Source organism: Alexandromys fortis, unplaced genomic scaffold (assembly GCF_014885135.2).
Source record: "Alexandromys fortis isolate MF-2015 unplaced genomic scaffold, M_Fortis_MF-2015_v1.1 scaffold_324, whole genome shotgun sequence".
NCBI classification, from domain to species: domain Eukaryota; kingdom Metazoa; phylum Chordata; class Mammalia; order Rodentia; family Cricetidae; genus Alexandromys; species Alexandromys fortis.
Window position 1 is genome coordinate 139,176 of NW_026068221.1, and position 71,207 is coordinate 210,382.

Here is a 71,207-nt window from a genome sequence, read left to right on the forward strand (position 1 = left end):
AGAAGGATCAGAAATTCAAGGTCACCCTTAACTGCATAGCAAGTTTGAGGTCAGCCTGGGATACATAATATCGTGTCTCAATTAAAAAAAAAAACAAATAAAAAACTTCTGCCATTTAAAAGAATCGCAAAATGTAGTACAAACTCAATAAATAATAATAACAAAACAGAGATAATAGTCATTGTAATAGTTCCCAGTCCTTTAAACATACGAACACCAGTCCCAGATCCCACTAATTCAGAAGCATTTTTCTGTTTTAAGTTCCACTGCCATCAGAACATAGTTCCCATCCTCAGCGGAATTCAGTAATACCCCAAAGCAGTCCCCTTCTCTCGTACAGTTCTCAGAAGCAGAGGGAGGAAGGAAGGGGTCTCTTTGCCAAGGCCTGGAGCTGCAAGGGCTTCAATTCTTAGTCTCTTAGGGCTAGGAGGATGGCGGTGAGCATTTTCTGACAGCCTTTATGTGCCACCCATGCATTGCTCACTCTCTCAGCAAATTTGTTACGTGACCTGCTGTGTGCTGAGCCCTCAGTAAAGGAATGTGATGTCCTGCATCCAGATCTGTCGGGGTGTGGGCAACTTAAATCTTTCACAGTTAAAAGAGTAAGAGCCAGTGTGGACGAAATCAATGGCAGTAAGTGGGGAAGCCAGTGAGGTGCGCCAGGAAGGAGCTGTGTTCTCTCAAATCATTCAAAGTCCCTCTTCTTTCCTTTACTTGTTGAGTTTCACACACTGAAGGGCTAAGAGGGAGTGACTCCAAGAGCTCAGAGGTCACTGGCAGACTGTGCTGTGCCCCAGACTGCACCTCGAGTATCAATGACAATTGTGAGAGGAGAGTGTTTCAGAACACTCCCGGAACAGAAATTGGATCCTGGACTGGCTACTGAGGGGCCCCTGCCAGCTGCTGGCTCCAAAGTTGGTTTTGGCTCTGGGCTGGATATGTGGAAGTTGGGGGCCAGACACTTCGCTCGGCTCAGCAGCTCCTATTGATCTCCAGCTCTCTTTTGTCTCCTCCTCCCAGTGGAAGTCTCTCCTCCTTCTCCCCCTCTCCCCCTCTGCCTTTCAGGCTCTTCCGCTTTGCTCTTCTGCTCCTAATGAATTGAAAATCTCCGAGAGCTGCCACCACGGCTCTGGTACTTTGAGAAAACTGTCCTTGCTCTCTCGACATTCGTCCAGTCAAGGGTATCTTTGCCGGAGGTCTGAACGGTGCTGTTAGTACTGGGGATGATTGCATAGCAACCCAGAGCTGCACCGAGAGGGGAGGAGGAGGAGGAGAAGGAGAAGGAGGACAGGGAGGTGGGAGAGACAGAGGGAGAGTGTGCACACAGCAGCTGTCGGCATCCCTGTCTCAGGGACTTCTTTGCTGATTCACAGAGGCGGCTTAGCCCCGGCCTCCCAGCCTCCAAGCTACCCGCCTGCTTCACAGACCTGACGGAATCCGAAGGTAGGCCACGGAGCAATTATTCCCAAGCCTCGCCCTCATTCAGCTGGCTGAAAGAAGGGAAGCTTCAGGGCTAGCACTGTCTAAGGGGGTGTCGGTCCGCCTGTTCTTGTCTGCTTGCATGTGCCTCTGTGGGGAAACTTGCATTAAAAATGCTTTCTAATGAAGTAGTCACTGATTGGATTCATAAAGGAGAAAGAAGACACGGAAGACTTACTAGTCAATTTACTCAAGCCAATTTGAGCAATTGTGATCTAAAAGATGAGTAAGAGGAAGGTCCATGATTTGTTTCTTTGATGGGAATGGGGTGTTTATTTATTTAACTTAGATTTTTCAGTGGCATGCTTTTTGTCTAAGGGCAGGCTTACCGGTGAGAGGGAAGACGTATGTGTGGAAAGCATTTGCTGGGAGGAGGAGAGAGGCAATACTAGACCTCTAATTTTCTGAGCAAATGAGTGTTCTGGCCAGGAGACAGGACACTGGAGTTCTTCCCTGAAGTAAACTGGGCTCAGGCCTCAGAGCCCCCAGTTAAGGGACCATAGCATCTCTGCACTGACTTCCTGACCCCCTTCATTTTCCCTGATGCAATTTTCCCCATTGTCTGCTCTGTTTTCTGATTCCTTCTTTGCCTCCTGTAACCGGCAGGCAGCCTTTACCTCTCTAGAGCACAGTTTGGAGTGATTTGACACAGAGCTTACTTCTCCAGAGTCCAACACCCCATTTCCTTCTATATTCCCTGCCTCTCCTAGCCCCAGGCTAAGTGCCCCAACCTGGTACGTGGGACTGGGACTGGATGGGTGAATGCTGTTTATCCTTCTTTTGATAGAGAAGTGGGGACAGATCTCAAGGGTTCCAAACAGGTGAGGTAGCTGGGGGTGGGGAGAAGAGATCTCAGGAGCAGCTCCTGTTAGCTGCCATTAGAGCATGACGTTTGCAGTCAGAAAGAGAACACACTTTTGTGCTTTCCTTTCCATTGTTCAGAAGAACAAAGGCATTAAACATCTCTAGGTATACTTTTACAAACGGATCTTCATTTCTAAATTAGAGGCCCCCAAGTAAGTCACCTCCAAGAAAGTCTGGTGGAAGCCACACGCCTTAGCAATTCTTGGGCTGAGGTTTGGGTGGGGAGAAGGGTCCAAGGAATCTCAGTGCTGGAAGTTGAAGTAAATGTCCTGTCCCTGAAGGAAAAAGGATGCCGCTCCTTCCCTGGGCGAGCAGGTCTCTCTGCCTTGAAGTGCTGACCCCTGCCAACTCTTGATGTGGGAGATGAAGGCACAGGGGGAGAGACTTGGACTTTCCGGAGTGGGCCCTAGCTGAGCGGCTTGGAGCTGCCACCAGAGACACCCTTTCCCTCTGCTGTCACCTAAAAGAAGGGTGCTTGGCTTGAAGCAGAAAACTTAGGATAGACCCAAAATCCAGGGGGGGAAGAACACATTTAGGATATAGTCCTTCCCATCGCCGACGCTCAGAAGTTTCTGGTGTTCGATCCGCCATTATACTGGGGAGGCTAGATCTCAAAGCTGATCAAGGACATCCACTGAGAGAAACCCCACTCAGTGGATGTTACAGAACATTATCACAGTCTTCCCTTCAAAGGGAGTCTTAGTCTTTTTTTTTTTTTATCTTTTATTACCTTTTAATTTATCTCAAGTGCGTGTGGAAAGAGGGGGCACGTGCTGTGATTCATGTGGAGGTCAGAGGACATCTTGCAAAAGTCAGCTCTGTTTCTTCCATCATGTGGGAACCAGGGATCAAACTCAGGTCCTTATGCTTGGCAGCAGGTGTCTTTACCCACTGAGCCATGTGACTAGTCCTTCCAAAGGATTCCAAACAGTGACAGCTAAAGTAGTAAGAAAACCTTTCCAGGGCGACAGTTTTAGGAGAATATTAATAGATTGTGTTTTAAAGTGTGTGTCTGTGTGGGGGGGGGGGTGCAAGCAATGTTTTGGAAATGCTTCTTAACTGAATTTTCCCCTTGGAGTGTGACAACATACATAAACATTATTAAAGGCTCTGAGGAAAACGGCTAAGAATAAATCTGAATATTTTTTGACATAGGAAACACTTGAGCATTTTGCAGGGATGAGTTTAGCCATTGTTGCTAACTAACCAATTAATCAGACAAACAAACAAAGAAGCAAAAACTTGAAAGAAGCAGTCATCTGAAAACAAAAGTCTCTAAGACAATCTGCTCCAGCACTGTAGCTTCAACGTGCAAACCCAAGAGTCTAACCAAATTGCTCTACTTCCTATAGCTAACGAAAGGCTGAGAGATTATCTCCTGATTTCCACCTACTGCACCCAACTGCTAGGTCTCTGGAGGGGTCCCTCCTGTGGAACTGATCCCAGAAAAAAAAATGAAGAAGCTTTAAGGACTGATCTTCTAATTTTAAATGCAGCATCTATATTTATTACACTGCATTTAATGTCTTAGTATATCTGAAAATGATCAGCTTTCCACTCGGGACGGGATTTGTTGAATTTCTAAAAGCACTATGTTATGAAATGTTTTGCACATTCAAAGCAGCATCAAGAATAATGTGATGTCCAGAAAGACGTTACTAATAGTCAATTCTTTCATAATTAAAGCTCCCTCCCTCCACAGTGAATACTATCCTTGATGTAGTTTTTGTTACTCTCTTTCATTTATTCATACCTTAATTCTTTCTCTCTCTCTATGTGTGTGTATAGATATATTCATATATGTGTATATATGTGTTTAAAAACATATGCTGCTCTTTATATTTTGTATCAATGGCATTCAATGTATATATTATTCTACAACTTGTTTTTTTAGTCAATATTATACTTACAAAATCTGTCCATATTGTAATATATGGCTCGAATTCACTTATTTTTCAGTAACGTATTTATGAACCTAAGCAGAATTTCTTTACCACATTCTACTTCTGATGGTTTAGACAACCTCCAGCTCGGAGCTTTGACCACCAGGGCTTCTGTGTTCCTTCTTAGGTAGTTACATTTAGGTGAATGCTTCCGTCAGGAAGATTATCTGGAATGAAATTGTCCACTCATAAAATATGAGCAGCAGCAGCTTTAAGACATTGTCTCAATTTTCTTTCCAAAATCGCTTACGATCTCACTACTAGTAGGAAAGTTCCAGCTTTATTGAGTTAATTGGCTCTTGGCATAAAATTCTCACCTATGACGATGTATCTTTAAGCCTTCAGGTGGGAAATAAATGGCATTTCTCAAAAGTGTTTGATGGGTCTTATCACAGGAATGCCTTTCCTTGTCAATTTCCACCTGTCAATTAAGGGTGGCTTAGATGATCTCACAGGTCTCTTCCTGTTCGACAGGGAGTTTCTTGGATTTATGCATGATGTCAGGTGCATCAGAAGTAGAAATTTGGCTTTGGCTATGCTGTAGGAATTGATTTTAGGGGCACATACGTCATGTGTGCCTCCTTTCTTGCTACTATGTTGTCTAGTAGAAAGGTCACGTCGGGAGAGGAAAGACGGTCATGCCAGGTCACCTCGGGCTGAGGCAAGGCATCTGTAGCTACAGGAAGACGTCTCATTCTGTTCTTCCCTACACTTGTCCACCTTAAAACTCCAAGTTTTTTCTTCTGAGAATAATAAATGGTTTGTCAAAAGTGGGGGCGGGTAAAGAAAAAAAGAGAGAATTCCATTTATGCAGCTCCCAGCAGTGTCAGTCAACAGTTTGGTGTATATTTGTCTAGGCTTTCTTTCTGCACATTTTCACACGTAGATTTATAAATGTACTTACAAAATTGGACTTTTATTAAGTGTAGCATTCTAACAGATGTTTGCTTTGACCTAAAATGTATGTTTGGCATCTGTGGTGGTTAGTGTGGTTAGTCTAGCTAGAGCTATGTTGGAGGAAGGCACCTCCACTGAGGAAGTACCTCTGGAAGACTGGTCTGTGAGCAAGGCCATGGGGAATTTTCCTTACTAATGATTGATGTGAGGGAGTCCAACCCCTGTGGGAGAGCACCCCTGGACAGGGGGTCCTGTATAAGAAAGGAGGCTGAGGAAGCTATGAGGAGCAAGCCAGAAAGCACCATTTTTCCATGGCCTCCGTGTCAGTTCCTGCCTCCAGGTTCCTTACTTGAGTCCCTGCCCTAATACCTTCATGAGAAGCTGTGAGGTGAAATAAACCATTTCTTCCCCAAGTGGCTTTTGGTTATGGTGTTTATCACAGCAATAGAAAGCAAATTAAGATAGCATCTGATAAGTCTTTTTAGCAGCTCTGTATGAGTAGCTGCAATGAAAACACTTGAGTACTTGCTAAACACCAGAACGTAGGAATTCACTGCTTGCAACAAAGTGATGAGACATAGCGCTCTTTCCCATGGCTGCTGACTTCTCTCCTGCAGTCCAAGGTGACATTGCATGACCACCCTTCCTCTCACAGTGTGGCTTTTGTACTGGACAGCGTGGCAGTAAAAGAGGAGGCACACGCTCTGGGTCTTTTTGTTTCCCTGTTCTGTAGCTCGAGCAGCTGAAATACAATAAGGTTAGAAAGCTGGTGCCGATTTTCTCTAGGAAGTGGCAGAGCCAGATGCAGAGGCGAGCATTCTGGCTCTGGGCCTATGCCCTTGCCCTTCATGCTGGGTCTCCTCTCAGGCACAGGCCACAGACCAGTTTCCTGTTGACGGACACTTGAGTCACTCGCACGTTTTTTGCTCTCACATTACACTTTAGTCGACATGCTTGTCTACTTCTCTAGCTCTCTCAGTCGGGCAAGTTTCTAACCATCAGCTTTTAGGTGGAAAAAGTTTATTTGTCCATTTTAAAGTATTGATTGAGTGCTAGATATTGAGGAAGCTCTGAGCTCAAACCGAGAAGCTTGTCAGTCCAGAAATTTATTTCTAAGATAGCCTGCAAAGGGCATTTAAGTGCTTTGCAGGGTTTCTCAGCTTGATACTACCCCTGACAGATTCACTGCATTCTGCCTTTGCTTGCTTGCGTGCGTGCGTGTGCGTGTACGTGTGCGTGTGTGTGTAAAGTTGATTTGTCTGCATTGTGTCCAGTCATGTTTTTCTGTGATGGTATCCATTTGCTGTAAAGAGAGGCTTCTTTGATGAGGCTCACTCAACAGGAGGGAAATAGTGCCCGGTACTGGAAACCGCGCCAACTTTTGGGGGCTAGTGAGGTCATGGACCTTGGAAAAGAATCTGCCACTGCCACCACTTGGCTAGACCAGCATAATTTCTTACTACAGTCTAAAACTATCCTTACACCCACAAAAAAAGTATAGCTGCCACCCTGTTACAAAGTACTGCAGGCAACTAACGGGCAGCTGGGAGCAGGAAAATTACCTTCTTTCCAGGGATGTGCACCTTTAGTGGATGTCCAACACAGAGCACTCAGCCCTGAAACTATATGCATGCTAGCAACAAAAACGGACTTAGCAGGTTATAGTTATGTATTTGTGAATACACAAACATACATTATGCAAAATACACATATGCTAATAAAACATTAAAAACAATACCACTTTGGAAAGTGGTTAGTTTAGATCATTAGGGTGAAGTTGTAATGCCTGAATCCTACTAGCACTACTAGGGGAGGGAAGAATGAGGAGGAAGAAGAGAACATACATGTAGAGATGCAAAAATCCCACCATGATGTGACACAGCCTGGACCAGTGTCACACTGTTCATTTGAATTCATAGCTTCTAAAACTGTGAACTAAATACAATTTAAAATTGTTTAAAATGGTGGTTTTGTTTTCTGCTTTTAGTTTTTAAGACAGGTTTCTCTACGTAGTCTTAACTGGCATGGAGTTCACTATGTAGACCAGGTTGGCCCCAAACTGACAGAGATCCATCTATCTCTGCTTCCCTAGTGCTGGGATTAAGGAGGTGTGCTACCACACCCAGCCTAAAAATACTGTTTTAAATTGAAATAGAATTACATCGTTTCCTTCCTTCCTTCCTTCCTTCCTCCCTTCCTCCCTCTAGCTCCTTCTAGCTACTTTCCCTGGAACCCATCCTGTGTTCACCCCCACGCTCTCAAGTTGATAGCCTCATTTTCTTTATTATTGTTATGTGTGTATGTGTGTGTTTAATTTATGGCATTTTCATACATGTGCACAATGTATCCAGATCTCAAATGTGCACACACGTGTGCACGTCCATTACTCTTCCTCTCTCTTGTTCCCCTCCCTCTTTCATCTAATCCCTTTCATCTTCCCAACCAGATCCCCTTCTCTGCTTGCAGGAGACCAGGGACAACAGTACCTCATAGTGTGATTTCTAGAATTTACAAAGACAACATCATGGATAGAATTGCCCAAGTACAGATTTCAGCTCTTTGCTACATGACTTTAGTAGGACTGGACAAATTACTTTCTGTTTGTGTGCCTGTTTTCTCATTGCATTTTTAAGACAATTACAACGTTTTTATAGGATTGATGTAAGGATTATATATGTTAACATTTAGTTAACTCATATATGTTATATATAATATATGTGATATATAGAATATGATTATGTGTGTGTCTAAATGTAGGTGTGTAGATAGATAGATAGATAGATAGATAGATAGATAGATAGATAGATGAATTTGATAGGTTATTTTCTCTTGAGATGGTATCTGTGTAACCCAGGCTGTCCTTAGACCCATAATCCTCCTGTTGCACTCTTCAGGGTTCTTTTCTTTTCTTCTTTTTTTTTTTTTTTATAGAAACAGGGTTTCTCTGTTTAACTGCCCTTGCTGCCCTAGAACCTACTCTGTAGACCAGGCTGGCCTCAAACTCACAGAGATCTGCCTGCCTCTGCCTCCAAATTGTTGGGATTAAAGGCATGCGCCACTGCCTGGCCAGACTCCTGATTTACAGGTATGCATTCCCATGCCTCATCTCTATTGTTCATTTGGATACGAAAAAAAAACCTACCACATCGCTTTTCCCCACAAAACAACTAAAGACCTTGCTTTAGTTCTTTTCCTGTTGCTGGGATATGATACTCGGACAGAGGCTAGAGAGATGGCTCAGCTGTTAAGAGCACTTGCTCCTCTTCCAAAAGATCCAAGAGCAATTCTCAGCACCCACATCAGGCAACTCACAACTGCCTGTAACTCCAGCTCCAGGGGATACAATCCCTCTGACCTCCAAGCACTAGGGTATGCCTGCGTACAGACACACAGCGAAAACAAATGAATCTTTTTACAAATACTTGGGGGACAGTAACTGGAAGAGAAAAGGGGTTGTCATGGCTCACAGTTCAGGCATTACATCATGTAGTAGGAGCTGCGGGCAGCATTCCTGCCGCCCAGCTCCTGGCTGCCTGGCTAGCTTATGCCCTGAAAATAATAACACGGAAACTGTATTCTTTTAAACACTGCTTGACCCATTAGTTCTAGCCTCTTAATGGCTAATTCTCACATCTTGCCTAACCCATATTTAGTAATCTGTGTAGTACAAGTCTTACCGGGAAAGATTCAGCATGTCTGACCTGGTGGCTTGCTTCATCATGTCTGCCCTTGAGAGGAGAGGCATGGCGTCTGCCTCATTTCCTCTTCCTCCCAGAATTCTGTTCTGTTTACTCCACCCACCTATGTTCTAACCTATCAGGCCAAACAGTTTCTTTATTGATTAACCAATGAAAGCAACAGATTGATATATGACACTCCCACATCAACATCATAGTAAGAATGCCCGTTAGTTTTTGTCAACTTAACACAAACCTAGATGTATCTGGAAAGAAAGAATCCTGGGAAAATTCCTCCATCAGATCACCTATAGGAAAGTCTATAGGGCATTCTCTTAATTAGTTATTGAAGGGGGGCAGCCCTTCCCAATGTGGGTGGTGGTACCCTGGGCTGGAGGTCCTGGATTCTATAAGAAAGCAGGCCAAGCAAGTCATGAGGAGCAAGCCAGTAAGCAGCACCCCTCCATGGCCTCTGCTCCAGGTTCTTGCTTCGGTTTCCCTTGGTGGACTGTGATTCAGGATGTCTAACCTAAATAAGCCATTTCCTTCCCATACTGCGTTTGGTCACAGTGCTTTACCAGAGCAATAGAGATCCTAACTAAGACAGCACAGAAGTCAAGACCACAGGGGCCTGAAGCAGCTTCTCATATCATATCCAGAATCAGACAATAGGGAAGGGTGAACACATGCTCAGTTCTCCTTTTCATTTGATTCAATCCAAGATTCTTCACACCAGCAATGCCCCCCTCCAGTTAAAACAAGTCTTTTTGTGTTACAGAGATGAACACAATGAAGGCAACCCCTCACAGACATTCCCAAAGCCTAGTCCTAGTCCTAATCGAGATAAGTTTTCACTGCCTGCCAGGTGATTGTTCACAGTTAACACTGATTGTCACAGACTTCCATGGTATCTTGAAGGACAGTGGGGAGAAAGGAGCAAATGGCTGCCTTTGAATACTTAATATATTTACATGGTTAAAATTCAAAAAGTCCAAACAAACACGGAGTCTGAAATCCGGATTTCTAAGCTGCACAGGTGGTTTAACAGTGAGGAGCACCTATCTGTCCTGCAGAGACCTGGCTTCAGTCTCCAACACCCACGTGGGAGCTTTTTAAAATTTTTTGTTTTTTCCTTGTTTGTTTTGTTTTGGTTTTTTTTTTTTTTTTTTTTTTTTTTTTTTTTTTTTTTTGAGACAGGATTTGTCTGTATAACAGCCCTGGCTGTCCTGGAACTCACTCTGTAGACCAGGCTGGTCTCAAACTCACAGAGATCCATCCACCTGCCTCTGCCTCCCGAGTACTGGGATTAAAGGTGTGCACCATCACCTCCTGACCCATGTGGAGCTTACAATAGTCTGTAACTCCAGTTCCAGGGGATCTGATGTCCTCTTCTGACCTCCATAGTACATACATGCTACACATACATATATGAAGACAGACATACATATAAAAATAAACAAAACCCATATTTCCTATTGATGACATGAGCTTTTTGTGATGTGGATTATAGTTTTATTTTTCAGCCTGGTCTGTAATTACATTCATTTCCCTTCTCCAATGGTAATAAATTATCTTACGTACTTCCAAAGATATTTTATTAGAAGTAGAAATGCATTTTTTCATTTTTTGTGAGCAAATGCAGACTAAGCATCTTGGTTTCTTTCTTGTTTTTTTTTTTTTTTTTTGCTGTATGAAATTGCATTGTAGCCATGCATAGTGGAGTATGCCTATAATTTCAGCTACTTAGGATGATGAGACAGAAAGAGAAACAGCACCCCTCATCTCAAAAATGAAAATGCCTTAGGATGGAGCTTTGAGGTAGAGCACTAGCCTAGCATGCATGAAACCGAATCCCCAGTTACACTTATACACACACACACACCCCCATAGAGCAAAGCACTGGCCCAGAAAACAAGGGCCCTGGATAGGTTCAGTTATGTTTCAGCGTGTTCACCTGAAAATGAAATTCTAATTCTCCCTGGGAAAACCTTGCCCAGGTTATTCTAAAAAACCTTTTGTTTGCTTGCTTGCTTTTGTTTATTTCTTTGTTTGAGGCAGTCTTGCTCATCCCAGGCTGCCATGTAAGTGCTATGTACTCAAAAATGACTGAAATCTCCATCCTCCTCTCTTCACCTCCTAATTGCTGGAATTATAGGCATGGACCGTGGTCAGCCTGCCTTATGTGTAGATGATCTTGAAAGACAGTTTAGTGGGCTTCAAGTTCATGCTGTACGAAGTGTGGGAATAATAGTGTTTTGATGTCTGCCAATCTTAAACACTTTTATGTGAAAGACTATCAAAATAAGTCCTCAGCCATCATGCTCATGAGCCCACAGCGACTGTGGTTACCTCCACAAGGCCTGCAAGATGGGGCCCTTCAACATTCAATCATAGGTGGAGGAGGGGCTCATGAGGCCCCACCTATCCTTGAAGAGTTCTTGGCAGTTAATGGTTGCTTGGGGTAGAAGGAATCACTGTCTTCAGTGCTGTTGTCTCTGGTTAGCTGCCCATGCTCCAATAAATAACCTTCCATCTGCTTATGCAGACGCCCTAGTCAAACACACTGAGGTCCTCCAAACAACACAACACAAGACACAAACATAGGGGAATTTGTTGGGAGGAAGAGGGTGAGCTGGAGGAAGAGGTAGTAGTAGGGGAACGAGTAGGGTCAAAATACATTATATACATGTATGAATTGACAATGAGTAATAAATCTGAGACATAGGGCTTAGAGAGGCGAATTGACTCAAGGCCATAGAATGAAAGGTGAAAACAGAGGATCCTAATACTGGGACCAGAAGGAATTAATATTTTTTTGCTATGCTTTATTTATTGAGACATGGTTTCTTTATATAGCTCTGGCTGTCCTGGAACTGACATGGTGCACCTTCTTATGACATTCTGGCCAGAACTCCAAATAAGAACTTCGGAAAAAAAAAAAAAACCCTATCGTCTGCTCAGAAATCATTTGCAACAATGCTAGACAGTAATCTTGAAACTTAACCATCACTTTAATTTTGCAGGATCCCATAAAGAGAACACACCCCCATGACAGCAGGAAACAATTCTAGAGGACGATGTCCCCTCTCGCAACAAAGTTTGTCCTCCGGGTTGGGAACACCGTTTAGGGGTTGTTGATTATTACTTGCATCAGGTAGAGGGTTGGGGTGGAAACTATGAAGGTTCAGAAATAAAACAGGGATCATAATAGTAGATGATAGAGTGAATACTTGTGAACAATTATTTATGGATAATTTACATTGGTATTGTTTTTCATATATTGATACAAGTTCAAATTATATTTGTTATTTCTGTTTACAATATTTTTGCATCTATACAAAGTTATTTTGTCAGATTGTATACATGCATGTTTCTACCTCTGTTTAGGACATTTTGTATATTGATACAAATTTTAGGATATATTTTCATATTGTATTATATATTATTCTTACCTCTGATCAAGATACTTATACATTTTTCAGATTTTGAGGTCATTGTCCTCATTTGCTGCACATTTATTTACAGATTATTTAATATTCTTACATGAAGTTTTAGTCTTTAAGTTATATAGGTGTTAAATATTATAGGTCAATAGTTGTTCATGTTTGTTATACATATAGTCAGGTTAATTAGGTTATTTAGATACATAGAGATTGTATTCTTTCTGCCTAGATAGGTAATCTTCAACCACTTCAAGGATCTGTAAAACATGACATTTAAATAACTTAGGGTTCTGTTGACATGAGACATGATTGCTCCTGACAGCTCCAATTTATTCCCGAGAGAATGTTGAGAACTGAAGACACTCCACTTGGAGTTTGTTTTATTCTTGGCACAATTGGCCTTTGGGCAAGGAACTGTCCATGCCTCAACCACTGACAAAGTACATGGTATCCAGATTGGACACAAGGAAAAGGACTGTCAAACCTTGCCAAAACAGGGTAAGATGGTTCTGAAAAATCCCTTGCCTCTGAAAATGGTCTGTCAGATATGCTAGGCCTTAGCCAAAGTTGGTTGCTTCAAAGTTGCAAATGAGACTTCGGGTGATTACTCAGGTAGCCAATTGTCTCTGTCATATACTGCTTGCTTTGGACTACTTGATTGCACTTCCTGCCTACTCAAGCAATATTATCTCCTTTCTCAGGCCTTTGGTGGGGCTAAAGATTAGATAGTTGTAGTTACCTTCCTCTTATGATTTAGCCAAGCTTATTTCTGATGCAAGACTTAGACTTTTTGGAATAGAATGTTTATTAAAACATTTGTCATGTGTTCCTTGTTTAATATTGTTTATGTTGTTTGTAATTTTATACTTGATATCTGTTCCTATTGTATATAGTTTGGTATTGGGTTTGGATCACTCTTGTTTAGATAACAGGGGAAGTAAGTGATGGGGAAGCCTTATTAACCAATTATCTTTATGAGGTGGGACCAAGTTAGGATGTGGCTTTCTGGGACATGGAGAAAAACGGGCTTGAAGCCCAGGTGCACTCTCTCTGTGGTTCCCTCACTGCACAGCTGAGCTTGGATTTCTCATTCCGGTTTCATGAGTTTTCCCCTTATAATAACTAAAAATATAATTGTTTATCTTTTAACTAGCCTGGTTATTTCCTGAATCAAGATAACTTCTACATAATCCCAACACATTGGAGGTAAAAGCAGGAGAAATACAAGGTCTAAACTAGCTTGAGCAACATATAAAAGCCCTGTCTCAAAAATAAACAATAACATTTTAGTGAAATGTTCAATTAGCCTGCAAGTTAATGAGTTCCACTGTAGCATTTTTCTATGTGTCACTATAATTTATTCTAATTTACAGCCCTCCCTCATTGCCTCCATCCAATCCTTTGCTGATCCCTTTTCTGATAGGGGTTAAGATGAAATCACAAAGCAGTTTTCATTGGAATTCCCCTAATGGCTGTGTTCATTTTTTTCCAAATATCTATTAGCTTGTTTGTTTGTTTATAAGTCATATCTTGGGGGGACTAGAGTACTGAAGTCATCCACTAAGATTATATCAAGACCCACATGGCCTTCTGTGCCCATCAGTGTTTGTTTTTTGATGTTGGGGGCCTTAATATTTATGCATGTGTATTTATGATTGTTATAGTCTCTTTATTATTATGCATTTATTTATATCTCCTGACTTAATTTGAAATCTTCATTGTCAGGTGCTAGACTAGCTATGCCACTGAATTTTTGGCTTCGGTTCACTTAAGTAGCTGACTTCCATTCCTTGATGCATCTGTGTCTTTTCCAGTCTGTTTCTTGATAATGCACAGTTAGACGAGTTAGATATAATATTTTATTCCAGTCAGCTATTCTGCATCTCTTTGCTGATGAGCAGAGGTCACTTACATTTCAGATTATTGTTGAGAGATTTTAAAAAATGAATTCTTGTCATTTTATGGTTGTTTTGGGGGGGGGTATTTGATCATCACTTGCTCTTTTCTTTATCTTTTATTAGCATTAAAGGTTTGCTGGTTCGCTGAGTTGGCCACAATTGATTCTTTAATTTTTCATTGTTCATCTGTTCCTCTCAGGAAGTTTGTTCTCTCCTGTGCTCTCATGATTGAGATTTCCTGTTTCTCTTTCTCTTTTGTGTGTAGTATTCCTTTAAATATCGTCTGCACAGTAGAGCACAATAGCACAATAGCACAATAGAGCCAACCCCACTGGCGTAGGTGTGGATAAGCCAGCCCCAAAGTTGTGAGCATGGTAGAGCTGTCCCCATTACTCATCTGTCAGCATGGGCAGGGGAGAGATGCGTTATCACCCCCCCACCACCACCACCACCAATGCCCAAGGCAAGTGAGAGAGCTGTTCCTGCCCTTCATCAGCTGCAGCACTCAAGAGAGTGGCCCCTACAGCACACCTGGGTAACACAGTAGAGCTGGCCCTGAAGGTGGAGGTGGAGAGCGGACCCCGAGGACTTGAGAGTGGGAGAACTGGCCAGTCCCTTACTCATTGCTGCAAGTATTGAAGTCGCCAGGAAAATGCAGGAGAGCTCACCCTGGTGGTGAAGACAGGGAAGAGCTGGTGGTCTAACCAACCCTCCAACTATCCAGGGCCAGAACCAGGGCTATGTGTTGGCCCACTCCACCATCCACCCCATCTGTGATCTGATGGAGCAAGTGAAGACACACCAGTCCTTTAGATCCAACGCTGAAGGATCTCCAAGACAAAGGACAACAGCAGGATAACCAAGAGGCGTTCCAGTGAGGGCCAGCATCAATAGTGTAGCAGAAACCAGAGGCCTCGAACCAGACCAAGGACACTTTGAAATGAACACTTGCAAGTAAAGGCATATGGATGAAAGGGTTTACTGCGTGACTTGACTCACGGTGTCACACTGCAGCTTCCATGACAAAAATGATTTTTTTCCTTCTCTGTCTTTGTTTTTCTTTTTTTCTCTTAAATTTTATTTTATTTGCGCAGGGGGAGAGTAGAAGTTGCAAGGGCAGAGGGTGGGTACAAAGGGATAAGGAAATTAATGCGATGGAGATGCATGATGTGAAAGGCAACACAAAGAATACATAAAGACTATCTTCTCAGTGGTTAGTTTGTGCTTGAGCTGGCTTAGTTTGTAGTAGTGTTTAAATGTCCTTATTTCTCCATCAATTTTAAAAATATAGCTTTGTGTTTGATAGAAGAGTCTTGGTTGGTTGTTACTTACATTCAGAACTTGAAAAGGCTCCTCCTCCCTAACCTCCTTCTTCTTTGGTTAGTTTTAGGGTTGTGATAAGAGACCTGATGTTTTTATGCTGTGTTTGCTTTTGTAAGTAAGTGGCAGTTTTCCTTAAAGCTTTTAACATTGTTTCTTTGTTTTGTATTTTTGACTTCTTGACTGTAGCATGCCGTGGTGAGGCTCTTACTTTGTCATGCCTATTTTGGGGTCCAAATGTCTTCGGAGTTTGCATTTATTTCTCTAGATTTGGGGATTTTTATGCTGCTATTTTATTGATTAGATTCTCAGTGTGTTCTGTTTTCGTCTCAACTCCCATCCTATGGATTCTTGGGTTTGGTCTTTTGACCCAGAATTCTTGGAAGTTTTGGTCATAGTCATTTTTCTTTCTTTCTTTCTCTATCTTTCCCTCCTTACCTCCTTACCTCCCTCCCTCCCTCCCTCCCTCCCTCCCTCCATCCCTCCCTTCTTTCTTTCTTTCTTTCTTTCTTTCTTTCTTTCTTTCTTTCTTAGTTTTTCGAAACAGGGTTTCTCTGTGTAGCCCTTGCTGTCCTGAAAATTGCTGTGTAGACCAGGCTGGCCCTGAGTTCACAGAGATCTACCTGCCTCTGCCTCCCAAATGCTGTACACTTGATGCTTGGATATTTATTTTCTTATTTCTTCTTATTTGTAAATGTAATGTCTTGTTAACCTTCTCTTCCATCTGCTCTGTTGAGTCTATTGGTGGTGTTTTTTAAATTGTTTTTAAATTTTGGATTTATTGATTTTTCATTTCTAACATTTGTTTTATTAACTTTATTTATTCATTGTGGGGGAGAATTTCTGAGAGTAGTTTTTCTTCATCTACCAAATATTTCCCATTGCTCAAATGCAGGCTGTCAGTGGTATAAACAACTTAACTCACTAAACTATCTCACTGACCCTGTTTCTACCATTTCTATTTTACGGTCTCCTATTTTCAAACTCTCAACTTCCTTGCTGAATTGTCCCTGTACGTTGCTGACTCCTTGTGTAGGTCTTAGATAAGGGCTATATGCTTATTTGTAGCCTCTTTGGGGTCACCAATCATCTTTAGTCGTAAACTTTGGAAATCTTTCCCTAGCATTTGCCCATTTCCTTTATCTTGTAATTAACTAACTGAGGAGCTGTGCCCTTTTGGGTTTCTGTGATTAAATTTGCACATCTGTTGTGTGCCTATCTCTTCAGTTTTACTTGGCAATGTTTTGATTGCATAGCCTTCTTTGGAGGGCTCAGTTCCTAGGACAACACAGAGAGGAGAAAACTTTTGGATGGGATTTCTGCTTCCCTTCCCCTCATCAGAGAACCCCATGGCTGAAGCTTGTTCAGTTTAGAGTACTTTTCACTTTCTCTCCTTTACTGCTACTACCTTCCTGAGTTTCCAAAGCTCTTCCTCTCCTCTCTTTGAAACACTCTGTTTTTAGTTATTCCGACTCTCCTCCTGGTCACGTGCGCCCAGCTTCATGTCCTCCAGATTACCTGCAACGTACCAGGATTTCTATTTCAAAGACAAAGTACTACATCTTTACATCTGTTAGTGACCGTTGTCTCTGGGTTGTAGTGACATGGCAATTATTTTCAGATCCATTCAGTTTTTCTGTACAGAGTGTTCATGAAAGTTGAAGACTCAGCTCAGCAATAAAGCTCTTCCCTAGCATTTGAAAGGCTCCGGGTCCTGTCCCCAGCACTACAAGTAAACAAATAAATAAATTTCAGGTGAAAAAGATTTTATTTATTTATTTATTTATTTTTTGGTTTTTGTTTTAAGGCAGGATTTCTCTGTGTAGCCCTGGCTGTCCTGGAACATCCCTGTCGACCATTCTGGAACAGAGATCCACCTGCCTCTGCGTCCCAAGTGCTGGGATTAAAGGCGTGCGCCACCACCGCCCAGCTCTCAAATGAAAAATGTGTTAAGGGCTAGAAATGTGGTTCGGCGATATAGAGCTTGTCTAGTATGCTCAAGTCCCCGGATTCAGTTGCTAGCACCATAAAAAATTTTTTTTATAATTTTAAGATCGTGAATTATTTGTGAATTCAATAAAAATATGAGCATTTGGACAGGAACACACTATGTAGATCAGGCTTCAAAAGCTGCCCATCTCTGCCTCCTAAATTCTGGTATTAAAGGCTGCATCACCACACCCAGCTCAATACGTTATATTTTATCTGAGTGACTGATATTTTTCTGTTGGTAGTTGGTTGGGGAAATCAAATTTTCAGCCATCCTTTGGGGGAATCTCTTTGTGGGTAGAAAACTGTGTAGCTGTATAATTGTCAGGAATTTTTAGCTATAATAAAATGTCCTTCACACTACAAGCACCAGAATCTGTTATTAGCCCTCCATGTGGGGACCATGAACCCTTGAAGAAGCAGGTACTCAATGCATGAAGTCTACAGATGTCTAAATGTGTTAAGTGGTTTTCTCATTCCATAAGTTCTAAAAGTACAACTACTACTGTGGGTGTGAGTGGGTGAAGTGAGACTTTTTTTTTAATCTTAGGAAGGGACCCTTATATGTAAAATGTTGCGAACCGGTGGAATAGAGTTTAAAAATGGCCACTAGTTAATCATCACTCCCAGGAACCAAAGATGATTGCTTCTTCCCCTTTAGAGGGCGGTTTGCTCTGGCCACACACTGAAAGAGGCCGCCGTTTTTCATTTGCGAGCGTCATCCTTGCTGCTTACCCTCATGCTGTGTACATTTATTAAACCATCAATTCATCTGGACATCACATGTTTAGCTCACATATCTCCCTTTCAAAGCTCGTCAGTCCTGATGTGTAAAGCCAAATGTCTCCAGCACAGCTGATTATGTACCATTGCCCTCACCTCTTACCACACCAAATGGGTCCTTTTCCCCTGTGTTCCTGCTCTTGCTGTTGGCAAAGTTCCCCACCTAGCTCCCCAATTAGACATGTTGACCCCTTCAGCTCCCCCTCCTTTCACATCCAATTGGCCTTGGAGTCCCAAACAGTTTTCCTCTTCAGTGTGCCTCAAAGCCTGTGGTCTGCTCATACATCCCGCCGACCTATTTATCCGAGACTAGTTTTCTCAGTGTGTCCTTCCCCGGGAAGAATCGCCACACAAGGCAAGCGGGGAAAAATCTGGCCGTGTCACTCTGCTGCCTCAAATCTTCAGTGCCCCCTTCTTGTCTACAAGATAAAAGCGAGAATCTTTTGTTTGTCGTTCAGGACACGGCCCAATCAGGCACCTATCTTCTTTGCTCACACTACGCCTTTTTTATGTGCAGTTTGGAGAATTCTTTTTGGTTTTATCTTTTCTGCTTACTGCAATCCCCCTTCTCTTCCATGATTCATCTAAAGTACATTTTCTCTCGAGAAATTTTCTTGACATGACCAGGAAGGATTCTCCTTGGCCTCATCTATTTCTTTCCTCCATCCCATCACTACTTCTAGTAGTAAAGCACATCATTTATGCTCTTTATTCTCCCTATTTTTTTTCTCTGTGTGGGAACTCCACTGTTACCTGAGTCTGCTTCGTCCTGTTTGTGAGATCACCCTTTAAATAGGGGTGTCAACAGTTAGTGCCCGTCTTCCTTTTTCCCCTTTGCTACATAGGCAACTCTGCCTCCAATGCTCATCACAAATGAATTCTCTTTGGTGTGTGTGTGTGTGTGTGTGTGTGTGTGTGTACGCACACATGCATGTGATTTCAAGTGGATTCATGTGTATGTGCAGAAGCATGTGCATATATGCACACATTTGTATGGAAGCCAGAAGTCAACCTCAGGAGCCGCTTTTTTCTTGTTCTTTTTCTGTGACAGAGTCTCTCATTGGCCCAGAGCTCAGGAAGTATGCTAGGCTGGCTAGCTGGAATGCCCCAGTGATCTTCTGTGTTTCCTCCCCATTGTTAGGATTATAAACACATGCTAACATGCCCAATACTTTTGTAAAGATTTATATATTATGTATGCAGTGTTCTGCCTGCATGTCTGCCTGCAAGCCAGAAGAGGGCACCAGGTATGGTTATGGATGGTTGTGAACCACCATATGGTTGCTGGGAATTGAACTCAGGTCCTCTGGAAGAGCAGCCAGTGCTCTTAATTGCTGAGCCATCCCTCCAACCCCCCCCCCAACTTTTTTGAAAGTGTGTGTTCTAGGGACCAAATTATAGTCCTCATGCTTATGTAGCAGGCACTTAACTGACTGAGCTACCTCCTTAGGCCCTCAAATGCAGGCTCTCTGAATCTGGGTGGTCCCAGATATGCTTTGTGCTCCCCTAACCTAGTCTAGCCTTAATTCTAGTATTTGACATATGAATATTTTATTATAATTACTAGCTGCTTCTCCAGCCTATCTTATAGTCATTCATCTTTGTGTCCTCATCACACAGCAGAATAGGTAACAATAGTACTTCCTTGGCTAGTAATTAATCTTTTATGGCACACAGTAGCCTGGGATGAACTAGTATATAAGTCACAGTTATCTGTGACTACTTATGTGCATAGCTGGCTAGTCCATACAGCTGTTAGGATATGCTGACTTCATTGGCTTTTTCTAGTCTTGTCTCTAAATATCTCCATATTACTCTTCCAGGTGCTTGATGCTCAAGAGTTGATCTACTGGCAACCCTTACCCTCCATGAGCCTTGGTTCTGATGCAACCTTTGGTCATGCAGGGATGCCCTTATACCCTCCCACGATGTCATGAGTGGCGTGCTGCGGACAGGTTTCATCACGGCAGCAGCCTCAGAAATACCTGTCCCCAGCCTCAGGTAAGTGTCCATTAGTAAAAGAAACACCCGTGTCAAAAGACTACAGGTGGGATCTGTGTGAATCTATGTGATGCCTGTACATTCTACGGTGCAAGGAAAGACATGTAAATGAAAAGCCTTAGATAGCACAGAGCTTCCTGCAGCCGTCCCTTATCAGCCATGTGCTAGTTAATGGGGGATGGGGGGTGTGGAGGCATACAGCAAAGGAAGTTGTCAGGTTAGGCAATCCAAAGTCCCAATATGACTAATGGGGACCGATCCCATGTTAACCTTCTGCGGGTTAGAGGTCTGGGGGAGATCCTAAAAGAGAATGATACTTCAGGGCATGCCTTAGGTCAGAAAGACATCCTTCCCTGGCCTTGGGTTCTAAGTAGTGTTCTTTATAGTCTCCTGGTTTCTCTCTCTCTCTCATTTGGCTCGCCATCTCAAGTCTCCAATCTTCTTTGCAGCTCATGGTTCAACCCTGCTAAGAATTTTCTCTTCTCAGCTAGGAGTCTGGTGATATTAGCGATAGTGGTGGTGTATGTATGTCTGTGTGTGTGTGTATGTGTATCTGTCTGTCTGCCTGTTTGTATATTGGCAGGTGGGTGAGAGGTAGTAATTTAGAGAGAGAACCCACCTTTCCTGACGATGAAGGAGCTCCCGGGGAAACTGTCTGGAAATTAGGGAGACATAGGCACTACTCTGGGTTTCCGCGCCATGCTTTGGGTTCCGGAGACTGTGGGCCATGAGGAAGCACAATGTATTCTACAGAGTACAGACAAACTGCCCGTCTGAGTCCTTTCTAGGGGCACAGGCAGCAGGTTCATCTGTAGGGTGACAGGAAAGAGGGAGAACAGCAATAGGGAGAGAATCCAGCTGTTAGGAAATCATTTGGGGGAAAACTAAGGAAAAGTCAAGATCCAGACAGGAATGAAGAGATGGTCTTTATTAGTCATTTTTGTTTTGAATTTAGCAAGAGAAAAATTTCTTCCTCTAATATATTCTCAAAGCCAGAATCAATTTAGAATCACCCAGTAATCTACCTCTTCCTTGGAGTGTGGCTCTCATAGTGTTGTAGTGTTGAGAAGCCCGAGTCTTTCCGAAAGACGTCCTTTGTCCATTACCTCCCAACAAGCTTCCTTACACGGGCAGAGCATATGGGGGCTTGAGTGTGTGGTTGTGAACGGCACAGCAAGTCTGTCCTGCTTCGCTGTAGGTTTCCTTCCTTCCTGCGCTGTTATTGTCTCAAGGACTAGAGGTGTGGGTAGAGAACCTCTGGATGTGGCATGAGCAGCAGGCATCTTAGCCACAAAAACCACAAGGGGAAAGCAAGTGATAGGGAAAGGGAAGAAAGCAATTCCTCTCCGTGATTTGCCTAGGAAATGTCCTTGGCCCTTGGCAGAGGGGAAATGAGGGGAGAACAGGGCACTAGAGAACAATGCAGGAGCTGGACAGGGATTAGGAAACTAAGAAGAAAGAGCTCTGAAGGGCATGAAAGGCTAACACTCATGGCGCCCAGCTCATTGTGTGTTCTTCTCCCAAACACAGCCAGGACAGCTTGGTCATGACTGGGTCACAAGGGGCTGTTTCCAACTCTGGGGCATTCCCAGTCCAAAGGACTTTCTGACACTGGCTTTAGCCCAGTTATCCTAACACAAGTAATGCCTGTAACTAGAAGCCACTCCCCGCTCTTGGCTTGTCCTCCCCTGCCATCCCCCAGTCATCTCGCTTGGCTCCACTCGGGCCCCTAGAAAGGGTCAGGCAGCTGTTGCAGCTATTCCTGTAGGTGGCCCTCAGCACGGAAACAATGCGAAACCGTGGAAAGCCTAGAAGACTGTGGGAGATAAACAGGAATGGGAACAGAATGCTTTTTTGGTATAAACATTGTGTTTTCCGAAAGTGCTCAGGGGTGGGGGCTGAGCTCCGGAATGTCAGCCTTTTCCAGGCAAGTCTGCTAAAGAGGGAAACTAGGGGTCATTTCCAGTAGAGCCTCTGCCCCTCCCTCAGTCAGTGCCTTAATGGAAAGGGTTTCCCTCAATCCCACCCAGTATAGCACAGGTTGGCACAGGGGCGTCTCCATCCCTGGCTCTATTCACGGAGCTGCTACATTTCATTGTCCTCTTCCTCCGTTAGAGTTCAAAGGGATGCCCAGAGCCCATCAGTGTGTCCTCAGGGTACAGAGGTCTACTGGTCATGGCTCTCCCTCTGCCCCTCCAAGGCAGGGCAAAGCACTCCCTTGTTTTCACCCTGGCCTCCAGCGAGTCTTCTGGCCTCTGCACTCATGGAAGATAATCAAATGCAGAGGGATTCTGCCATCCCAGCTTCCCAATGCAGACATTCCGTGACAGAGCAAGGCTTATTTCCCAAGCTCACTCTCCATCAGTGCTTGGAGAAATTGCCTTCAATAAAGCTTATTGCTAAAGTTGTCTTATCTTTTTGTCCACTTCAGGGCAGAGCTGGGCTCGGAGGCAGTGAATGCTTTGTGTCTTCCACAGAAAGGGAAAGTTAGTCAACAGGGGCTGCCCTCTCCACGCCTCTCCTCAGCACCATGGAATGCCCAGTCCCACTCCTGCCCATCTTATGCCAGCCTGGGAGCGAGCCGGAATTCCCCACAACAAAGCTCTGATTCACTGGGTAGGCTCTGACATGGCCGCCCCCTCCAGATTCCTGGGGGGTCAGTAAACAAACAGGGTAGCAGCCCCCCAGCCCGCCTCCTGACCTGGCTCAGCTCTGCCTGTCTCCCTGAGTGGGCTTGCTCAGAGCTCCTTGGGATTCTGCCTATCTGCAGTCACTAGTCACAGGGTCCAGACTCCCGCTGAGGGAAAGTCATGGAGCTCCGAGGTCCTGCCATGGACTCCTCCGGCAGCACAGGTAGGGTCAGCACTCAGGCTGTAGGGTGACTGAGTTCTCAGCTTGTCCCCCAGAACTTGGCAGCTCCTTCACTTTCCTTTCATGCTGTGCTGTGAACTGGGGCTTTACTGGGGTGATTAGTATCCTAAATCACCTGAAGAGTCTTGTAAGAAGTATGATTTTAAGGCAGAGAGGAGAATCGGGGGAGAATCGGGGAAGAATCAGGGGAGAATTGGGGAGTCCCAGCCTCTAGGAGGGCCAGCTAGGTAGGCAAACACAGGTAGACCCTCAGACAAGCATGCTCGTCTCTCTGGGTAGGGTGGATCAGGTAAAGATCCCCCTCCTCCAACAATCCCCCTCCCTCCACCCTCTGCTGCCCCCTGGCTGGGTATTTGGGGCTCTATGCTCATAATGGGTGATTTGATCCAGGATCCCCTAGACCTGTCAGGACTCTCACTGGGTCTTGCCAGTGTCCAGGACAGCAACAGTAGAAACTGAGACTGAGAACCCAATCTCCAGACTGGGCCTCTCGAGTGCCGAAACTGGTCAGAGTCCTTTCTAGTGCAAAATCCAGAATGTTCCTTTCTATCTTTCTCAGTCCATATTCACCTTCCTGACCAGTGCCCTTTTGGAAGATTTCCAGGCTTCTTGACTGTGGTTTCTAGTGTGGGTTAAAACTGATGGAAAGTGACCTCAAAGGCCTAGATCCATCGGAAAGCAGGATACAGGGAATGGGTCGCTTCCTTTGCCTTATCTGCCTTTCCTCCAAATCTTTGTGGGATAGCCCCTCAGCTATAGTTTCTGGAAGACTGGGTAAAGTGTGAGTCCTGTGGACTGAGTCTGTAGCTCGGTGTGAATGCTACGATTGTTCATGTTTGGAGAAATCTCACCAGCTTCATAGTGGATGAGGAGCCCATTTGCACAGTCATCCTGGCAAAATTTCTAGCTGCACCAGGGGTGGAAGGTAGTGAAGGAAGCAGTACTCGGCACTTCTGTGCCTGTGTCAAGAGAAGATCTCCCAGTGAGTGGGACCCTAGAATCCTTCTGCAGTTCACCCCTTGAATACACACCCACACTAAGTGGGACAGGATTTCTGGACCCTGGGACCAGACTTTCTCTCATCTTGGTCCCTCGTGTCCCATGCTTAGCACAGAACAGGGCACGGAAAAGACCAGGGACCACAGACTTCTTGTGTTTCTGTCTAGGTTAGAGCTGCGGTCACCATCCCTGTACCTCCTTGGGATGGTGCTGGGGATCCCTGCCTAAGTCCAAAGCTCTTGAACGGGTCTGTTGGAGCCATTGGCCACCTGGAATCATCAGCCATGAATCTGTGTTGGAATGAAATAAAAAAGAAGTCCCACAACCTCCGGTAAGGATTAACAGTTACTTTAGGGATTGACTGGGACAGTATTGGGCTCCTTTGGTCGCTGCAGTTCGCGTGCCCTCCCCCAGTCAGCCTCGCTAGCTATTTCTTTCCATCTTTCTCTGGCACCAGAGAAAGAATCCTAGGTTAGAAGTAAGGACATTTCTATCTTAACCTGTTTTACGTGTCATCTTGGGTAAGTTGCTCAAGTTCTCTGAATTTTAGCTTCCACTCAGTTTGGTTTTGTCTGGAGATTGCAGCTGTGGCAGGCTTGGCACTCTCGGCATTCTCTGTAGAGTGCAGGCTGGCCTTGAACCTCGGAATCACCTTTCCTTTATCTTTCCAGTGCTTGGCTTATAGGCCAGCACTACTACACCTGGCTTTGTTCTTTTGTTTCTTAAGAAAATGAAATAAGTGGAGGGATAAATAATATCTGTCCTCCATACCTCACAGGGTTGCCATGAACATCCAAATAACATGGAAAAATGCTCTCTAAACTTAAAAGGGTTGATATGTAAAGAAAAATGAAGCAATTGTCCCTGCCTCTCCTTCCTCACGACTGTCCAGCCATGGAGGGTTTCATCTGTGTACTCCCACCCCTTTCTTGTATTTTGTTTTATTTATTTATTTATTTAGATACAGGGTCTCACGTATCCCAGACTGTCCTTAAAGTCACTATGTAGCTGAGGATGTAGAGCCTGTGTTCCTCCTGTTTTCACCATCTGAGTATTCAGATTACAGGTATAAACTACCGTGTTCAATTCATGTGGTCACGGAAATCCAACTGGTGTCCGCTAAGCAAGCACTCTACCGACTGAGCTGCCTCTCCAGCCCACTTGTGTCTTTTTGTGTCCTCTTCTCCATCCATGGCTTAGTAGCTCAGGCAGGTGCAAGACAGTAAGAACCTAAAGGCAATTTCTATATGATGTTCTCTTTCTGCCCTTCTATGTATGTCTCATTCTTTCCAAACCTCCATTTCCTACCACCAAAGCCCAAAAGTGTGGCTTCCCGGGGTCTGTGATGAGGTGAGGCAGTGTTGAAAAGCTGGAAGAAAGCAGACTGTAGTGCCAGGTAGACCTGTTTCCGATCACAGAGCTGTGTGCCAGGTAGACCTGTTTCCGATCACGGAACTGCGTTAGTCACTTAAGTCTGAGTTATGAACAGTCATTTTTGGAAATAACAATGCCCACCCGATAAGATTGTTGAAAGAACTAGTTGACACCATAATTTAGAAAAAGTTTCCTTTCAGGTACAGGGAAACAGTGGACAAAGATAGTTGTTAGTGCCAACTAAGAGGAATGGGATTAGCAACTGTAGCAGGCCTTGACCAGCCTCTAACTTCCTATCATTAGACCTTTGGGAGTTGGGGACAAACAGATATGTGATTATATAATACCTTTTTTTCTTCTGTATTTCCAACCTGTAGCCAGTGTTTTTTTTTTTTTTTTTTTTTATCATCTTTTGAGCCTCTTTGGGCTGGTGAGATTTGCGTGCATCCTTGCTCATGTTTGTGCCCATATTCAACCATCCATCCTGCCCTTCCCACCAACTGCATTCTCTCCTGGGCAGAGCATCCTATGCGGGCTGAGTGGATTCAGATTTGTCAGGCCAAGGGGGCAGCCAGATTGCTATTACCCCTAATGTCCTTGCTCAGTTTCTTACCTTTCCTGGCATGGTGCTGGACTTGCAGTTGAAGTGACCAAGACCCACAAAGTGATGGTTTAAACGCTTTTAATATAGGACTGCTCCCAACCACTGTTTCAAATACTGCACACTTGTGGTGGGACCTCAGGAATGTTCATAAGTAGATACAAGGAGGAGGGGCTCCTGGGCCTCCTTCCATTGCAGCTAGAGAAGTTCCTTTGAATCCATGTACTGTATTAAAGGAAGAATAGATTTTGTTACTTAAAAAGTGATTGAATCGCTGGTCTTACTGCTCCACGCAGCGCTCGCCTAGAGGCCTTCTCAGACCACAGTGGGAAGCTTCAGCTCCCGCTCCAGGAGATTATTGATTGGCTCAGTCAAAAGGATGAGGAGCTGTCGGCTCAGCTGCCCCTACAAGGGGATGTGACCCTGGTACAACAGGAGAAGGAGACACACGCGGTAAGTCGGACTCCTGGAGGTGTGCTGTGGAGCCTCTCGGCAGGAAGTACCCTTCCCAGTACCCTGACAGATAGGCCCTCAGTTCTCCTCAGACACCTAAAGCAGTAGGTGATGGTCCGCGTCCTAGTCTGGGGCCCGCACTCCATCCGCAGAGTGCGCCACGTCTTGTCATCCAATTTAAACCTGCCTCAATTTATAAGGAGAACACGGACAAATAAGCGTACTATGATGTTTAAAATGCAAACTACATAACTAGAGGTCTCAGTTCCCTAAAATGTGCATAGCTGTGTGTGTATATACAGAGCTGGCATGGTGGGGGAGTACAGCAAGACGTTAACAGTGTCTAGCTCTGGGTGATAAAACTGTACGTCTCCTTAATTTTGTAATATTCTGTAAGTTTTAAATTTTAATTTATAGTTTTCTGAACTTTTAAATATCCCTGTGACATCGCCTCTATAATCAGAAAATGATCAATATCCCTTGGTTCTGTTTGTTTTTGAGACAAGATTTTACTACGTAAACTTGGCTAGCCTCTTACCATGTAGCTCAGACTAGACTCAAACTAATTACAAAAGCCAGGCTGGTCTCACAATGAGTCTTCTAGAAAGCTGAGATCCACTCTGTGTTTCTTCTACTCTATGGCATAGCCAGACTCCTTGCACACTAGTAGACTTCCTAGCCTATGGGGAGGATTAATACTCTCTCCTCCACCCCGGGTAACCCTAAAATACCTAGTAATGCCACAGGACCAAGTTATCTTGAGAAGAAAGGTTGTTGGCACAAGATAAAATAGAAGTGATTGAAAGGCTTTCTTTTCTGGTTGGCTGCAAACCTTTACAGGCCTTTATGGAAGAGGTCAAGTCTAAGGGCCCCTATATCTACTCTGTGCTGGAATCGGCTCAGGCTTTCCTGTCCCAGCACCCGTTTGAGGAATTAGAGGAGCCAGATTCTGAGAGTAAAGGTAGGTAGGTGGCCTTGCTGTCTTCCTTCACTTCTTGAGTGGTAAGTACTACTAAGCAAACACTTTGTGCCTTTCGCTGGCTCCTTTCTTGCCGCTACTTAGAAAGGTAGTTTTTCCTGTAAGCTCAAAGTCAAAAGGGGATAAGAATCATAGCTGTAAGAAAACGGAAAGAACCTGAAGCAGGTCTTGCCAACGCGTGTCCTAAAGCTGTATGCGCTCTTCGGGGTATTATTTGTGGCCTTGCAATGAGATATTAGGAAGGAAGGAAGGAAGGAAGGAAGGAAGGAAGGAAGGAAGGAAGGAAGGAAGGAAGAAAGGAAGGAAGAAAGGAAGGAAAACCTCAAGTCAATTGAAGCAATTTAAGGGAATGAGAGGACTATATCCTTGTATCCTTTTGGAACATTGTTTGTCCCTTGAGTGACAACCCAGGGATGTACTTATACCCATGTGGATTTGCACCTTTGTCTTCACATTTGCAGAAGATGCTAATGAATGTAGCACAAATTGAAAACATTAGGGAAAAGATCTGATTTATTCTGACATAGAGGGACATTGGCAATGCTATCAGCCAGCAACTACAAAGCAATCTTAAAGCCGAAGAAGTTAGGTAATGATGACCTTTGAGATAAAAATTGATTGTGGCTTGTCAATACTGACTCTGATGACTTCTGGGTCTGACTTCATAGGGAGGACCATTTTCCATCCTGATTCCAACAAACTGCCAGTGTGACATCCATGGAAATTAAGTTTGAGTGGCAGTCTAGCAAACACCTCCAGGAAGAATCCTTAGCCCGGCCACACAAAGTGAATAGACCAGAAAGAAGCCTTCATTAGTGGAGTCCTTTGTAGATTCTGTTCACAGGCTCAGTTGATTTCTGGTCTCTCGGTTAGAACATAACTTGCTGCTCAATGGGCCTCAAATAGGGCAAGCTCCAGAGAGAATAAGGCAAGTTCACGTAACTTGCGACGATAGACTCTGAGTCTTCTTCCAGCAGGAAGTCTGAGGGCCCAGGAGGAAACCTAAAACTGAGGAGTCCGAGTAGAAAAGCTTGGCACGTTATACCAGATTCCTGGGCTGGGGCTGCCTTTCTTTGGATTTTGGTGAACAGCAGACACCAGTGCCTCAATCACCCCTTGAGGGTGTGTGAATAGGACTGGATGATTTACCTCCTCACACGTCTTAAAATGTGTTCTTCATTATTTATTTTACCATTTAAAAGTGAGAAAACCTTAATGCAAAAGTGGGAGGAGACTAAAATGGCTTCATGTGGCAGTAGATTCATGAAGCAACACATGATAAAACTGCATAGAACTCTGTGTGTGTGTGTGCACTTGCACAAAAATGAATACTGGTAAAAGTAAAATCAGGGAACTCTGAACAAAATTGACAGATTATATCAGTGCCCAAACCCTGGCTGTGACATGATGCTGTCACTTTACGGACATTACCATGTCGTCAAGGGTGGTACAGGAAATAGTCATGGTTTTTCTTTTTCTTTTTTCTTTTCTTTTCTTTTTTTTTTTTTTTGATTTTCGAGACAGGGTTTCTCCATAGCTTTTTTTGGTTCCTGTCCTGGAACTAGCTCTTGTAGACCAGGCTGGCCTCCAACTCACAGAGATCCGCCTGCCTCTGCCTCCCGAGTGCTGGGATTAAAGGCATGCACCACCACCACCCGGTGCCGTGGTTTTTCTTATGACCAAAAGCTAATTTATAATAATCTCAAGATGAATGGTTTAATTTTTTAAAAAAAAAATCACTGAATGTGGGTCAGTGAGATGACTCTGTTGTTAAAGGTGCTTGCCCCAGAGTCTGACAACCTGAGTTAGAGCTCTGGGATCCACTTTGTAGAAAGAGAAAGGCAACTTCAGCACACTGACTTCTGACCTCCACACAGGCGTGTAGAAGACACACACACACACGACCAGACAAAATAAATATATATGCATAAATACATAAGTAAATGTAGTAAGAATTTAAATTTCTGAATATACAAAAGGAGCTCAGCCATGGAAATATATATATGTAAATATGAATATTCATATACAAACAGGCACACACTGGTGTCCCTAACCCCACATTACAGGCAAGCGTGCACACGTATAAAAGGATGACTTTGCTTTAGTCTTCCTCTGGGTTGCCTCTGTCAAGATAGCTTGACTTGGCTTCCTGATTGTACTCACAGATAACTCCCCCAGACAGCGAATTCAGAATCTTAGCCGCTTTGTGTGGAAGCAGGCAACAGTGGCCAGTGAGTTATGGGAGAAGCTGACAGCCCGCTGTGTGGACCAGCATCGCCACATTGAGCATACTCTGGAACATCTGTTGGAGATCCAAGGCACAATGGAGGAACTGAGCAGTACTCTGACCCAAGCAGAGGGAGTCCGAGCCACTTGGGAGCCCATTGGGGATCTCTTCATTGATTCCCTCCCAGACCATATCCAAGCCATCAAGGTATGTAATGTAGGTCTGCTTCCCGGACTACAGCCCTTGCTGCATGACCCGAAGTCCTTTCACAGTGCCGATTCTCCTTCTGCTGAGACTTGTTGGTCTGGACCGCAGCTGACCCTCTTTTAGTTCTGGGCTAGATTGGGGGCTAGTTTGCCTGTCGCCACCTCTGTGCTTCTGTTTTCTCTTTCCCTGCTTTTCTGAAATGAATAGAATCAAAGGGTAAGGCTAGTGAGCACTCATGTCTTAGTCTCTTGCACAAACAGCCAAGTAGCTGGGTAGTGGGGTTGAGACTCGAGCTCTCCATGGGAAGGGCTGGTGAATGAGTAATGTGTCCTCTCTCCTACTCTCTGTCTGCTGTGGTACTTGGGTTCTGGCTTTCTAGCTATTCAAAGAAGAATTCTCTCCTGTGAAAGATGGAGTGAAGTTAGTGAATGACTTGGCCCACCAGCTTGCCATTTCTGATGTGCATCTGTCAATGGAGAACTCGAGGGCTCTGGAACAGATCAACATGCGGTGGAAACAGCTCCAGGTAGAGGAGCCTCCTGAAATGAGCTTTGGGGAGGCATCTTGGTATGGCCAGGATTTGGGGGGAAGTGTATGCAGGCCTAAAGGATACCATGGGTTTGGAAGTGAAACCTACACAGAAAAAGAATAGTAGAGAAAAAAAAAAGAATAGTAGAGAATTAGGAGTCAGGAAATAAACTTCTCAAACTCTAAGTTGTGGGAAGTGGTTGAACAAGAAGAATGAGAGGTGCTTGTCTAGATTTCAGTACACTGGTTAGACTGGAGAGAATTACCATGGCTCAGAACTAGTGAGGCTGTTCTCCCATCCTTATCAATGCAAGAGGAAGATGGGAGTTGGGTGGCTGTGATGGAACTGGACCAGGAGAAAGGGCGGCCTGTGAGGGAGCTCATAAAGATTCTTGGAAGCACCTGCAGATTCCACACCGAATGGCTGGAAGTAACCCGCTGTTCTTCCCGCAGGCGTCAGTTGCTGAGAGGCTTAAGCAGCTCCAGGATGCCCACCGGGACTTTGGGCCTGGGTCACAGCACTTCCTCTCGAGTACGTGAGACAAACTAGACTTCATGTAGCAGAACCTCAGCCATTTGACAAGAGAATCTGCTGTTGTCCACTAGGGGGTCTGGTGGAAGCCCAGTATATCTCGGCATCCAAGAAGCAATAAGGAAAAGGCTCTGTAGTGTGGTGGTAGGAAGAGCAACCTCCTTAGTCGGAGAGAGCTGAGTCTTACTCTAAGGCTGTGCAAATCTGAAAAAAAAAAAGGTGTAATCTTTTTTAACCTCACCTTTCCCATCTGAAAAGGGGAAGATTTCCTAGTTCTTTTAATATATTTTTATTAATTTTTTAATATTAAATAAGGTTTTAAATATTAAATAAGGTTATTTGTGCAACAGTTTTGCTGTGAACCTGGTACTTTTCTGGGCACAGGGGCCATGTTGGTGGGAAAAAACACACAGACAGGAACCTTAGATTTGGACAGCTTGCATTCTAGTGGAGGAAACAGGTCATAGGTGAATCAATAAACAAGTGTAAGAGAAATCTGTGGCGAGTGCTATGGAAAATATGACTAAAGCTAGAAAGGCATGCCTAGGGAGGAATAGACTTAAAGAAAAGAGCCACTGAAGAGGTCCCAAGTGGAGGGTGACAGTCTTACCGTCCTAAAGGCCAGGAGAGAATAAAGCATGTGTCTAGTAGGAAGAGCTCCCATTGAGAAGGTGGCAGCTTTACAGAGTTCTAAGGGCAGTGAAGCAATAACCACATGGATAGCTGAAGGAGCACATGAGGCAGAAATGCAAGGCCTTGAAAGCGGGGGATCCAGAGGTGTGCTAAGGAGAAGCCAGGAGACCTCTGGAGAAAAACGCAGAAGAAAGACCAGAGAAATGGCTCAATAGGCCTTGCAGGTAAAAGTTAAGACCGTGAGATTTTATTCCAGATGGAACAGAGGATTCTTGATAGAGTTTGAAGAGTGGGGGTGACATGATCTGACTTCCATCTCAGCGTGATGTTCAGAATACATTGTCGGGGACCAGAGTGGGAACAGAGAGAGCTCTCAAAATGTGCTGTACGATAGTCCGTGTGAAGGGTGACACTGTCCTAGACCACGGAGGTAGGAATGGAGGTGACAAAAATATACAAAAAGGAGAGTTAGGTGTCCATACAAGGCACGAACATAGTATTTGGCATGTAGAAAGAGCTCAATAAACGTGGTTAGAACTATTGCCTTATAGCTGGTTCCACATAGTTGTATCTGCAGAGGATTCCTATATTCAGAAAAATTGCACTGAGTGAGCAGGTAAGCCAGGTGAGCTGAGCCTTCCCGTTAAGATCTCAGTGACATAGACAGAGGGTTGAAAGAGAGCTTGATAAAAGAGAGATAGATGGGTAGTACCACCTCCTCTCCCCCAACCCCAGATCTGAGAGGGGAAAGGCTTTAAGTCTCGTGACACAATTGTAGTTCATAGCCACAAGGGCAGTCCAGTAACATGCAGCTGGACAGGTAAAAAAGATGATTTGCTTAAGTTGAATATTAGGGTTATATTCCAGCCCTGTGTCTGCTTCAAAAGGGCATCAGTGACAACCTCTTCCCCTTCTCTTGTCCCAACATCAAGGAGCAGTGTGTTTCTTGTGAGTGTCTCTCCCTGGGAGCTGTTAACAGTTGGAAGTGAATGTTACTTCCTTTTATGTTTAACTACCTTTGAGGAAGGATAGAACATAAGAATGGCCAAGGCAGCGGCACACACCTTTAATCCCAACACTCAGGAGGCAGAGACAGGTGGGTTTCTGTGAGTTCGGGACCAGCCTGGTCTACAGAGTGAGTTCCAGGACAGTCAGGGCTATTACACAGAGAAAGTCTGTTGGGGGTGGGGTGGGGCGGGTGGCAGGATGGACTGGAGAGTACTGCCTTTTGCGGAGGAAAAAGGTTCAATCCCTAGCCCTCACATGGCAAGGCCTAGCCACCTCTAAGTCCAGTTCCAAGGGATCCAATGCCCTCTTCTGGCCTCTGTGGCACTAAGCACACAAGTGGTGCACACTCATTCATACATGCAGGCAAAGCAGTCACATAAAATGAATTCATCTAATTAAGAAATTTAAGAGTGGTCAGGATGCTTGGAGAATACTAGTGGCCAGCTTTTTTTTTTTTCTCTTGTTTTTTACCAGCTTCTGTCCAGGTTCCCTGGGAAAGAGCAATTTCTCCCAATAAAGTCCCCTACTACATCAAGTGAGTGATCATCAGAACCAGGAGCCGGTCAGTCACCTGCCTGTCCCCTCCATCACCTGCCTTTTGCTTTTCGAACTCTGTGCCTTGAATTTCCCCTGCTTACCCTAATGTTTCCTCCAACTTGTCAGAAGTGCTTACGGTTCTGCCCGGTTGATGGTGAACTCTGGTGTATTAGGATCTTCAGAGTTCATCGTTGCTTTGTGCAGCTCCTTGCAACCCACCCTTCACTGACTAATGGGTGTGTGCCTGCAAAGAGTGTTGGGAATGTGATGTTGGTGCTATTGATGCTTTTGTTTGCAGCCACCAGGCTCAGACCACGTGCTGGGACCATCCCAAGATGACTGAGTTATACCAAACTCTAGGTGAGAATGCAAGCTTCCTATATGGGGTGGGAATGTATACAGTTATCTTTGTCCTATACACCATCAATGTATGAGTGCATGAAGAACATGTACTGATGCACAAAATGGAACAATACTCTTTAGTCTTAAAACAACACCATTTGGGTGATATGGATAAGGCCAAAGAATGTTGTGCTAACTGAAATAAGGGCTTGAAAAGAAGATCAAACCCTGAATGATCCCACTTATATAAGGAATTTAAGATAGTCAGATTCATGGACTCAGAGAGGAGAATGGTGGCTGTCAGAGGCTAGGAGAGGAGGAAACAAAGAGGTAATTGGTCATAGGCCACAGTTTCAATTATGCCACAAGAATAGGTCCTAGGGATCTGCTATATGACGTAGTGAATATAGTTAATAGTACTATTTTCATGTATCAAAGTGGAAGAGAATAATCTTACGTTAAGATGTTCTTACCAGCAACACACCACTACTCGTAGTAAGGTTGATAAATAAGAAGGTGGAAGGAAACTTTGGTAAGAATGGATAGGTTTATGGCACAGATTGTAGCGATAGCTTTACGCTGTATACTTACCACCAAATTTATCAAGCTATATATATTAAATACATGCCTGCTTTCTTGTTGCCACTTTCCATGTTGCTTCTTGCATGCCCACTGTACTTCAGTAAGGTCATTTTTAAAAGAGTAGAACAGCTCCTCTGTATCTTCCTCTACAGCACAGTCTCCATGTTCGCCTGGACCAGTTTAGCATCATTAGGGAGCTAGTCTTGAAGACATGAATTCCAATCTGATTAGAAAAGCAGTCTCTGGTGATGTGGGAGTGTCATCTATCTGTTGCTTTCATTGGTTAATTAATAAAGACACTGCTTGGCCTTTGATAGGCCAGCCCTTAGGTGGGTGGAGTAGACAGAACAGAATGCTGGGAGAAAGAAGCAGAGTCAGGTAGTCGCCATGATTCTCCCACCCGACACAGACGCAGGTTAAGATCTTTCCTGGTAAGCCACATGTCGTGGTGGTACACAGATTATTAAAAATGGGTTAATCAAGATGTGAGAATTAGCCAGTAAGAGGCTAGAGCTAATGGGCCAAGCAGTGTTTAAAAGAATACAATTTCCATGTAATTATTTCGGGTAAAGCTAGCCATGAGGAGCTGGGTGGGAAAGCAGTCCACTGCAGCTCCTACAACACTCTGGTCTGCAATGATGAGATTTGTTCCTGCCTTGTCTTTGCTTACGAGGAGAAATAGAGCGTATGTCACAAGTTTATCCATGTGGCTAAAGTTAGAACGCTTTCACTGCTATAGGACATAGCCTTTCTACCCACTATATTGCTGACGGGCACATGGGTCCCTAGTTTAGAGTGAATATGTACAATGCTACAGAAGATTTCCTGTACATGGCTTCTGGCACATGTGTGCAGAGTTTTTTCCAGAGCATGCTTTTAGTATGTAGGTAATAACATTATTTTAGCATGTTACATTAATCTTCAAAAACTGAAATAGAAGAACTATCAGCGGGCAAGGGTCAGATTTGATATTAATTTTATGTTTTTATTTTATTAAATCTAGGAAAGATTGCTTTCTGAAATGTGTATATGTTGGATCATGATATAAAATCCATTTCTTACTGTGAGCCTTAGTAAAGAAGTATTCGCATATCACTTCTGTAGAATATAGCTGCTCTGACGGCAAGACAAATGTGCTCCACTTTACTGGGTAACACGAAGCTGTGCTCCTGGTAGCCACATGAGAGCACACTTTTACTAACAACCCTCACTCCTGCATCTCACGGTTGACATTTGACCTTCGTTACACTTCTCTGGTCTAAGTGAGTCTCTTTCTGCTCTTTGCAGCTGATCTGAACAACATTAAGTTCTCAGCTTATCGGACGGCCATGAAGCTCCGCAGAGTCCAGAAGGCCCTGCGCCGTATGTCCTCAGTTGTTCTTCCTCGTGCCTTTCACCCTTGTACTCCTCTTCCTTGCCTGGCTGCCTCTTGCTATTTGCATCCCACCCTGGCCCGAGTCATTGGTTGCTTTGATGGGAACTCTCCAAATACTGGGACATATTAGCTGTGAAAATGTGATCTTTCCATTGACTCCAAGGCCCAGCCTTGTGTTCAAAGTAACCCCACAGCAATCCAGTTCCTAGTCCCTTTTCCCTAGCCAGCTTAGGTAATCAAGAAACTGCTTTGCAGCAGACAGGGTCTGCTTCATGGTTTTCCATCTGGGGGTTATTAGATATACCAACAGAAGGGTTAAAAGCAAGTGTCCGTAGTTGGTCGTCAGCGTGCTGCGGATGTCCTGTCCCTTCTGGCCCTGCCCAGGAGTCAAACTGCCTGTCCCAGGTGTCTAGTTAGACATCACAGGTAATCAAAATATTTTCCTGGTGCATGTCACATTCACTCAGCCATGCATGACCCTTTCCAAGCAGGACTAAGCTTCCTAGAACAGGGCTCATGGACAAACCTGTTTTCAGATGAAACTGATGTTGGGCTGAGGGTTGAGCTCGGGGATAGAGGGCCCATTATGAGCGAGACCAGGGCCTCAGTCCTTTGTGCCTGAAATTAGTTTAAAAGATAAGAAAAAAACCTTTTGCAAACAGAGAAACTTAAACGGGGATGTGATTCCCTGGGAGTTAGTACAACACAGGCGGTGCGCTCGTTCACATCTCGCCATTTCCTCAAAACTGGTGTGAAAGACCTGATGTACACAGACATGTGCTACAGTGGGGTGACCCCTCCTGCCTTGCTCTTCCATGGGATGGGGGGGTCATGGTAAAGAATAAGTTTATGGCATATCTGCGAATGATTGGTCTGGAGCTGGCACCAGATTGGATGACACCTTGCCTCATCATTTCCCTGCTTCTTCTTGGGGCTGCATTTTCCTTTTCTTCCTTCCTTTCCAGTGGATCTGGTAACTTTGACTACAGCTCTGGAGGTCTTCAATGAGCATGATCTGCAGGCCAGTGAACATGTGATGGACGTGGTGGAGGTCATTCACTGCCTGACCGCCTTGTATGAGCGACTGGAGGAGGAAAGAGGCATCCTAGTCAACGTGCCACTGTGTGTGGACATGAGCCTGAACTGGCTTCTCAATGTTTTTGATAGGTAAAGGCTTTTGGCCCTGGAAACCATCTCCCAAATCAATCCAATGGGGCAGGTCCACTGGCTGTGGTGGGAAGGGCTTGCTCCCATGATGTACTTGGATGGGTTCAGCTTAGGGCATGGTTGGCTGCTGGGTCAAATCAGTGAGGGAAAAGACTGCCAAGATATCCACCCTTCGTATATCCATGTCCTCTGTCTCTTCCTTTAAACCTAGTGGTCGCAGTGGGAAGATGAGAGCATTGTCCTTTAAGACTGGCATCGCATGCCTGTGTGGTACCGAAGTGAAAGAAAAACTTCAGTGTGAGTGTAACTCCAGCATCTGCAGTGATGCTGGGGGGGGGGGAGTGTTGCAGGAGAGGCAGGAGGGAGACCAGAAAATACGCAGAATTTTTGTCTTTGGACTCCGCAGAGGAGTACTCGCACCACCTGGTGATGTTTTCAGTCCCCCTGTGTATTTTCTAGGCCTTAGGTGAGGTTCGAAGCAATGGATGATACGGCCAGAGGTGGGTTGCTAAAGTTGTTGGCTTGGGCTAGAGGAAGTTTTAGAAGAGCTGTCCTATCTTGAGGGTGGGGAAAGCTGCCTAGTGCATGTTCCCACACCCAGGAGGCATCCGCTTCCCCAGTACTGTAACATCTGTGCCCGGTACTGACTGTGTTACTTAGCGCTCTTTCTTTCTTTCTTTCTTTCTTTCTTTCTTTCTTTCTTTCTTTCTTTCTTTTTTTCTTTCTTTCCTTCTTTCTCTCTCTGTCCCTCCCTTTCTCCCCCTCACACACACAGACCTCATTTCCTCTCTCTTTTCTTTCTTTCTTTCTTTCTTTCTTTCTTTCTTTCTTTCTTTCTTTCTTTCCTTTCTTACTTTCTTCCTTTCTTTCTCTTTCCTCCCCCTCTCTTTATCTCCCCCGCCACCCCATCAATATCTATCTGTCAGTTTCTTTCTCTTTTCTGTTCTCCTCCTATGCTCTACCTCTTCATCACTCCACTGCTCTCTCCCTCTCTGTCCCTTTCCCCCTCCCTTCCTCTCCCATTGATGCTGCCCTATTTGTGTCTGTCTAGTTCCCCTACCCCAAACTCAGGAATGCTCTTTTTAAAACCCTTGAAGTTGAGATTGAAGGTGAATTTCTGGATTTTCTGGTTTCAAAAATTATTAGTTCAGCAATGTGCTTTCTCTCTGTCTTCCTTTTCCGGTTCTTCCTCCCCACATCATTCTCTGGCCATTCCTAAATTGGGGCTGGCTATTGTTGATGATGGGCCCAGCAGACCTCTTCAGCCAAGTGGCCAATTCAGGCAGCCAGTGTGACCAACGCCATCTTGGTGCCCTGCTTCATGAAGCCATTCAAGTGCCCCGTCAGCTGGGCGAAGTGGCAGCGTTTGGGGGCAGCAACGTGGAGCCCAGTGTCCGTAGTTGCTTCCGTTTTGTAAGTATGGAGCTGTAGACTCGAGAAGGAAGGAATGCGAGATGAAAGGGATGGTGAGAGTGGAAGGGGGGGAACCAGCATCTCATGGTGCCAAGTGCTCCGAGGTAAAGGAGCTTTGTTGAGATGGGACAAGAGAACGAACGGCTCTCTGGAGGATGGTGCTGGGGTCCTGCAAGGAAGATTGTCCGTTAAGATAAGGCAGAAGGTAGACACGCTTCTGGAGGGGTGCTGGTTCCCCTGCTTCACTAAGAGCTGCCTGGCATGCAAGCAGCACGGTACTTGAACCCAGTCATATCCACTGGATTTCTTATTCCTTTAGAGCACTGGCAAGCCAGTCATTGAAGCTTCCGAGTTCCTAGAGTGGGTCAACTTGGAGCCACAGTCTATGGTGTGGCTGGCCGTTCTGCATCGGGTCACCATCGCTGAGCAAGTAAAGCATCAGACCAAGTGCTCTATCTGTAGGCAGTGCCCCATCAAGGGGTTCAGGTATGGGACTGAACACCTGCTGGGGTGAGAAAAATGCCATGGGGTGCAACAATGGCTACAAAACGGCATTGGTTAATGATTATATTTTACAGTCTCTCTATGCTGTGTTATTGGTGTATTATTGTAAGATTTTTATTGAAAAATGTTTAACTTCTGAGAAATTAAAAAGGAAATATTTTTGCTCTAGATGTAATACAAAGTACTACAGGTTTTTAGAAATATATAGTAAACATTATTTTAAAAAAATCTATGTTGAGTCAGCAGATATTTCACCATCAACTGCAGAGAAAGAAGGGAAAAAAGAACCCTGATTTAGAGCATTTGTAATATAAATATTACCATCACAAATGAACAACAGGGTACATGCAAAAGATCCCAGTGAAGAATTGGAAAGAGACAGATTCACGTGTGCAGTTTATAGCATTTCTACCATGCAGGTGAAGTTAACAAAATCTAAAAGAGTTCCCTAATCTAAAACTCTGAGGGGCTGGAGAGATGACTCAGAAGTTAAGAGCAATGGCTGTTCCGCCAGCGGTCCCAAGTTCAATTCCCCAGCACCCACATGTTGGCTCATAACCATCTATTCTAGGATCCAATGCCCTCTTCTGGTGTGCAGACAAAGTACGCATGCACATAAAATATGTAATAAATAAATCTTTAAGAATCTGAGATCTGTTGGCAATGCTCCATCAAGAATTTCTGGGTTAGCAGACACTCTGCCAGCAAAACCTGAGCGAACATGGCAAGCATTTCCCATAGAAGAGACCCAACCAGTGCCATAGATGTAAATGGTCTCATAGGTGTAAACGACCAGCAGCTATGCAGCTGCGGATGGTACAAATGCAGCCCGACACAAGATCATAAACCCTGTCCTTCTTCTAACTTGAGCGAACTAGACCCAAAGGGGAAACATGACTGCCAGAGATAACCTGGTTGTTTAGCTGTAAACACTGAGATAGATACTGGGTTGTCAGAGTCTAGGCATTCTTTGGTGCTGCTAGGACCGGGGGAGTTAAGCTTGCCTTTAGCCTAAGATGGGAAGGACTGTTCTGTGTTCTGTCATAATATAAGTAGAGCTATTATAGAAAACCTTTGAAAACAACCTTCAGCCAACTTAGGCACAGCTAATGAATAAACTGCCTTCATATTGGAGGTCTGACTTCTCCAGGGTAGGGAGGGTACATGGGGCCATCCTTGTTTAGAAAGCTACCACATGACAAGTTTATTCCTCCTGGCCCCCTTTTGACCCTGGCTGAAGCAATGCCCTTTCCCACTCTTCCTGGGATCTGGGACTTGGCATTTCATTGGGGATTGGTGGTCTGTGGAATAAGGCTATTTCACAGGTTGACGATTTCACACGGCTAGGTATAGCCGGTTGCATCCCACTCCCTTCTGTATGCGTATCTGAATGGGGAAATGGTGAGGTCTCTGTGGTCCACTGGATTATCTTTGTGACCATGTCTTCTCTTCCCCAGGTACCGGAGTCTGAAACAGTTTAACGTGGATATCTGTCAGACCTGCTTCTTGACAGGCAGGGCCAGCAAGGGCAATAAGCTCCACTATCCCATCATGGAGTATTACACGCCGGTATGCAGCCTCTGCGCCAGTGGGAGGGGTGGGCACCTCTCAGATGCTAGGTGGGAGGGGTGGGCATCTCTTAGACGCTAGGCTTTGGTCCTCTTTGTGTAGCATTGACACATGCCAGCTCTCCTGGTGGAACATTCCCCAAACAGTAGGGATTCACTGGTTTGGGGGATTCAGGCCCCCCTAGTCTTCCATCATAGCTTTCCTGTTACTGGGGCTACAGTTGACTGAGGGCCCTCTTAGCCCTTTAATTGTCATTAGCTGTTTCGCTGCAGAAAAAATGTCCCAAGGGGGAAAAAAGCGCAAGGTGGTTCCAGGTACCCCCTCCTCTTATCATGCAAGTTTTTCCTGGGCAGCTTTTTGTATGGCTTTTGTGCTGAATCACTGGGTCTTTTCTTGCTACTTTGTAATTTTGGTTTGTTGGGTTTTTTTTTTCCTACCCCCTTGCCAGTACCAAAGCCTGTGCTCAAGTTGCTCAGTCAATTAAAAGGAAAAAAGATAGGTTTTTTGACCTGTACTCACAGGTTGTCCCAAGTTTCCACGGGCAGCCTTCCCTTCGCAGCTGCCTGAGCAGCTCCCTCCACGCCTGTGAGCTCAGCCACAGGGTTCCTACTTGTGCAGCCTCCTGAGCTCCTTCCCTTGATGTCCTTGAGAGTTATTCGTTTTTCATTTTATGCGTCTGAGTGCTTTGCCCCCACGTCTGTCTGTGGACCACTTGCATGCTTGGTGCCTGAAGAGGCCAGGAGAGGGTGTCAGGTCCCTTGGAACTAGAGTGGAAAAAACAATGTGGGCTGCCGTGTGGGTACTGGGACTCGAACCGCAGCCTCTGGACCTGCAGCGCTCTTAAGTTCAGAGCCATCACTCCAGCACCACCCTCAGTGTCTGTACACGTTTCTGTTCCCTTAGATTCATCCAGAAGCCCAGGTCCGCTCTCACTGGCTCTCTCTCCCATCCGCTGCTCCCTTTTCAACCTGTTTCTATATAATCCACCTTCCTAAGGTGTTATCTTCCAATTGTTTTAGCACAGGAATGTGTGAGCCGGTGGGAGTAGGGGCCACGTCCTTTAATTCTGCTTTATTATCACTTACACAAAACATTATAAAGGGCAAACAGAGAAAACTAGGTAGAAGAGGTAAGCAGATAGTCCTCTGCCTCCTGTTCAGCTTCTCCATTCCTAAAACTTATAGAAAGGGGGCAGCACAAGGGCGCAGCACATAAAGGCACTTCCTGCCAAGCCTGAATTTGATTCCTAGAATATTCATGGTGGAAGAAGAGAACCAACGGTTGTGTGTTGTCTTCTGAGCTCCACTTACATATCATAGTGTGTGCAAGTGCGCGTGCACACACACAAAGTAAATAAACAAAATTTCAAATTTTATAAAAAATGATTACAAAAAAATTTATTTGATAATTTTCTTTTTTGAGGAGTTCATGAATGAGTAGTGTATCTATATGCTGTACCCCTCCAACTTTTCCTGTGTCCCCTCCCAAATGCATGCTCTCTTCTTTAATTGTTACATGTATATACATGTGTGCATACATACACACACACATATATACAATATACATATGTATGCACGCACATATATACAGCCTACTGAGTCCACTTAGCTTCGCTAGTGTGCACACGTGTCCAGGGATGACCTCTGTGGGGACTTGTCCAAGGAGAAAAAAGGTTCTTCCTCTCCCAGCGGGCATCCACCCCTTGTAGCTCTTGGTGTAGGGGTGGGACCATGTGGAGTTTCCATCTGTGTTGGCATGTCAGCTGGTGTTGTCACCATGGCTACTATTACAGAGCGCCACAACTGCTCAAAGTGTAGATAATAAGTGACTGTGGGCTGCCCAGCTCCAACTGGCTGATCTGCAGCACCAACCATGCACCTAAGATTAGGGACAATCACAGAAAGGGGCATGGGAGATTGTGCGAGCCAGAAGTCCAGGGCAGCTGCTGGGAGAGCACGTCTTTTCTGTGCGGCAGCAAAGAACCCATGAGCTTTCAACAATATGCTTACCCGACCAAGCCCAGCATAATGACAAAAAGCAATATCTTAAAATGCAGCAATTACATGCTTACTGTAAAAACTTCCAACTCCGCATCTAGAGGCATCTAAATTTTCAGATGAAAATCTTCCTTTCTCTTCACCGTGGCCCTCACCCCTCCAGTCTACCTTCCTAGAGTTCTGAGTTTAGGGTATGGTCTTACAGATGTTTGGAGAGAGGGGTATGGTAGGCACAAACAACGTTGGGATCGCAGTCACATTCTGAACTCCAGTGAAAGAGTCACACACCTCATAGTGTGTGGAAGCCACCAGGGTGAGTTCCTCGGTCCCGTCTTCCTGCAGACCACATCCAGTGAAAACATGAGGGACTTCGCCACGACCTTAAAGAATAAATTCCGCTCAAAGCAGTATTTCAGCAAACACCCGCAGCGAGGCTATCTGCCTGTGCAGTCAGTGCTGGAGACTGAGTGCAGTGAGACGTGAGTACTGGTGGCCTCGCGGAGGCTGGAGGCTGCGGGTGGCCTCATGCAGCTCACTTATGCTGTGAAGGGGCTGAGCCCCTAGGGAACAAGGCGGTTGAGGCTCTGGCCTGAGAAATAGAGGAGGATTCGATCTGCTCTCTGCATCGGATTACCATCTTGGCGGGGGTGGGGGGTGGGGGGGTGGAAGTGCGGACAGACAGACCAGCTTTCAGTTGCCTCTGGTTCTCTTAATCTTTGCTACTTTCCCCCAGACCGGCTTCTTCCCCGATGTTGCCACATGCGGACACACACTCGCGAATTGAGCATTTCGCCAGCAGGTACCACTGCCTTTCAGTGGAAGTTGGGGTGGGGACTGTAGGAAGTCCAAGGGCAAGGAGACTTGGAATGAACCAGGGGAGATGCAGAGTGGACTGTCCATGGCCAGCGGTGGTAGGTGGGGGACCCTCGCTCCCAAAGCCCCAAAGCTGGTTATCCGATTGCGCCATTAGATTGCTGGAGGTGGAAGCAGGCCCCACATCCTGCTTTTTCTCTTACTGTGGCTCTTTCTTTCTAGGCTTGCTGAGATGGAAAGTCAAAATTGTTCCTTTTTTAATGACAGCCTGTCCCCGGATGACAGCATGTGAGTTTCTACAGCTGCTAATTTTCCAGAAATAGCTGTCCTTGGGATCCTTCTGCCACTGTTTGAGAATGGGAGGCTGGTGGCTAGGGTCCTTGATTCTCCGAGGAAGGAAGGCTGCTTCCTGACTACACTGTTTAGTAAGAGAGGCAATTTTCCATCTGTCAACTGAGCCATCTACCCAAGCCCCTTCTATCATAAGGTCCCATCCTTCCATGCCTAACTTTGGGGGGGGAGCCCCTATCTGAAGTTATAGAAAGGAGCTGTTATCTCATGCTCAAGATACAAAACCCCATCTAATGCTACATCAACCCTAGGAGAAGGCAGAGACCCCCAACTGAAGTCTGGCCTAAGGGAGCCCTGGTGTTAGAGCACAGAGAGGGTGCCCTTGCATCTCTAAAGGAGGTCCCTTGCCTGTAAAGAAGGCCCAGGGACAGCTGACTATATGAGACAATCTGGTCCTGACTGGGACTCAGATCCTTCTGGGAGGAGAGAAAGAAAGGGGACATCAAAATGGCAACAGCACAGAAAGAGAAGTGATTTTCTTATCATCCTTGAGAAGATCTCAGAAGCATCAGCATCCTGGAAATATCTCCCAGTCCTCTCTCAGATATGGCCTCTTTCAACTTCCAAAGCCTGAACTTGAGGCCTGGCTTTCTTTATGTGACTTCAAAGTGGATGGGCCAGCATAGTTTTTCTGAGGGCTGAGCCAGGATCTGAGCACTGGCTCCCTGACTTGCATCTGTGTTCAACACCTGGTCACCTCCTTTCCTCTCCTTACACCCATGCAGAGATGAGGACCAGTACCTGTTGCGACACTCCAGCCCCATCACAGACAGGGAGCCAGCCTTTGGACAGCAGGCTCCATGCAGCATGGAGACAGAAAGCAAAGGAGAGCTAGAGAAGATCCTGGCCCATTTAGAAGATGAGAACCGGTAGGTGTGGCCAGGGCATAAATTTGTGTGGCACCAGAGGCTGGTGCCTTAAGTTTCAATCTTGATACTTCATGTGTTATACAACCTGGATCAAGTCATTTACATCCTATGATCTTCCATTTTCTTGTCTGTATGATAGGGATAATGATGCCAGTTTCCCAGGGTTACTTTGAGGATCAGATGTAATATAACCCTGACTTTTCCAAGTACCCACTAGATACAGGCAGAGAGGACCCTAGAAGAATGCAGAAGAGAATATAATCTGTCCTTGCTCTCAAGGAACTTTCTGTACTAAAACTTGAAAGAACTACTTGATCCTGAATGAAAGTTTCCCAGGGGGTTGTGACAGAACCAGAAGAGACAAAGTACCAGGGATGCCATTCATCTCACAGAGGAAGAGACCCGAGGAAAGTTGACAGCTCTTGGAGGGAGGCAAGTAACAAGTGCAGAGCCTCTTGGAGCAGAGTCCTGTGGGAGCGCTGTGCACAGTAGTACATTGCAAAGCTTGGGAAGCCGCAAGTCCTGACTCCTCAGGGTGTGGGGCCTGAGTTTCTGTTTCTAACCAGCTGTCAGGGACTGTTAGTGTCCCCGGTCCGCATGCCCCCCCTCGGAGTGGCAAGCCTTAGAACAGTGTGCCTCTAGTAGTGGAGTGCAGGTGAGGACCAGCTTGCAAAGTGTGTGTCACCACTCCAGGAAAGACAAGCACACAAATAGACGGTAGGCGTTTCGAAACTTTTCTCGCAAACTTGACATGGTCAGGAACAAGCACGTGGCTAGTGGCCCATCACCCTGAACAGACCGGAGATGGATTCGAGTGGTGTAGAGCCTGTGCAGCAGGGAATGGCAGTGTTGTGAACTGTGGACGGTTATGAGCATTAGGACATCATATCATTATACAGTGGTGTGAACTAAAATCAAAACCCTGCTTCCTCACTAGGGGTGGTCTGGAGAACTGCTCCATTAGAGCAGTGGGGAGCCGGCGCTGGGAAATGCTAGCAAGAGTGATTCTGTTTGCACAAACAACAGGAAGTAGTGGGCCTAAAAGTAGGCTGGCTCTTTGGAGTGTTTCCTCGACCCATTTTGAGCACTCAAAGCAGGTCAGATGGGGAAGCTTTAGGGAGAAGAAGCAGGTCAGATGGGGGGCTGTAGAGAGAAGAAGCAGGTCAGATGGGGGGCTGTAGAGAGAAGAAGCAGGTCAGATGGGGGGCTGTAGGGAGAAGAAGCAGGATAGGTGATCTCTTTATGTATGCTGTCTTCCCTTAGAATCTAAAAGTCTATAAGTGTAGTAGGTAAGCGATTTGCACTAATGCCTCTTTTATTTGCAGAACATGTTCGTGCCTGCTTTTGAAGGTCAAAATTAATCCCCAAAGCATCAAAGCCCTAAGACATTTCTTATATGAAATGTCAGCTCACTACTCTGAGGCCTCAGGATGGCACCGTAAATGTCAAATGGCCTGGAGAGGAAATGGCTGTGGCCCTCTCAAGCAGAGCATTGCCAGGGATTGGGTTAGGAGAGCCCAGTGACCCCTCATACCTTGGAAAGGGGGGGCCCTGTGGAATCTGGATAGCCAATTGACCCTGTTAAAGCCCTAGGTCTTGGCTTCCATGTCCATGGCAGGATTCTCCAGGGAGAGCTGAGGCGCCTGAAGTGGCAACACGAGGAAGCAGCGGAGGCACCCACCCTAACTGAGGGCTCCAGTGAAGCAACTCCGGACCACCGCAATGAGGAGCTCCTGGCTGAAGCCAGGATCCTGCGGCAGCACAAGAGCCGCCTGGAGACACGCATGCAGATCCTTGAAGACCACAACAAGCAGCTGGAGTCTCAGCTGCAGCGCCTGAGGGAGCTGCTCTTGCAGGTGAGGCTGGCGATACAGAAGCAGGGTGGCCCCTGACTCAGGAGGAGGGCATGGAGAGATGGGGGTGCAGCAGAGAAAAGAGAAAGCACCCCTTGACTGAGGCAGTCAGGTGACTTCTTGGAATGAGCTGACGGGCAACCAGAATGAAGGGACGAAGAAGGAAATGGGCGGTATGGCTACATCCTCTTCCACACCACCTCTCTTGTGAGTCCCAAACTGCCTCCAGCCTGGAGGCAGAGGAAGGACTTTTAAGGACTTTCTAGTTTGTAAGCGGCGTAATAATCAGGCTAGCTTAATATGAAACAGCAAATTTTAATGAAGGGATAGCTTACAACACCAGGGATCCAGCGATGAGCAGGAGATACAAAAAAGAGACCAGCGGGGCTCATGCCCGCCAGATTTATAAGTCAACATTAGCCCAAGGCGAACACGCCACCCCCCCTCCATGGGCTGGGCTATCCCTACACTAGTTCTCAGCCCATTGGAATCTGGTATTAAAAGAACTCACTTCAAAACCCATCTGAGACAAAGGGGCTCAGTTAGTAAAGCACCAAGCACAAGGGCCCCGATTGGATCGGCAAAAGCCATGTTTAAAAGACAAGGCCAGATGTGGTAACACACACATGGAATCGCCAGGCCAGGGACGTGGATTACTGGGGCTTGCGGGCCAGCCTAGCCTACTGGGTGAGTTCCAGGCCTGTGAAGGACCTGTCTCTTAAAATAAAGAAAAGCAAGGTGGATAATACCTGAGCAATGACACCCAAAGTTGTTCTCTGGCCTCCACAGTCATGGCCGTACATGTACACTGACGAGCGCACACACGCCAACACATAGTCCAAAATGTGGCATTTTCAGGTTTGGACATGCTTGGCAAGAGAAATATATTACCATAAAGGGCTTCCTTTTTGTCTCCGGGAGGTCAGGCAGCTCTGGGGTCAGACAGCCTGGGTTTGAATATAGTGCTGTCAGCCAGTGCCTGGGGGTGCTGGGAAAGTTCTGTAACCATATCTGGCCCCAGTTCTCTTGTCTGTAAAACAGAGGTAGTGATAAAGCAGCTCAGTTTTTAAGTGAGACAAACAACAGAGCTAAAGAGATGGCTCCGCAGTTAAGAATGCTCAGCTCTTCCAGAGGACCAGAGTTGAGTTGCCCAGCACCCATGTAGTGCAGCTCACAACCAGGAGTAACTCCAGGTCCAAGGGATCAGACACCTTCTTCTGACCTGCACACCTGTGCCATACACTTACAGATGCATATGCAAAATTAAAAGATAAAAATACATCTTTTTTTAAAAAGGACCAACAAGATGGCTCAGCTAATAAAATCCTCCCCACACAGGCCTGACAACCTGAGTTCAATCCCTGGAACCCACAAAATGGTAGAAAGAGTGAACCAACTCCACGAAGTTCTCCTATAACCTACACATATGCCCCATAACATATACGAGTCTCCACACAGCACACACATATACATAGTAATAGTGATAATAATAATTTAAAAAGTAATACCACGAGCATCGTAGGATTTTAATCATCCTAAAAATCAAATAATGCTCCAACAGTGGGGGCGCACGCCTTTAATCCCAGCACTTGGGAGGCAGAGGCAGGTGGATCTCAGTGAGTTCAAGGCCAGCCTAGTGTACAAAAGCTAGTTCCAGGACAGCCACAGCCAGGGCTACACAGAGAAAGCCTGTCTAGAAAAAAAAAACCAAAATTAAATAGTGCATGTTGCATAATTCAGGTAGATACCAGGAATATAGTACACTCATGATAGATGTTAGCTGTCATTGTCATCATATGTGATAGACAGTGGCATCCCTTCTCTGCATTATCTTAAGAACAGCCTTTTTTTTCTTGACCAGTTTTTAAGTTCACATTCATGTAATATTTTTTATCATGGCCTCTTTGTACATTTCTGTGATCATACTTTGTTCTCCCTCATTGCCCTGCTCTGTGCCCCCTCTAGCTAGTTTCCTTCCTTCTCCCCCCATCAACCCCCATTCTGCCTTCTTTATGGCATGTATTCCATTGCCCTCTCTGGTTCAGGGACAGTATTTAATGAATTCCTTGAGTTTCCTAACATATACTGTTATGTTATGAACTCGGAATCAGGTATACAGCGAGAAAACTCCAGAGAAAATTAGACTCTAAAAATGTTTAATTATAATTGAAATGGCAGCAAGAGACCTTTGGGTGCAGTGTTGTTCTTAAGAACCAGGAGCCTTTGACTCGTGTTGTTAAAGGAAGAATTTAACTGATACCTGGATCATCTAAGAGGTTTCCTAAAGGGGAAAGTCCTGGTTTATGACACTATGAAAAGCTTCTTAGAGACCCAGGGCATAAGGATAGGCATGCGGTCTCTAAGTCCCTTTCAACGTCAGGAGTCTATGAGGTCAGAAAGGCAAAGCCACTGAAATCCTGTCTTAACTCTTGCTAGCCACCTACTGAATCAGATGGCAATGGCTCTGCAGGCTCATCCCTGGCTTCCTCGCCACACCAGTCAGAAGGCAGTCATCCCCGGGAGAAGGGCCAGACTACCCCAGACACTGAGGCAGCAGGTAAGTTCCCCCACCTAGCCCCTTCCTCCAGCCATTTGTCCTACCTTAGATTGCCTGCCCAAATTTTTCTAGGGCTGGGACTAGGGCTGTGTATAATTGATTTCTTAACTGTTTCTCTCATATGCATCTTCTAAAAAGGAAACTGTCTAGCGAGTGACTCCTACAGGCTAGTCATCCGAACAGGAGGGTGAGAGTACTCTGGGCCCGCTATCCAGACAATAGCAGCCGACTTCGTGCTGGGATTAAAAGCATGTGTCACTACCACCTGGCTAGCTTCCTTTTTTGTTGAATTTATTTATTTTGTATGCAGTGGTGTTTTGCCTGCATGTATGTAAGGCAATCTCGAGTAATCTTTCCCGATATTTCTCTTCCAACTTAGATGACGTGGGGTCAAAGAGCCAGGATGTCAGCCTATGCTTAGAAGACATCATGGAAAAACTCCGTCATGCCTTCCCCAGTGTGCGAAGCTCCGATGTGACTGCCAATACCTTGCTGGCCTCTTGATGGAGTCAGATCCCTATCCCGTAGTCCATTTCCTTTCCTGATTCTTGTCAAGGCCTTCCCTCAACCTTTGCCCAACCATTCCAGTACCCACTGGCCCCATATTCCTCAACCAGAGCTATTTGGACCTGGGGCAGCAGCAGGGATCCAGTGGTATGTGAGATGTGGTGGGGATGCGGGAGGACAGGTGTGCTTCCTCTCGAAGTGTTCCGGTCAATCCGTTAGAGCGAGGCTATCCCTCATGCTGTCCTGCTGTTGCAGCCCAGGCAAAAGCAAATCGCACGTGTCGTCCAGATGAAGAGCAGAGAAGGACCTTGCAGAGCTAAGCAATGCCCACTGGTCCCTTTCCCTTCTCTGTGGAATCATGGAGGGGAAAGTCTAATGGCCTCAGGGTGTCTGCATTCTGGCCACCCGGAGGGGTTAGTTTTACTCCCTGGCCTTATCGAAAGAGGCAAACGGGTATCCCTGAGACACCCCTTCAGAGTGCCCCTTAGGGAAATCTGGGCCGTGTATGTCCTGTCACTTCAGTGACAGAGCATAGGTCTCACCTTGCAGATTCTACCTACATGTTTCTCACTGCAATACCTTCAGCTGCTCTCGCCACAGTACCTATCAGACTTCTCCGAGGGGACAGTTCATTGTGGACATGCTTCCACCTTATATTTGGAAACACTAAAGAAATACTTGTAGGTTTATATTTCCCCCTGTTTCCTGAAGATCTTGCCATCCCACGAGACTCCTTGAGAGGCTCTGGAGCCCATCTGAAACCACTCTTTGGTCTTCCAAGTCTGTCCCCACAGATCCGGGGCAGGAGTGGCAGCCTCTTCAGCAAGGATGCCTTCCTTGTTCGCTCTCTCCTTGGGTGAGAAAGGAAAAGAAACCCTCTATCCTTGAGGAGTGTGAGCCTGCCACTCTCCAAGCTATAGCCATTTGGTAGCATAGGCTGTATTAGGTGAGGTGGCTCTTTACCCCCAGCTGTTCACTGGAAAGTTACAATTGACCAGCCTGAATAGTGGTCCCTGCCTAAAAACCGCTAGACTTGAATCTGAAAATGGGCCCCATTCCACCCATATAGCACCAATGTCTTCCTGTGCATAAAACTGTTGCTAACTCTGAAATGTGAACCCAGTCCTCAAAATGAACTAACTTTTCCTAGACTGTATATACCATGATTCCTTTCTCCAGCAACTGTTCAAAATAGAGTATGGAGGTGAGAAGAGCCGGGGAACTTGGAACACAGACAGAGCCCACTTAGGCTACTTTCTAGACAAGCGCTTCCTCCCCCAGAATCTTGCAGCTGACTAAATTTTGAGTTTATCCATGCATTCGTATCTATTCTACATATCTACCATCTATCAGTGCTCCCCAGCCTCATCCACACATTAAATTCTAATACTTCTTGAAGAATTAGCGCCCTGCCTTGCTCTCTCTGTTAGCCTCAGTCCCTGGCTGGGAAGATAGAGCCACCCTGGCTGTGCCTAGGATGTTTCTCTCCATTGATATTTGAGGTGAGCTGACCTTAAGACCAAAGCAATGGAAGTCTGTGGCCACAGAGTAATCGAACAAGAAGAGACATTCTGTTCTCTTCACTAATTCCAAGTTTCGTTTTATGGACACTTGGGAAATTTTGTTTCTGACTACTCTAACAATGATTCAGGAACCAAAGTAGAGCACATCCCACCTCTACCCACTCCACACAGAAAAGAAGGAACAAAAGGAGTCTGCTGGCCTATGCCAGGCTAAGACAGAATACATCCCATGGTCCCCTGAGCTCCTAAGCTCTGGCTCATGGCCAGAATGCAGTGGTTGTCACCAAGGTCAGGAGGGAGTGGGATGATTGGAGTTCTGTGGTATAAACCAAGCCATGGCCAACATACGGAACTGCTAGGAACCTGGTCTGATGTATTCTGGGGGAGACAGAGCAGGGGCTTGATTGAAATCAAGATTGCATTCTCCCCAACCACACCACAGGTTCAGGGGTCCAATTTCATGTCTGGAGATCTCTGGGCTAGAGATTCTGCTTATCTGGTGAGCATTTGGTAAGCAAGCCTCAAACAGAGAGCCAGGTCATCATCAGAAGGAGGCGTCATTGTTGAGGCCTAGATTGTGGGCAGCATGCAGATCATTTTGTTGTGGAACGAGAGAATCGGGTACTAGCAAGTGTGTGCTTCCCTAGGGCTTAGGAGCACGGATACTATGGGATAATCTTTTGTGAGGAGAGTCCTTTCTTTAGCCTCCACCCCACTCAAGAGCTCTTAGGTAGCTGAGGGTCTGTGACAGTGGCCTTGGACTGGACTTGGGAGAAAAGATGTTGATCTTGTTATGTAGGATTTGTGCTGGAGGTAGACCGGAGCAGCAGGTCAAGGTTGGAGCCTCACTAAGGGAGTCACTGGCACTTTGCCGTCTTGTGTTTCCCTGCAATGCCTGAGGTGAGTGTCTTGCTCAAGGGTCTAGTAGCAGTCACTGCTGCATGTATAGGCAATTGCCATGCAGTGATGGAAATGTCCCCTTGGACCGTGTGAATCCACACTGGGGTTGAATTTATCAAAAATGTCTTCTATGTTTTGGGGTAAGTTGTGTGTTGTAACTCCTAAAGGAGTCATGTATAACGTACGGCCCTAGCCTGGAAGGTAGTGGATGAGTCGCTGGGTTAGTAGCCTAAGGAGAACTTTCTCACTGAGGAGATTAGGATCAGTGATGAGGAACGTGTTTACTGGACTGGTTATCCAATAGTGTAGGCCATTTCCTCTGGACGGAATTCGATAGAGAACAACAAGCCATAGGGCGGACAGATGTGCTTTTGGCGCCAGCAGGGGAGCCTCACAATGATTGGCAATTGTTCCAGAAGGCTGACTGGCTGGAAGACATGAGACTGTGGTACATAGTTCCCTGGAGAGTTTTCCACCCAGGGGTGCCTTTCTCTTCAGAATGCGGTGGATGGCTCTGGATGTTTCTCTCAAGGCCTAGAGTGAGGCAGTATTTCCCTGTGAAGAAACCTGGCTGAGCTTTCAGGTGTTTTGTGAACGGGTCTGGCAGACCACAATCGCTAAAAAGAAACTAAGGGGAAAGGCAGAGGCCAAGCCTGGGAGATCTTGACCACCAGATTAGTTTTAAGGACTACCTTTGTTTCCTGGGCTATGTGTTTTAAAAGGGTTTGGGAGGTTCCATGTCCAGCTTCAGGCTAGAGCATTTTTGAACTCACATTTTCAGTGACAGAGTTGTGGCCTTTGGGAACCATTTTCTGTCAGTAATTCCATCCAATTTCCCTTAATACTGTTGACAGACAACCAGCAAAGTTGCTGCCTTTTTAGGAACAGTCCTGGGAGAGAACCTGGAGGCATTACCCTAAGGCTGTGGCAATTTACCTCCTCATCTGGGTAGACCAATCAGTGGGCCTCCCTGTAGAAGCCTGATACTTGGAACAAAGAAATACTTCTGTTTAATGCATGCGACTGGGGGGGGGGGGACTCAAGGCCAGGGCTCCTTTCCCAGTGTCCATCTTCTCCTTTAGTTGCCATATTTGGAAGTAGACCTGATGAATATCCTTGCTGTTCCCAAGGCAGTATTACAGGCAGCAAGAACGAATCAAAAGGATGAAAATTAGGGAGGGGGGGGTTGGGGAGGAGGTGTCAAGGATGGCATGCAACTGTGTAAAAGTTTGGGATGAAGGGTTGGGGCTAGGAGCAAATGGGTTAACTTCAGTTGCCACTCACTGTGGTGCTTTTCCCATTTTATCCTTGAATTCTGCTTTAAAAAGAATAAATTTGTATTTGTTTACCTTGCTTCCTCTGGTTCTTCTCTCCAACTATGACATTCTGCCCTCTTCCAATATTTCAGGATGGAAAGAGCAAAGCATAGGTCAAGAAGCCACAGGGACACTGTCAAACAGGCCACAGTTACCTCTATTCATGGCTCCTTCAAGTTTCCTCTTCCAAAAGAAGAGCTTGCCTCACAGGATAAGTAATGCTTTCTAAATTTTCTCATTGATCTGAGATTTTCTAGCAGGTGAAACAATATGAGAAAAATCAAGCCTACTACTGTGAGTTTAAATATATAGCATATTTATATATTTATTCAGTTTATTCTGAATATATATATATATATATATATATATATATATATATATATATGTTGTTGTGCCCAGATTACGACCTCCAGAGAGAGACCATCAGAGAGGCCCAGACTGTAATAAGCAAGGTTTAATCAGCATAATACAAACATGTTTGGAACCCCTGTCTACTCACCCCATTATGTGAGGCAGAGAGAGGAGTTGTATCTCCTCTGTGGGGTAAGCTTTTAAAGGCATAACTACAAAGAGAATCTTTGAAGATGCTTTGTCACGGGTGCAAGGACTTTTGCTCCCTCCCATTCTGCTAAGTCAGCTTTTTTTTTCTTTTTCTTAGAACAAGCCACTGTTCTTGAGTTAGGCCATCTTTATCAGCCTGTACCAGGTAAATGGCTGGGCTGAGCTAAGTGACCTTGTGCTCCGAATCTCCTGGGTGGGAGAGGGGAAGGCACTATCTTCCTGGGAAAACATTCTGCTAGGAACTTTCTTCTCACCCCTTTGAGAATAAGGGGTGAGGGACCTACAATAGATATATAGTGTTAAAACGTCCCCATGAGCTGATGGTGACTCATTTTATTTAATGCCATTTTCATGGCAAAATAAAGCTCCGTTAGTCCTTCACCTACACCAATCTTTCTTTCCTTGCCAGTCCATAGCAATACTGTCCAGTACAAATACAAGTCACATTCAGAATTTAAATACTTAAAACACATCTAAAATGTAAAGCTAGCTAGGGGAAATTAATTTTAATATTTTAGCTCACTCAACAAATACTATCCTTCCAACTATAGATTTATAACTAATATTATTATTAATTTGACTATTTTAATAATTTGCCTATTTTTCCTAAGTCTTCAGAGCTGTCAATATGTCAGCTTGAGATAAGACAAGATACTCAGATATATACAGTTTATTGTTTACAGAGACAACAAAAATGGACTAGTGCTATAAGCTCCTGGGTCCTTTTGTCTCAAAGGATGATGCTGAAATCAAAGGGTTCAGATAATATGAAAGATGATGGACCCCCTATTGTGGAACTGTCAATGCTATATTGTAGCTGAGCAGGCCCATGGCCTATACTGGACCCCAGAAGCAGAAAGCCCTCCTCCACCCACCAAGAATGAGGAAGGCAGATGAGACACTGCATTCGAGTCGCCTCCGTCAAGAGAAGGATATGAGTAAAGAGTCTTGTAGCCACCTCTACGAGTCATTTCATGTGTTCTGGAAAAGTCACAGTCTAGTGTGTGTTTTAGATCTTTCTGCTGGCCCAGTCCTCCACCTTGGCTGCCCTGAAAGGTTTGTCTCCCTTTCAAACTCAGCCCTTTGGCCTAGCCTGACACAGAATTTCTTTTCCTTATTATCACTTTCTCCTTGTCACATCTTTTCAGTTCTGTGTGTTTCTAGAAAGCAGTTTTATATCATCTTTGCTTTTAAGATTTTTCTCATACTTCTCTTCAAATATTAGCTTAGCTTTGTCTGGACATGCTGATGTCCGTTAGTCTTCCTTCTTTCCATGTATTTCCCTTAGCGTTCCTGCTGTCTTTAACCTTCTTTCCCAGACCCCACCCATGTATACTGATTTGCTCTTCCAAGTGCTTATTTGCATATGGGATAGAGCACCAAACATGGTACAGAGAACATAAGGCAATGTGGACCAGGCTGAGGTAGATGCCCTACTTGTTAGCCAGGGCCATGGTGATGTCCAGGCCTGGGCTGCAGCCAAGGGCCATGACTTAGTCTGTGACCCTGATGCCACTGTTGGGGTGTGTTGATAATCTGGGGCTCCTGTTACCCCTGAGGGAGGGCCTTGTGGTTTCTTGAAGTCTGGGCCACTACCTGCGACCATGTCAATGTCCAAGGGATGTGCCTCCACAAAAGCTATGCCAATCCAGGATTCCTGCACCAGCCCTCAGGACCATGGTGACGTCCAGTTCAGACTGCAGCTGGGAGCCATGTCTGGGCCCATGGCCCTGCTGTGGTCAGGCTCTGAGCTGACGTCCATGGCTCCTGTTGCCACTGAGGGCTATTCAGAGGCCTGCAGTCTGGACAGATACCTGAAACTATGTTGGTTTTAGAGGGTCAGGCTGCCACCACTGGACCATATACAAACTGGGTGGCCCCTGCCACCACCTGGGGTCATGGTGCTCTGGTCCTGAACTGTGGCTGTGGGCCATGTCTGGGACCATGGCCCTACCTCAACCAGGGTCTGTGTCAATGTCCATGGCTCCTTTTACCACTAAAGGCTGAGCATATGCCCAGGGTCTGGTCTGCCACCTAGCGATGTGCTGATACTTGGGGGCATGGTACCACTGGGGCCATGATGATCTGGGTAATCTGGCAATGCCAACTAGGGCCACAATGACATGCATGCCCAAGCTGTTGCCAAAGACCATGTCTGGGCCCATGGTCCTACTGCAGCCTGAGTCTGTGCTGATGTCCATGGTCCATGTTGCCACTGAAGGCCAAACTGATGCCCAGGATCTCGGCCTCCACTTCTTGGTGCCTGAGAGCCATACTGCTGTCGAGCCAGAGTGGCATGCACTGCCACCCAGGGCCAGTGTATTGTACAGGCGTGAGCCAGGGCCACTTGACCCTGCCACAGCCTGAGTCCGTGCTAATGCCCGAGGCTCCTCTTGCAATTGCAGGCAGTGTGATGCGCAGGATCTGGGACCATGTGGGGATTCGAGGACCAGAGGGCTGTTGGGTCCATGCTAATCTAAGTGACCTGCCTGCCACTGGGGCCATGGTGACATCTGGGCCTGGGCTGCTGCCAAGGACCATGTCTGAATCCATAGTCCAGTCACAGCTAGGGTCTGTATTGATGTCCATGGCCTATAGTGCCAATTAGGGCCACAAAGACATCGGTGGCCTGGGCTGCCACCTAGGGCCAGGTTAGTGTCTGAGGACTGAACCTCTTCCAGGGCCATGCAAATCTGAGTAGCCTGTGTTGCCACCAGGGGCCACAGTGTCATCCAGGCCTGGACTGCTGCAAGGGGCCATGTCTGGGTCTGTGGACCCACCACAATAGTTGTCTGTGTTGATGTCCTGGCTTCTGTTACCACCGAAAGCAGTGAGGATGGGGCTGCACAGAGTTGGCTCCGCCCCTCACTGACTGCAGCACTATAGAGAACTGGCCCTACTCCTCACCAATTGCAGCACTTGGAAGAGTAGGCCCTGCACCTCCCCAGGGCAGCACAGTGTAACAGTCCCTGCTGACATGGGTGCAGATTAGCTGGCCAAAAAGACGCGAGAGTGGGAGAACTAGCCCTATGGTTTATCATGTGGTGGCATGGGCAAATGAAAGATAGCCCCTTGCCCCTTGCCACCTACCGCAGGTAGGAAAAGCTGGTCCTGGGTTTACGAGAGTGGGAGAACTGATCCTGCCTCTCACCAGCTACAGCACCCAGGAGAGTGGGCTCTGCACCTAGCCCAGGCAGCATAATAGAGCTGACCCTATTGATGGGGGTGCAGGTAATCTGGCGCCTCAAACTCGCATGGGAGATCTGGCCCCACCCTTCATCTGGTGGATTGGGAAAAGGAGAGATGACCTCTCCCCCACCAGCCCTTGCTGCCTGGCCCTGAGGTCATGAGAGTGACAGAACTGCCCCCCACTGGCAGCAGCACTCAGTAGAATGGACCCTGCACCTTGCATGTGCGGCCTAACAGAGCTGACCTTGTTGGGGGGGGGGGCGGGCAGGGGGACTGGTCCCAGGGTCATGAGAGCAGGGTTGACCCTGCCCCCCTTTCTGCCATGTGGTGACAAAGGTAAAAAATCCCTCCCTCCCTTCACCCCTTGCCACCTGTGGCAGGTGAGAGAGCTGGCCCCAAAGCCACAAGAGTGGGAGAGCTGGTCCTGCCCTGCACGGGCTGCAGCACGAGAAAGGGGGCACAGCACCTCACCTGGGAAACACACTAGAGCTGACCCTGTTGATGAGCAGGTAAGTCAGGCCTGTGGGTGTGAGAGCAGGAGGGCAACTCCCTACCTCAAATGCCATGGGGGTGGAAAAGGTAAGGGAAACGTGCCTTCCTCCTCCCTGCTCACTGCCACATGACAGATAGGAAAGCTGGGTTCGGGGACATGAGAATGAAAACGGAGGAGCTGGTCCTGCCACTCACCAAGTGCAGCAATCTTTAGAGTAGGCCCTACACTTCACTTGGATAAGAGTAGAGCTGGCCCTGGTGGTGTGGCTGAGCTGGACCTGAGGGTGTGAGTGCAGAACTGGCCCCACTCCCTTCTGTCTGCTACATTGGGTAAAGAGCTCACCTGGGTGGTGATGATGAGGGAGAGTTCGCAGGCTGATCAAGCCAGCTACCACCCAGGCCCAGCAGAACCAGGGCTATGAAGTAGCCCACCCCAGCATCCACCTCATCTGTGATCTGCTGGAGCTTGTGAAGGGGACAGACCTCAGATCCAAAGCTACAGGATCTCCACGACACAGCACAACAACAGGATATCCAAGAGGAGCCCCAGTGAGAGCTCATTATCAGTGGTGTAGCAGAGACCAGAGGCCTCGAACCAGCCCCATGACTCATTGCAATGAACACCTGCAAGTAAAGATGTATGGACTAAAGGGTATACTGTGTGATTCATAGGGCCACACGACAGCTTCCATGAGATTTTTTTTAATTTGTTTTTTGTTTTGTTTTTACTTTTAAATTTTGTTTTTGGGGGTGGAAGAGGGGATGGGGAAATGAGTGGGATCACATGCATGATGCAAAATCCACAAAATACCAATATCAATAAAATGTTTTTGTTTTTTAAAAAGAAATCTAGGGTTATTAAGGAAGTCTTCATGGGCATTACAGGAATTTAGCTTTTACTAATCTTTTCTTATGGGAGTTACAATAGAAAGACTTAGAATAAGGGGGGTCCTCTTTTCTGGAATTCTTCTCTTAGCTAAAGAATAACATCAGCTCCAGTCTTCAATATCTAATCAGAGAGCAAAGATAAGTAGAAAGAAATCATCGGCAAGCAGGAAAGTAGCCTTTAACCCGAAAAAGGAAGGGCATTAACCTAGTATTTATTACTGAAAGGTAGGCATTTAGATAATTGTGACAGGATCCGGTCATTGATAGAAATTAGGGATGTTTTTACTTTTGTTTTGTTTTGCTTTTTGAGACAGGGTCTTGTATATATCCCAGGCTGACCTTCAACTGTGACCCTTCTGCTTCTGCCTTTTGAATGCTAGGATTACAATCTGACAAGTTTATTATTTTCTATATTGTAGGAAATACTTAAAACGGGGTTTGAAAAGCTAACATCTGTAAAACAGTTGTACATCCTCTAGGCTATACCATCTTCCTTTGACAAGCATGACCGAATGATCTAATGGTACCATACAACAAAAGACAAAGATGTAACTCATACATATTTAATCTTAAATTGATAAAGAAAAACAAAGCCCATGTTGAGTTGGGTCTCTAAGCCTATTATGCATTTTATACTGTCCCCTTCTATATGGCTATGATCTTTATTTTTACTATAACTAGTAAAAAATATTCAAATAAGCAAATACAGTTGGTCAATATAAAGTAACTAGTGTAGTGGTTCCACTCCGTCTTCATCTGGAAAGTGAATTCACTTTATATGCTAGGCTGAGGGTTTCTTTACTCCTTTAGGTAACATTTCAGTTGTTCCTGTAGGTGATAAATCTGTAAGGAGACAGAGGCAGAAAAGCATCACAAAAGCTATTTGTAATTTTTTCTGGTATTCCAAACTTTATTTTTAAAAAACATCCTTTATTACAATTTCAAAAGTGTAACAAAGATCCTTTTTCACTATATCAAAGAATTGATAAATATGTACAACTGGACAAACCCATTTTAAGAATATTCAAAAGGTAAAATAGGAATAGTGAGCAGGACCCTTACCATAAAAGCCTCAAGCTACAGTCATCCTCATAATATAAACTTTAAAGTTGCCACCTGCAATACTCTATAGTAGCTTCATAAGATTAACTTATTGCATATTTTTCTCCATTCTTTCCCCCATTGTAAACTGTTCTGTGGCTTAGAATAAACAATCACTCAAGTTAGAAACTGAGAAGCTTCTGTAAAGCAAAGAAAATGGTCAACAAGACAAAACATCAGCCGACAGAATGGAAAAAGATCCTCACCAACCCCACATTGGACAGAAGGCTGATCTTCAAAGTATACAAAGAACTCAAGAAATTGGTCATCAAAACAATAAATAATCCAAGAAAAATGGAGTACAGATCTAAACAGAGAACTCTCAACAGAGGAATCTAAAATGGCTGAAAGACACTTAAGGAAATGCTCAACATCCTTAGTCATCAGAGAAAGGCAAATCAAAACAACTCTGAGATTCCATCTTACACCTGTAAGAATGGCCAAGATCAAAAACACTGATGACAACTTATGCTGGAGAGGGAACACTCTTCCATTGCTTGTCAGAGTGCAAACTAGTACAGTCCCTTTGGATGTCAGTGTGGCTATTTCTCAGAAAATTAGGAAACAACCTTCCTCAAGACCCAGCAATACCACTTTTGGGTATATATCCAAAGGATTCTCAATTGTACCACAAGGTCATGTGCTTAACTATATAGCAACATTATTTGTCATAACCAGAACCTGTAAACAACCTAAATGCTCCTTGACCGATAAAGAAGATGTGGTACATTTACACAATGAAGTACTACACAGCAGAAAGAAAAATGACATCTTGAAATTTGCAGGCAAATGGATGGATTGAGAAAACATCATATTGAGTGGGGTAACCCAGACTCAGAAAGACAATTATACGTACTCACTCATAAGTGGCTTTTAGACATAAAGCAAAGAAAACCAACCTACAAATCACATCCCCAGAGAACCTAGACAACAATGAGGACTCTAGGAGAGATATACATGGTTCTAAACTACACAGGAAGTAGAAAAAGACAAGATCTGAGTAAACTGGGAGCATGGGATCATGGGAGAGAATAGAAGGGGAGGGGAGAGGAATGGAGAAACTATATAGCTCAATAAAAAGAATTAAAAAATAAAAAAGAAACCTGAAATATCACTTGTAGTACTTTCTTTTCCTTCGTCACCCTTTAACTGCCCTAAGTCCTATCAATCCTTTAAGATATATCCTCTCATATGTAAATGGTCACAGAAATCTTATTTTTAATACTCAAAGAGCTGAAAAATGTCTATCAGAATAAGAATAGTTAAGTAAAATGTGATTTATAAGTTATTTTGAGTCAACTTTTAGGTCTGCTGTAGCCAGGGCCTTGCTTATAATGAGATATTTCATTAAAAATGTCTGGGCCTGGGCTGGAGAGATGGATCAGTGGTTAAGAGCACGGGATGTTCTTCCAGAGGTCCTAAGTTCAATTCCCAGCAACCACATGGTGGCTGACAACCATCTGTAATGAGATTTGGCACCCTCCTCTGGCGTGTGGGCATATATGGAGGCAAAATGTTGTATATGTAATAAATCAATTTTTTAAAAAATCTTAATAGAAATGTCTGGGCCTTAGGCTAGCTAGACGGCTCAGAATTTAAAAGTGGTTGCTGCACAAGCCTGAAAATTTGATCCTAAGACCCAACTGAAAAATGAATTTGATTCTAGGACTCATACGACGCAGAGAGCCCATTCACACCAATTGTCCTCTGATCTCCAAATACATGCCCCTATGTATATGTGTGTGAGCACATACACAAACATATACAATAAAAATTTTAAATCAAAGTTTAAACTAGGTCTGATTCTCCTCCTTCATATTCAAGCAAGGAATTCCTTAAACCCAACTTAAAACTAAAACCTATCTTTCCTATCCTAGTCTACTGTCAAATGATTTAACTTTTGCTTTATTTTCAGACTTTACATTAAACAACTGTCTTCATGGCTTAAAACACCCACAGATAGTCAAAGTAGTCAAGTTCTCTCCTTACTCTAAGTGACACCTTGAATATGCTCTACTACTGGTTTGTTTGATTTACTCTTCCTGTCTAGGCACAAATATAATTTCCTCAGGGAGGTTTGCTATGTTCTTGTAATTTAATCCAGGATTCTCCTTATTCTAAGGAGAATTTTTTTTCCTGTATAGTGCTTCTTTGGGATTTGTACTTTAATATTTATATGATAATTTATTTACCATCAATCTCCCTTGGATCTATGAGGACAACTATTTTACCTGTCTTATCCAACACTCTTTATCCAGTGCTTTTCACTCCAGAGGTATTCAATAACTGTTGAATGAACAGACTTTCAAAAAGCTCTTGATGCATCCTGCTATTGTCACACAGAATATATGTTTATCACTATTCTTGTAAGAAAGACAGCTCAAAAACAGATTAGAAGTGGTTGAGTTCTTCATAGCAAATTATTTAAAAATGTACTTCTTACCTCTTCACACTTTTGTTTTTCCAATATGTTAAGCTGCCCCAAAGCATACTGGAAATGCCTCTGAAAAAAATGAATTGTATCAGTGATGAAAGATGTATCTTTAAGGAAGAGAGAACCATAGAACCCTTTTTGTCATATATTTGATAAGAAAGCTGTCAATTATAGGAAAACAATTTTTAGAAAAACTGTAGCACAAAACTACTGCCTAACCATCCAATCTTATTTTATGTACTCTCTACAGCATTTTTCTTGTCCTAAAATAAATGGGTGAAATATCTACATGGTATATTTTTCCTAGTGTTGTATAAATCCTCCATTTCCCCTCAAGAACAGAACATTACTACTCCTAACACTGCATACAATACCACACATATGTAAATTTCACATTTATCACAATAGTATCAGATATCTGAATCTTTCAAGATGTATCTATACTACTATCTTTGGCTATTCTAAAAAACTACAGCCAAAGTGGGTATAGCTCTATACCAAGCTGCTTCCCTTTGACAATTATTGCTCCACAAAAAGAAAGAAAGAAAGAAAGAAAGAAAGAAAGAAAGAAAGAAAGAAAGAAAGGGAAAAAATCTAGCAAAGGAATCTCTTAGTGCTGTAGAATCACCTTACTACCAAGATGGGAGCAAATGTGACATAACAATGTATTTTCCTTTCACTGAAACCCTGAAAATGTATATAAAAATATAAAAAATCACCCATGTTTCAGCATACATGATAAGACTTTTAAATTAATTTGGTCCATTTTTACTGAAACAAATATATATTGGTATAAACAGGTTTATTCTATGTATTGCCAATTACTATGGTTCCTCTTTGGAGCTTTAATTCTCTTTATTTTCTTTTTTGATACAAGGTCTTACTGTGTAACCCTGGCTAATCTGGAGCCTGTTATATAAGCCAGGTTGTTCTCAAATTCACAGAGATCTACCTCTGCCTCCTCAGTACTGGGGATAAAAGGCATGTGCCAAAATACCCAACTAATTTTAATTTGTTATATAGTGAGAATGGTGAAAGGATCTATGTTTCAGGGACCTGAGGATTAAATGAAATGATAATACATAACTCTTTTATTGTGTCATTGGTATAGTAAATGCTTAATATTGGTCATTATCTCAGGTCACCTGGTCCCATTCCCTATAAAAATGCTTAGATTAAAAAAGTATTAAAACATAATAAAATAGGGATATTTTAGTATAAATTTCTAAAAAGTTACTTAGGTTTATGAGTGAACTACATAGTGATGGTGTGAGTGGAAACACAGAGATAGAATTTTGAAAGTAAGATATCAGGGCTTCTAACAGTCAGGAAGAACTTACCTTAAGGGTCAAGTTTTCCACATTCCTAAGGAGATCTTTCTGTCGTTGTGCTTTTTTATAAATCTTTTGGAGCTTCATTTCTTTGACATGAATCAGTTTCTGAATTCCTGTGACTGAAGGAGGTAGAAAAAGGATTTTTGTATTAAGTCTAGCTTTAAATAATGGACCAAGTCACAAATCAAATAAAACTCCAAGGACTAAAAACTTCTGAAAACTAAGCATTGCATATAATGCTTGTTCAGAGGTAGCCTTCTATACGGCCACCCTCCATACCCAATCCCTTTGTCTTTTCCTCTGACTTACTTATTGAACTGTAATCTTTGTTGGTTTCACAGAAGCTAGGATGAATAAATTGGATTTGCAGCTCCCTTTCTAAATTCTCTTCACGACTGTCTATCTCCTTTTCTTCTTCTTCCTCTTCATCATCTTCATCATCGTCATCATCGTCATCCTGATCCCCATCCTTTTGATTGTCAACATCCTCCTCTTCAGTTTCTGCACCCGTATCATTACTGTTACTGCCAGAATCGCCAAACATCTCTCGAAGCATTGCAGTTTCTATTGATTTTAAGCAAGGGAAAAATTAAACAATCTGAACCTTTGGAAACGACCATAACCCCAAATAGCAGTACATGCCTTACCATGAAGTTCACTGGAGAACCAGTGAATTGTATAAATTATTTTCCTATAGGGAGATTATTCCCTTTGTAAAATAATGACAAGGAATATGAAACACTAACATTCATCCATGTATTCAATTATCAAGATATCTAGAGAATTTAAGGGTCCATAGGAAGTTGAATACAAGGGCATAAAGGAGATTAGAATTCCAGTTCTAAAACCCTAAGAGCATAGGAGGACCAATGAGGAAAAAGGGCAAAGGCATCCTTTTTTTCTTTGATTGGTCTGTGAGTCTGTGGACCTCTCACACAGTTAATACTTGCCCTTATCTGAAACTCTTCCTCTATTTTCAATGACATACCTGATGAGCTATGACCACGCATTCGTGCGGTTCTTGAAGTGCCTGAGATGCACCCTTGACTTTCTATTTCCTTGGTTTCATCATCAGCAATGACTTCCCAGCCTGAAAATATAATAGTCAAGGAAAAACCAGAAGAGAGAACACACAGTTGAAATGAAAGTGGCTCTTTAACTAAAAGTGCTACTAATATTTAATTTAGGTCAAATTTAGATCATTGTACCTGCATTCCTAGTGTGGAAACTGCCTTATAGTTTATTACACACACATAAATACCCTTCTATTGTCTGTCTGTATTTACCATTTCTAGATAGAAAATAACATTTCAAAAATCTTAAATTGTGGGTGGTGGTGACACACACCTTTAATCCCAGCACTCAGGAGGCAGAGGCAGGCAGATATTTGGAAATTCGAGGCCAGCCTGGTCTACAAGAGCTAGTACCAGGACAGGCTCCAAAGCTATGGAGAAACCCTGTCTCGAAAAAGCAAAAAAGTCTTAAGTTACACACATCAAAACTGGCACTCGAACACTAGAAGCGAGAGAGGATTAAACATGCTGCTTAGTAGTGTGGGACTTACCTGGCATAACAAGGTTCTGAATTTGATACCAATATCTCAAAGAAAAGCAAAACTCCCAACTAGAGGTAAGATTTGTCAGAACATGCACATGAGATGGAACAGACTATAAGGAAAATATTTAATATAAAGGATACGGACACTGACAGCTTCAGCATCTGAGCATAGTAGTCTCTTCACTTCTTTATCCACATTTGGAGATACAGTGTCCTGAAGCAATGTATGGAAGGAAATACCAGTAATATCATTTAGCATCCAGTTTTATGTAAATACCTTTCCCTATATATTAATGAACTAAAATGGGCCTTGTTTGATGCTCATCCAACAAAACGTCTACTTTAAGAGTGCTATTTATGAAGGAACCTATCTAAAATATACAAATTTGTAGAGCAAGTTCATTTTCCAAAATTAAATCACTTGAAATGTTTACTCTTATCTGTCTATAACTCTATGGACAAGAGTTTCAACATTTATGTTTCATTATTTGTCGTAACTCATTACCAAAGAACAATAATTCCATGTTAGTTACTTACAAATAATTTGCTTTGAAATCCAAATTTCCCCACTGCATTTTTCCACCTTGATTATTACAATGTTCCTGTAGAAATTAGATCCTATCTACATGTTCTCACTTGAATAGTTTTAAAAAATTACTCCACAACAATTAATTCCTCATGACACAAGAATAAACCAAGGCCTTTGATGAGAAATCCTATTAGTTCAAGCAAATGTTGGTAAGTTGAACCCTTAACTCCAAGGGATGGATTATGAAATGAAAATAAGGAGGGGAAAGCAGTTTGTAATGCATGGAAACACTAACATAAAAGTTGCTATTGGACATTAAATAATTAGTTTCCAGTGAATAAAATCCAGTGTACATATGTATGTATATCTGTTTATATGAAGCATATGAAAATAAACAATGAAGATTATGACCACTTCTGTACCTCAGGCAAGCCAAATTCATCCATTTGTTTGACATCAGGAAGCTATGAAGTAAAGCACAACAAAGAACAACGTTATATTTTGATTTCTCTACTTAAGTCCAGCTTAAAGAGCTCTACAACTATATTTAACTACTTTTATATTTAGCAGACAATAAATTTCATTGGCTGGCATGTTACTAAGACATTAACACATAAATTAGAAAAGTTAGTCTACAACTTTAGTGCAGTTTTTTTTTCAAAATTCTGACAAAGTTTTCTGTATACATATCCAAGCTCATTCTAAAATTCATATGGAAAGATAACTATTCTAAAATTTTAAAACAATATTGATGAAGCAAAATGAAGTGGTAGCAATCAATCTTCAGATTTCAAGACTTACCACATTACAGTATCTTTGGAGAGACTGGAACAAAAAAAAGAACCTACAAACAGTACCATACAAATATTCCCAAGGAAGAGGTGGAGGAGAGGAAGAGCATAGAAGAAGAATGGGAATCTTGAATTAAAACTCATACTTTAACAAAACTGAAATATGGATCACAGGCATAAATATAAAAATCTTCAATATCTAGGCTAAGCAAAGACTCCTTATATTTAAGAATAAAAATATCAAAATCTTTAAAACAAAAATATCAATAAATTAAACTTCATCAAAACTAAAAATCTTGCTTTCTACAAGTTCTTGTGAAGTGAACTAAAAACTCAAGCTATCAAACATGAGAAGGTATTAATAAACAATGCATACATGATGAAAGACTAGTATACAGACTAGAAAAAGAATTCTTTGAACTTAATAATAAAGTCATTTTAGAAAACGGTCAGGGAGCTGGAGAGATGGCTCAGAGGCTAAGAGCACTGATTGTTCTTCCAGAGGTTCTGAGTTCAAGTCCCAGCAACCACATGGTGGCTCACAGCCATCTGTAATGAGGTCTGGCGCCCTCCTCTGGCCTGCAGGAACACACACAAACAGAATGCTGTATACATTACATAGTTAATAAATCCAAGGAAGGAAGGAAGGAAGGAAGGAAGGAAGGAAGGAAGGAAACTGTCAAAAGGTGCTCAGTGTCGTAGTGCATTTTTGTAATCCCAGAATTTAGACAATGAGGCAGGAGCATTGCTGCAAATTCAAGGCCATTATCTACCCAAAAGATACAAATTAACACCACATTAAAATCACTACACACTTATAAGAATGGCTATAATAAAAGAAAATAATGACAAGACCTAATGCCGATGAGGAGGTGAAGAATTTGTATTTCATATACTATCAGTGTTAATATAAAATGATACTTCCTCTAAAAAAAAGTATGGCAGTGTCTTATAAAAACTTTAAAAAAATGTTTGTGTTTAGTGAAGTGGCTGAGCATTAATATGCTTGCTATCAATCTTGATGACCTGAATTTGATACCTAGAATTGATTCTCAAGTTTTCCTGTGAGCTCCATTTGTTGCACATATGTATGCACACACACACTAAATGAATGTAAATGAAATTTAAAAGCTAATGCTTGGCAAGAGAAATGTCTCAGTTGGTAAAGACCTCCTTTATGTGAGCTAAATTCTGGGATTAATCCTTAGCAACATATAAAACAAGGTATGGTAATACGTGTCTGTGCTCCCAGCACTTGAGACGCTGGTGGTGGCAGGAAGATCAAAAATCACAGGTGACCACACAGCAAGTTCAATGCAAGCCTGTACTATATCAAGACCCTGAGATTCAAAATATTTTTATAAATCTGCCACTTGGGGCGCTATAGAGATGAACCAGTGGTTAAGGGAACCTGTTGCTCTTATAAAGTACATGGGGGTTTCAATTCCCAGCAACCACTTATGGTTAATCACAACCATCCTTAACCCAAGTTCCAGACTTTCCAACAGGCACTCATGCGGTACACTCACGTGCATGCAGGCAAAACAGTCATAGACATTAAGTAAAATGAATAAAAATCTTTTAAAATATGCCACTATCATATGATTCAGAATTATTCCTGAGCATTTATCCTGGGGGAAATTAGGATTTAAGTTCACACAAAGAAACCTACTCACAATCTTACTTATAACTGTCAAAAAGTAGAAACAATACAGTTATGTTTTAATGGGTAAACAGTTGAACACATTGGTATATTCACACCAGAAATGCAATTCAGCAATATGTCATTCTTAGATTATATACTGTATGTTCAATGTATAGAAGATAACTGAAAGCCCCCAGCTTAGCTGCTGTAATGCCATTTTGCAAGGCTTTCACACAAACAAGTGTAAGTTCAAGGTAAAGTCGGTACTCCTAGGCGGCCAAAACCGGGTATCTGTGGTCAGACACCAGGCCTAGGAGTGGAACGGACAGTTCTGGGAAAAACTACATGTGCCCTAGATAGGGCCAAGTCAGCTATTATTATCAGATCTTCATGTCCCCAGGAACTCGTCCCCAAGTGAACCCATCGCCTCATTCGAACTGACCAATGGGATTCCTGTAACCATGCTTCTACTTCTGTACGCCTGCTCTGCCCACCCATTTCCATATAAAAGACCCCCTGCCCAGCCTGAGGGCGAGCAAGTCTTCCAAAGAGACTCTGATGCCCGCAGGTACCTGTGCATGGCTCAATAAATAACCTCTTGCCATTGCAGCCAGTGGTCTCAACTGTTCCTTGGGTTCAGGGGTCTCCTCCAGGGGGAAGGACCACTCTGAGGGTCTTTCAATAATAATCATAAAAAAACTACAGAGATGAAGAAAAGATTTCGAATTGCTAGGCACTAAAGACCAGGAATGTAAGGCAGGAAGAAAGTATAAATCTTTCTTTTTTAGAATAAGAAAATTTCACTGTGTATCCCTAGCTAGCCTGATACTGGCAATGTCATCCAAGATTTGGACAACAGAAGGCAATCCTCTTGCTGCAGCTTCCCAAATGCTGAGATCACAGGTAACCAACATGCCTCGCTTTAAATCTACAGCATCTGAAAACTAAAAGCATGAGGTGCAATGTCCAGTTCATGATTCTTCTGAATCCCTAACAATGAGACTATAACCTAAAGAAGTGGTTCTATTTTTAGTCACTGCTGTAGCCCCAACTGCTAGCTCATAATGCTGTGGATTGTGCATATTTTAATTTTTTTACATTTTGAGTCAAGGTCTATAGCCAGGGATTGTCTTAAACTCACGATCCTTCTGCATTAGCCTCCAAGTGCTGAAATTACAGGTAGGTACCACCACATCTGGTAGGCACTGCTTATTGAACATATAAATGAATCAGTGAATTTCCAACTGACTTTCTACCTTTCTTTCTCCCTCACAGTCCTCTCCTAAGTCATCCAGCAGAAACACAAATAGCATGAGACTAACCTTTTTTCTTGTTCTCCGGAACCTTTTCTTTCTGACGTTCTTAAGTGGTGGAGTAACTAAAACAAAAACATAATGAAATATGCCATGTGACTTATGACTGTTCTATATCTACATGAATTTAATGAAGAAATATGTCATGCTCATAGCATGATTTCTTTCTTCAAAAATAAGAAGTTAATGAACCAGGTAAGAGGTCCTTGATTCATAGATTTGCAATTCAAAAGATAAATGTAGTCAGCCGTAATGAGCAAGAGATTGGTGACTTACTGCCATGCTTCCAGTCATATCTTTTTCTATCTGTCTTCCCTCCACCCCTTCCAGTAACTGGTTCTTCTGGGGGAGAGTGAGGCTCACCATGAGCACTGCATACAAGCATCTATATTTAGCAAAGACAAAGACGTTTACTATTGCCCCAAATACTAAACAGTAATAAATTATAAACATACCACCAGAAATGGGGAGCACAGATGATTCTTGGCATTTCCCAAAACCAAGTACTATGTAATATAAATTCAGATTCTTTTATATATCCCTTTCCCATCCTTTCTTCCTTCCTTCTTCTCTTTCTCTCCATCTTCTCTCTCCCTGCATCATGATATATAGATTTGACTTTTACCTAGCATATACCACTGCAGAAGCAATATCATGAAACACATACATTTTAGCATTTTCATCTAGAGAGGAAATGAGAAAGCACCAGTAGAGATGAGAAGTAAGTAACTTTTTTTCCGAGTTAACACACTCTCTAGCAGAAAAAGACCTAGTCATTTATATTTTAAAATAAACGAAAGTCACTATAAGTGGCAAACAGCAGAAGTCTGTAAAAGTAAAGAAATAAGTTAAAAATACAAAACCAGGGCATGACTTTATGTTCCTGTGCAATTGATCTGATAATTATAAACAGTAAATAGTCATTTATCAAGTGGAACTGAATACCGGCAGAAAGACTAAAGATTCCACAAAGGGTACGAGAACCAGAAGATGAAAATCAAACCAGTGGTGGTGATATAGCTCAATGGTAGGTAGAGCACTTGCCTGGCATGCATGAGGACCTGGATCTCGTCCTCAGCACTAATAAACTAAACAAGATTTTGTGGATCTGGGGAATCACTCAGTTGGGTAGAGTGCTTTTCTAAAATGCTCAGAGTCCTAGGTTTGGTCCTCAGTACAACTTAAGACTGTGGAAAGGAATGCCTGTTAAGTCCAACACTTGGTAGTTGAAGACAGAAGGATTTGAAGTTTAAAGTCATCCTCAGCTACATACTAAGTTTGAGGTTATCCTGGTATATATGAGACCATGTCTCAAAAATTCATACCTGAGAAATATCTGCTGTTTTATAAAATGTTTTTCTATCAACAGTTTTCAGGCTTCCAATAACACAAGGCAAATTAACCAGCTTAGCAGGCAGTGAGACATCTTCTACCTGAACAACTGCATGATGTCCATCAGCTAAAGGAAAGTAGAGAAAATTAATATTGACATTCCAATGCTCTGTTCAGTCTCCAAGAAACCGAATAAGGAAGACTTATGCAGGACAGAAAAGTTTTTTGACAAAACTTAACTATTTTTGAAAGACTAGAAATCAATATCCAGAAAAAGAAGAGAGTATCTACAGCTTGTTTTTACACATTGTATGTTACTAGTTCAAAAATATCTAAGTTTGGGCTGGAGAGTTGGCTCAGTGGTTAAGAGCATTGCCTGCTCTTCCAAAGGTCCTGAGTTCAATTCCTGGCAACCACATGGTGGCTCACAACCATCTGTAATGAGGTCTGGTGCCCTCTTCTGGCCTGCACGCATACACACAGACGGAATATTGTATACATAATAAATAAATAAATATTTAAAAAAAAATCTAAGTTTCTTTCTAATGGTAGCAAAGATGAGTAAGACAGCAACTGCTTCCTTGTTATCTCCAACAGCAAATTTCATTCATTTAAACACATTCCTTTAAAAAAAAGCATTTGATTGTAACATTGTGTATGTATGTTTTCTAAAGGTTAGAACCATAACATACTCTATTTTTCACACCTTTAATGCCTAGTATAGTGCCTTTCACATAACAATCTGTAGCAAATTATTGTTTTGTTTAATATATTGTGAATTGATATTAACTACTTACGGGCAAAGCCAATTTTTAGTTTATCCTTCATGCCAGGACCTCGAGAATGTATAATCTTTCTGACAGCATAAGCCTGTTCCTAAAAAGGAGGTAAATTAAAAATCAGAAAGATTGTCTAATAGTCTTCCTTAAACAAAACCTTACATTTTCCAAATGTTAACTACGCTATGTACCATGAAAGCCCATGCATTGTATAAATCAAATTAAATGAACTCAACTCAAATTTCATCACTATCTTTTAGAAACTACACTTTGTGCCTTCTCCCAGTTTTTCAGTTCTACTTCTTACTGCTTATCCTTCCATTATACTTGCTAAAGAAAGGTATTAGCTATAGTTTACTAGATATGTTGATTAACTATAAT

At 43.9% G+C, this 71,207-nt stretch overlaps 2 protein-coding genes across 2 annotated transcripts in view; one reads left to right on the forward strand and one right to left on the reverse strand.

Annotated features, from left to right (window-relative positions):
- Positions 1-1,320: 1,320 nt before the first annotated feature.
- Positions 1,321-52,712, forward strand: Drp2 (dystrophin related protein 2). The gene is made up of 23 exons (XM_050130576.1): positions 1,321-1,443; positions 20,117-20,294; positions 24,332-24,495; positions 26,436-26,592; positions 27,433-27,553; positions 29,737-30,005; positions 30,385-30,531; positions 30,987-31,065; positions 33,181-33,241; positions 33,542-33,603; positions 35,455-35,529; positions 36,508-36,709; positions 36,921-37,006; positions 37,965-38,122; positions 38,442-38,608; positions 40,084-40,195; positions 42,535-42,671; positions 42,926-42,991; positions 43,228-43,293; positions 44,082-44,225; positions 45,844-46,081; positions 48,515-48,635; positions 49,015-52,712. The coding sequence occupies exons 2-23, from the start codon at positions 20,178-20,180 to the stop codon at positions 49,137-49,139; spliced, it is 2,874 nt and encodes a 957-aa protein (XP_049986533.1). The 5' UTR covers positions 1,321-1,443; positions 20,117-20,177; the 3' UTR covers positions 49,140-52,712.
- Positions 52,713-58,809: 6,097 nt separating this feature from the next.
- Positions 58,810-71,207, reverse strand: part of Taf7l (TATA-box binding protein associated factor 7 like) — a gene marked incomplete at its 5' end in the record, with an annotated part of 12,954 nt that continues 556 nt past the window's right edge. The window contains 11 exons of the mRNA XM_050130545.1: positions 58,810-58,854; positions 61,556-61,615; positions 62,887-62,999; positions 63,190-63,444; positions 63,869-63,970; positions 64,579-64,651; positions 65,389-65,430; positions 68,725-68,780; positions 68,992-69,100; positions 70,041-70,174; positions 70,845-70,923. Coding sequence (XP_049986502.1) covers positions 58,810-58,854; positions 61,556-61,615; positions 62,887-62,999; positions 63,190-63,444; positions 63,869-63,970; positions 64,579-64,651; positions 65,389-65,430; positions 68,725-68,780; positions 68,992-69,100; positions 70,041-70,174; positions 70,845-70,923 — 1,068 coding nt within the window. The remainder of the gene's footprint in view (positions 58,855-61,555; positions 61,616-62,886; positions 63,000-63,189; positions 63,445-63,868; positions 63,971-64,578; positions 64,652-65,388; positions 65,431-68,724; positions 68,781-68,991; positions 69,101-70,040; positions 70,175-70,844; positions 70,924-71,207) is intronic.

What these genes read in the sequence shown, in the direction of transcription:
- Drp2 (XM_050130576.1), top strand. Translation starts at nt 20,178, where the DNA reads ATGCAACCTTTGGTCATGCAGGGATGCCCTTATACCCTCCCACGATGT. An exon ending in TCCGTAGTTGCTTCCGTTTT is followed by an intron (nt 38,123 to 38,441) that starts GTAAGTATGGAG and finishes TTATTCCTTTAG; the next exon opens with AGCACTGGCAAGCCAGTCAT. An exon ending in ATTGAGCATTTCGCCAGCAG is followed by an intron (nt 42,992 to 43,227) that starts GTACCACTGCCT and finishes CTTTCTTTCTAG; the next exon opens with GCTTGCTGAGATGGAAAGTC.